Below are 72089 nucleotides of genomic sequence, written 5' to 3'. Positions count from 1 at the left end.
GGATCGTAAACGGGCCGCACGATAGCGTTCTGCACCAAACTTCTGAAGGTTGCACTTAACAGCACCAATTTCCTCTGTATAGAAGCCAGGAGCCTCACATTCAAGTGCATGCAGATTATAAAGACTCTGAAGTAACCGTTTCTCCTCACCATGCTTAAGATAAGACTTCACGGAGCCGATCTTAATAGCTATGCTTCGAACTCCTAGCTTAAACATCTCCCAAGCTGCAAATAATGGGACATCCATGACGAAGCAAGATTCCAAAGCGTTCATAACTCGCTGCTCAAAATGCTCATCATTTAGAAGCTCGGAATTAAGCTTCCACAGTTCCCACTGCGGCTGCAATTTGGGACGGGCGCATTCTCCAATCCGCGCAATGACCATAGCATGACCTGAAATAGAAACAGGCCTGACGTCACATGAAATGTGCCGTTTAAGGAGATTTACGGAAACGTAAATGCGATCAAGGCGTGAATGTGAGGCTCCTCTAATGTATGTGAAGGCGGATGACAATCCGGCATCAATTAAACCTGCGTTTTCGGTAATAGACAATAATATACCAGAGCTCTTATCGGCGTTTTAGTTAGGACCTGTGCGATCGCGTGGGTCGCACATACAGTTCATGTCCCCATGAAAACGTCATAACGATCACGTCCTAGGAGAGTTGCAATTGCATGAAAAAAACTGCTCGTTCAACCGGATTATTTCAAGCATACTCATTGGTAACCCTCCACGACTCGCCACAAACATGATAGTAAACCTATTGGAACTAAAAGGCCAGTAAGGATATACAGCGCATCAGGGGAGGAAATGAATCCTGTAAAAAGTCCAGTTCTTTGTAAATGTCCGTTACCTGCTGTAACATTCGGCTAAAATGAGTTCTGGGCAAAACGACAGGTTCAACGTTGCGGTCTTCATGCGCACTGTGCGCTGCGCTACCTTCTTGTTTCCCAACCTAACTCGAGCTACGCTACTTCCTGCCAACGCATATATAGTCCTCCTTGAATAGGACGCTGGAGAGTGCTTGCAGAAAGGCGCCGAATCAGACAGATGCCCCCCAAACGCCCTCTAGTGCCTCCAGCATTTAAGATTCACAAACAATTGTGTACTTAATTAGCATCTTAACCACACATCAGTGACACAAGCAGCTACACCGCGCTAAAGGCTTTCGCCTCACCGCACTTTAGGTCTACAAAGTGCCCCCCCTCAATTTTTTTCTCTTTCTCTGCTCTAGACGTGATTGTCTTGTGGCATACAGCTGACGTGGAGCAAAAGCATGGTGGCGTCGCTAAAGAATTTTTGGACATATAATCCTTTCGCATCAAAATTTTTACTTGCTTCTAGTTCTCAAGCGGCCAACCGAGCATAGATATGACAAAAACTGTGAATCAGCTTAAAGACGGGCTTCATTACTTAATTGCGGTGACAGAAGATCGAGTAAGCTGGCCGAGTTACGGAGGACCGAGCTCGTTTTTTTGTGAGGAAAGGTTCATAGGCACTTGATGTTGCCCCGCAGGTATTTATTGCAAAATTCGCAAGAAAAACATAACAGCCCAAAACAAATGTGAGAGGAAGCCCACACCAAAGCATAGGTTATCACAGGAAAAGCCGATTGAAACTCAAAGAAAAGGCAAAGTGTCTAGAGGATCTTTGAGGAAAACCAATCAAGAGATGATAAAAAATTGGGTCCAGCGTGCCTAGGAGCTTCAGAAGTGCTCATAGGTGGTAGGTGTCCAGGAGGCGGGAAAATGCGGGAGCTCTGGGAAGGAAGAGAAGGCGAGAAAACAAGAGGAGGAAAGGAAAAGAAGATCAATGGGTTAAAGAAAGCAAAAGGAGTTAAAAAAAGAACAGGCTGCAACCCGTAACTGGATGGTTCCACCATGTGTGCGAAGGAATCATTCAACAACTGATTGAAATCACAACAGAAACAATCCTGCCAGTTTGCATGCATCAGGCTTAGTGTGTTACTAATAAAGGAACATAAGGGGCCGAGTTCTGAAGATTAATGTCGGCGAAAACTATTCTGGTATCAACGAAAAATTGTTGGATTGCCCGAGATCTACTGTGATAAAGGACAGCAGGTAAAGGACAGAAGATCAGAGTTGAATATCACACCTGGGTTTTAGCGTGCAATGACGTTCTCAACTTCCCAATCTTTCAAAATGAGACCTGCGAAAAGTGACTGGTGAACTATTGTAGGCCTCATTTTACAGCAGTTTGATTTCAAGTGGCGTTCAAGAAGCCGCTATAAGCATTCCTGACTGTGCCACCCTCGTACGACACAGCATTTTTAGGGCCACACTCTTACCAGCAAAAGCCAGATTTTTCGCATATATTGTGCGGATAGCTAAGTTCCGGTTTATGACGCTTATCGGTCAAGTGGTCTACGGTCCCCTAAACCATTGCCAACACGGTCCCCACTTCGAGTTATTGATCAATTATCTCTCGCACTACCATAAGCTTGCCGTCCCGGTTAGCTGCTTTGGTAGAGCGACTGCGCTGGTGAAGCGGTGGTACTGGGTTCGAACCTCGGATCAGGACGAAGATTTCTTTACACTACGAAGTTTCTGAAAAAGCTGTATAACTTTCCTTTGCAGCTGTATGGCTGTGCTCGGGAGGATGTCAATGAGTAATTACTCCCTTATTATGAGGTGTGTGTTAAAATTTTTTTCTGTCATTAATTTGGTCTAATTATATGCCTCAGCAACCTAAAGCATCACGTTCCCTCCTTTCAGGTCTCTGAGAGAAGGCCGAGCTGAGTGATAGCAAAGGAATCGCTTCGCTTAGTTAATAAACTAAACTCGGAGTAACGTAGAATACAATTTACAAAATTTCAAAGACTCATGCCAGTTCCCCAGGCGCACTGAGGCACTTGTCCTGGTCGCTCGCTAAAAATAAATCTGCGCATCGGTTTTTGAAGCATTTTGGATTCCATTCGGTAGTTTTCTGTTCGGGGGCGATGTTGTACCTACACTCAACTCAGCATTCACTTGGCGGTATTGTTCAAACTGCTTTAAGATCTTCTTCTTGGCAGGAAATTCCTAGCGGACATTCTTGCGTGAAAGAAATACTTCGCAATAATGACGTCAATTGCGGATAGCAGCTTGAAGTCCATGGTAACTTAGCTTATGTGGCTGTTGTTTGCGGAGGCTTCATAATTTTGTATGCGCAAAGAGAACAGATATTTCTTTGCCGTCGGTGACAGCGCTGATGACTTTAGTTTATTCAATTCCCCGTGATGAGTGCCAGGAAAATAGATATAACACTGCCTTGCAGTTGCGTGTGCAGCATTAGTAATAGATGCACACTACTACATATCTACTCCATACTTCCACAGGCAGTCCTATTTACATCCTATTCCTGGAAGTCCATGTGATTTCTTTTCGCAACTTTTTTCCTGATGACAAAATTGAAAGAGAAGGTGTCTGCAAGCACAGAGACACCTTATAGCGAAGGCGGCAGTTGTCTTGTGTAAAGTACTAACCAGCAAACACCTCATAGGCTTTAACGCTAATTCTACCCAGTAACATACGTTAATACATGTTCCCACTTAAATGAACACCTGGATTACAAGCGAAAGCCATGGGACCGCGCCTAGCAAGCAGCACTAGCCGCGAGGTCAAAGGAAAAGGGCTCCTGTCGGAGGGTAACAGAATTCCTTGAAATCTTTCGATATAGTTTTTTCTGGTTATCTTCGTAGCTGCACTGCTCGGCGTATTGACCCTTTGCGACCATTGCAAGGGCCATCGCAAGGGCCGCCGTCAGCGAACGCTCTAAGAGATGCCGTACTGCGCCCGTTAGCAGGCATTTAAAGCAACCTACAAAGCATGTTTTACCATGCGTATCATCATCGGCATGGCACGGCGCAACGCGGGACAAATCTGCATCACTGCTTTTATGCTGTGAAAATGAACAGATTTGGGTCAAGACGCATTCTTCTGCGATACATGCTCATACCCTATCTACACGTTATATGTGCCACACAGAAAACTACGAGATGTGGTAGCTTTTCACACCGCGCAAGATATGTAATCCAGCGCTTGTGTTACGTTACTACTTATGAAGCTTAAATGTTTACTGGCGATAAATATTTCCGCACTCCTTGTTGTCAAGCTTTGGTTATCTAAAAACGATCAATGGTTGAAAAAAAAGTATGAACTCAGATGGCGACTTATGATAATGCCTGCAGTGCTATCTGCACTTCGGCGTTAAATTTTGCATGCACATATTACGCACGTTTGAAACGGAATGTTAGCTGTCGCAGCTGTAGTCGAACCTGCACAGGTTTCCTACCTGGGGCCCACTGCTGTGAAATATTAACACTGTCCATCTTGTCAGCGTGACTGTTCCTTCAGAAGTGTCGACGAACTGCGGCGGAGCCACGCACGAGCTTGACGCCTCTTCTCCCTGCCTAGCTTTTCATCATTTAGGCTGCGCCCTACCGCCCACGATGACATCCAAAGACCTGAGCAACCTGCGCCGCCTTCTGGTGCACGAGCTGACCCCAAGCTCCCTGAGATTCCTCGACGAAGTTATAGTCTCATGTTTTCCGCACTTGCAAGGTCTGGAGCAACGTAACGTAGGAAAGGCAATCGCAGACGCCGTGGAAGCACACCCATTGGTGGAAATGCGCCTCTGGTTCATCGCTCATATCCACTGTACGCTGCTTCCTACGGCCTGGATTCCAATGTGGGAATTTTACAGCCTCGCTGCAGCACAGGGGCTGTATGAATGGTCTGGACTGCTCAGGAGCATGGCAAGAGGGCTGCGACATCGCCAGTCCGCCTCTAACACCACCTTTGGTCATAATGTGCGCGGAAACGCCGTGTACTGCTGCTTGATGGCGGAAGAACCAGAGTGCCTCTCAGAGGAGCACAGTGTGGTGTACGTGGTGGTCTGGCCCGGCCACCACCTGCTCGCTTTTCACGCTTTAGGGAGAAATCTCAAGGGTCGAGTGGATGCCTATCTGAAAGACTCGCTGGGCGAAAACGTCGAGTGGTTAAGGACCGTTCCTCATGGAGACGTCGAAGCTGCTTTCCGTACCACGGCCAGGATAGTGGTGGGTTTATGAACACCACAACAGCAAGTTGACCGGCTCCTTCAGACACCGGCAAATTCATATGCAGGTGGCCTGGCGTCCCCTTCGATATCATTCAGTATACTGCCAGGCAAGTGTCTTTTTCTTATGATATGTTGCTTTTGTGAGAAAAGAAAATTGTTGGGGAATATGCCGGCGGTTGTTTATGGGCCGTGGTGCCTGTATTTGTAGACGTACTTCTCCCTATGCTCGCGGGCAATTTTGCCTCGAAATGAAACGAAGGCCTCCGGGGCGGAGCGTCATCATGCGTGCCATTGCGCAAAAGAAATGGAGAACACGATGGCGTGCCAGGCTGTCTGCTTACGCAGCATGTTCATTCAGTCACGGGGCAGCGCCGCCATGCATGAAATTTTTCGCTTAAGCAGCGTTCTGAGTAAATTAGTAGTACTCAAATGTTTTTTGGTCCACTTCCATCTTAGGAAGTGCAGAGTTGTGTTCGAAAAACGTCTGTAACAACGAATCCTCACACAACAGTGTTTTTGACGAGAACCAACGTCTACAAACGGGAATAGTATATTCCTGCATTCTGATTATGCAGTATTCTCTTTAAGATATCATATTTAATACATTTCATTCTTACTGTGACGAATATAAGCTGGAGGGAAACACAGTTCACCGGAATATTTGGAGCGACTAGTTGGTGAAATAAGCGAGTTCGAAAAATAGAAAGCCTGGTATACATCAGACGCAAGTTTCCTGGAGCCGTGCAGCTTAGTCTGATTTGCACAGGTTTTGCTCGTTAGCCTTCAGTACATTTTTAACTGCACAATCTGCCGTGTTGCTCTAACCCTATTATGTCCCAGGCAGACAGACGTACAGGCCCACTCGGAAAATTTTTGCGTGCAAGACACCAGCCAGTCTCTAATCGCTAGCTTTCTCTTGGCGTTTGGGAAATGAATTCCAGCATTCTTTCTGCTAGCATTTAAACTGACAAAGGTCACACCTGAGGCATTGCGTGGAAACACACGAGACAGGGGACTGTTGAGCGTAGATAACAAGATGCTGAAGTTACTTTAAAAAAAAAAAGCTATTAGATACAGGGTGTTTTTTGGGCAAGTCGGTTTCACAGACTGGAATAAGCGGCACTGGCAGAAGACGGACGAAGAGAGGACAAGACGAAGAGCTGCTGCTTGAAAAACAGAAAAACCTGCCACGTCGCTTTTTGACCTGATCAAATCCACTGAATCTCGGGTTGTGCTGGGTGATCGTTTCCTTTCCATTTAGATTTAACCACACAAAAACTAAGCGTCACATTTTCCTCTTTTTATGCTTACAATTGCTTTACCCCCTTTTATTTTACCGGAATGGCTCTAAAATTTACCGAGGAAGGATTTTTTTTCCTTTCGCACTAACTATACTGTGTTTAGGTTCACAAGCTTTGCCTAATATTAAGCTTGCTGTAAATTTCTGAATCTTCAGAGCATAACTTTTTGGGCTTCAGCGGGAAGTACAATATGCTTAAAAGTATTCTCCTTTATAACTTCACGTGCGTAGCGCAAATACCATATCACATGCCTGTCTAAACACACAAAAACCAAAAGCAGGTCACAAACCGGGATACGCCCGCACTGACTGTGCGCTTTATATGCGCCAAAAGATGATTTACAAAATATAAGAAAATGCAGCGATTAACCAGAGATGATGAAACAAGATCAAGGAAGAAAAATACGTGTGGTACCTACCTCGCTATCTACTAACGAAGCCGCACTAAAATAAGCGCGCCTTTTTATGTGGCACGTGGTTTCTAAGCTCTTAGATTTTGCGACAATTCTTAAATTAAAGAACAGCTGCTTGCTGCAATGTATGCGCCAGGCGATCTGATGTGTCAGTAAGATGCAAGATATTAACGTATGCCGCATTTTAAGTTGCAAATGCATTCTGGCCTTCCTGCTGTTGGTCATTCAGCCGGTATATATTGCGCGTGCACATGAAAGCACCAACTTACTGACCTTATCACTTTGTAATGAAAATGCTGTTGTTACGTTGGGAACAGAGTGGAGGCAAGAACACAGCACTGCTGCCCTGCCGATGCGCGACACTCTTGAGTTGGTTAAAATCCGATGACCCTATGAAAATCAGGCACACTTCTTTGGGCACTGGTTAATTTTGATAACCAGTCCCGTATTTTATAAATTATCGAAATTAATCACGAAATATTTCACACTTGATTGGCAAAGTTTATAGGGTAACCAGCTTGCTGTGATCTTATCATCTAAACCAAAACATTAAGGCGACATCTGATTACATGGTCTCTTCAATGCCACACGGAATGACAATTATTACGAATCTTTTTCTGTGTTTTTCATTTGCAATGTCATAACTGATAACTCAACTGCGCGTCGGGTGCATGCTGATTGTCTTTTAAATGGTCTCGGTACTGCCGAGAAAAGCATACAAGAAGAAGCGCGAATAAGGTTCAAGGTTGTTTACAAAGTTTCCGGAGCAGGAGTAACGCATCTCCATTGTATGCTGAATGTGTGGTAATTGCCGCCTTTTTATTTGATTTTTTCAGATATAGCACTATCGGGCGAGGACGACAACTCAGTTGAACCAACCTCCTTCTGTGAGGATTGTAAGAGGAGGTTCACTAAGAAATCCAGCTTCCCAAGGCACCGCCGGGAGAGACACGGTGCGGACTGAAAGGGCCTGGTAGGCTGCCATCAACGCATTATCACAGAAGACCAGGTGATTCCTTATTCCTGGAATTTCCGCGCACGTCACTAGATTTTGAGCAAAAAAACGATGATTGCGTTCGCGTTTTCAGACCACTGCTTTCATTTTTTCGAACGACGAGGTAAGGGGCTGAAAAGCTTCATTTAATTGCAATAAAAAGAAGATCCGGTCTTAATTTGCTGTTATGACCTCTCACAAAACCTCTCTGGGTCAAGCTAATGGCGAAGATGAAAACTGGATATCTAATACCAGCAAATGACCTCACCATAAATGCTCAGTCGTTTAAGGGCAGCTACGAGAAATTGATCAAAATAAATGCATCCCGGGTGCTCCATACGGAGGGATGCGAGAGTCAGCCAAGCGCGTAGAGCTTCTCCGAAGTCAATATCAGAGTTTCGTGCCTTTCACTTACTTTCGTCAAGCTTGTGACAAAACTATCTTCAGTTGGCGGTGAGGCCATCAGCACAAACTGAAGTACAGTTTAACCACGCTATGACAACTCTATTAATTCTGTCATTGCAAAGGATAAAGCTCAGTGTTTCCATGTAATTTCACACCCTCACTGCGGAAAATTGATGAATATATTTGAAACTAGCCGTCTCGGCATGCTAGCAAAGTTTCATCTGTGCTAAACCACAAAAAAAAAAGAAAATGAACACAACGAACGAGCTGAGCGGTTCTAAGTGGCGAAAGTTTAATGCCTTTAACTCTGATCTTTTGATGGAGTGAACGAATATTTCCAAATATTTAATGCAAGCACATAATGTGCATTCGTAGAGAGGAAACGAAAAACGGGGAATATATTTGCAGCACTTTTCATCTCAGAATCCTATGTTGCATTGCACACAGCATTAGTAATGAGGGCAAAAAATAAGTCCAACTGCACAGGACCTGCGTAGCCACCTTCACAAAGCTACAGCTGTCTAGAGGTGCAATATTCGTCTACCGATTTCTTGACATCGTTTCATACGAGGTGCTGCGATTCGTAACAGTTCTGGGCGTCATGGACAACCGAACAAATTGTCAAAAACCAGATCCGGCGATAGACACCGGTGAGCACAAGGACGGCGACTCAAAAGGCTGGTTGATCGCACAGGCACAGGAATTCTGTCGTTCTCAATGCAAACGTTGCGTGTCAAAATCGCCCGCGCATGCCCCGTAATGTCAGTTTCTTCCGAGGCGCGTTCAGAGGATAGTTATGGCCTTTTTCTCACTTTTATCTGAAACTCAGACAGGCATCGTTCTATTTCGATAAATGTACCGAAGCAACATTTAGGTTCGTTCATTGTTCTGATTGTTTAATGCTTGTGAAGTTTCCTGCTCTTATCACATCTTTCCCAACTATAGTCAATGAAACGTTTGAACATCGGCTTAGTTTTCAGGTCTGGCAATAAAGCGCAAGATGCCTTACCTAGGCCGCGTGATGAGGTGTTTTTATGTTCATGCAATCAGTGACAGCAGAGTTATGTAACAAACGAATTTATCCTTTTTTCAGTTCTTCTACTTGTTTGAACTTCGACCGCGGAATCTAAAATATCCCCTTGAGATTCCTGACTCGGATTTCATATCCCACGATAATAACAACTCTTGCTAGATTATTTTTACCTGTGACGAATAAAGCTGATGCCTAATGATTCAAACCATTATAAAGGTGTTCAAGGAGTGGTGTAGCGTCTGTTCCTTTTCTCAGCATTCCGCACAAGCGCTGCTTATATTGAATGACGTGCAGCCCAAATGAGTTGGTCGAAAAGTTGTTCGACGCTGGTTTCCCTGTGTCGGTCCCACCGGCTATTTCAGCATTTATGCGTCAGCAGTATGAAGAGTTTCACAGTGGAAATAAAGCGGTTGGCCGAGTGTAATGACTTCAACATAAGTACACTGAGTTGACAATATTGTTACGAAGTAGATGACGAAGAAGCGGGCTGTGGCGCGGGACTGAGCTCTCGCGCTAGGACCGCAGCCATTAAAATCATATTTCATTGGTCATCATGTCGTTCTGTTCCTTGGCTTGCTACCACGTATCAATATCCTCAGCAGCCGCAATGTTATTCGCCTGAGCCTGAAGCCGCACAGGAGCATAGTGAAGTGAGTGCCATTGGAAAATGAACCTAATTGCTTCCTTAACATTGCACTGCAAGTTTCTCGAAATAAGTATGGTAAGCCCAGCTGAGTAAGCCAATGTGCTCGGGTCAACTAGACCGCAGCGGTGGCTCGGTGGCGTAGAAGTTGGCTTAATTCCAAATGGTAAATCATGTTGACAGTGATGGAGGTTGATTTGCATTCGCAAAATATCTGAATGAGTAATCGCCAGCGTATAAAATTTGAATTTGCGGATTAGATGCCTGATCATGTAGACCGTGTTTCCACTGAGAAGAGTCCAACACATTTATTACCGACACAGTTGTTTTATCGAGCGCTTCTCGTGTTGTTCTGCGCCCAACCCTTGAAGAAGCGGAGCATGACTGCTATGACGTCACCGCCAAGCCTGAAGAGCGGTGCTTGGCTTGGACAGTTAAGGTCGCAGAAGACGGGATGCGCCTTCGGCAAAATTCACTAGCTTGTTTGACGGCTCTTTTGACTACACTTTGGTATTGCTTCACTGTGGCTGATTTGCACCGGAGCGATAGGCCCGGGCTTGTCTCCGGAAATGTTATCTTTAATTTCATTTCTAAGGCATTTATCAGCTTTTGCTCAATACTGTGCCAGGCACCTAGGTTTCCCTCTTACGACTTCACTGGTAGAAATGCAGCATTGCCAACCCTTTACAACGGGCGCCGAGTAGGAGATAGAAAGCGGCTAATCTTCAGCTTAGATGTGTTTGGTCAATTGGGTGTGCTACATAAGCACCACTGTATTTAAATGGTATTAATGTTAAACTTTCGCGCTGTAGTCAGCATGCACTGGTAAATTAATAATTATCCTCGACCCCACGTAAAGGATGTCGCTGCTCCTTCATTCTGCTCAATGATTGACTAGCACTTTACAAGTTCCACAATATAAAGATCATAATCGAAATTGTAGAATATAAACGGCAATCAAAATAAAAATTTAACGTTAGAAATAATCTTCATGATCTATTTATGAGCTATCATATGTGATAAATTCGTTGCATTCATTCAAACTATTCATTCCATATTTTTGTTATTGTCTTCTATGCTGTTTTTCAGCCCAGTTAAAGACAATTCATTCCTTCAGCCTGTGTATTTATGATACCTTATTTTATGGGTATAATCCAGACCATTTGATTTAAACACTATATTTGCCGCGAGATTTTCACTGTTCTTATTTATTGTACGAGTCACAAACATAATTCTTAGCAAATTCAATGTACTGCGCACGCTACATATTGTTCTATAAAGAAAATCTATTTGTCCGAGATCGGTGTATTTTTGTCCTGGGGTCGATGGTGGATTTTTCATTCATTGCGGAATGCTATCTTGGTGCGCCAACGAATAAATATTTCTTTCGCTGGTGAGGGGAATTCAACGCTGGACATTCACGTCGTGATTGAAACACGCAACGCGCCAGCCACACAACCTTTTTTTCTTTCTTTGCAATCAGCCACAGAACCGCTGTGGTTCTTGGTCAAAGAAGGCAAATTTAATACATAGAAGGGGGAAAAATAAAGAGGGAACAAAAAATCAATGCTTTTGCTTTTAATTTTTGCGTCTGTCGGGCATGGTTTACAGTCACGTAGTACCCATGGAGCCCTTTGTCTTCCACTGTGATTATAGTCGGCGAGAACGAGTGCTGGAAGCCCACTGCCACGAATACTGCTTCGGAGCAACGAATAGATGCGCTTCAACTGCTGCGACAATAAGCCGCTCGGCATCACCGTCAACATGTACACGGCATTCAATTGAAGTGACATCCCCAAGTCAACTCTAGATGTCGCGAACCATCACAAAAAAAAAAAAAATTGGGCGGACACTTCAGCTCCGCCTTAAGGGTATAACGCGGCAGGGCCCGCGGTCCGGTCTAAGTAAACAAATAGTCCTCAGCATAGAATCGCAAGATGCCATTATAAGTGAAAGACAACATGGCGCAGACATAAACTTCCGGTTGTTCCCCACCAATATAAACCCGCCGTCACTAGCCTCATGGAAAGCATGTCTAGGCCGCAACCGAAGGGTCCAGTGTTTGAATACCGCCGAAAAGTTCTAAAAATTTCCTGAACAAAAATATGACCTCACTGGGTTAAATAATTTGACCTTTAATAGGCAGCAGGTATGATCATTTAACTGCTTTCGCTGCACGCGTGACGTCACATTGCACGTGAGTGATGTGGGTTCTTTGAAATTCCCGTGCGAAGTAAGGCGGCTGTGATGTCATGACCCTATCGAGCAATCAGGACATTTGCGTCACTACGCCACTGACGCCGGCTTCCCCTGCGACTTTGCTTTGCGCGCTCGGCTCCGCGGGCCCGCTTTCGGGTGCTACGGCGGGGCTACGGGTTGCACCGAGGTCTGGGGATTAGTGCAGTGTTATGTAATGCAGCTTTCTGCGTAATAAACACTCGTGCTTTCGAATAACTGCGCCTTCCTTCCTTCGGAGCGAGGGCGCAGGCGCGCACCAAAAGCTGGCAGTGCCCTCAGCTTGCTCCGGCCCGAACCCGCGATATGTGGGCGAAGTGCTACCTAATTAGCACACCGTCACTCTGGTGTTGGCGATGCCACAAAGTAAGGATGCAGAACTCGGCAGAATGAAAAAAAGAAATGATATAACTCATCTCCTCTTATGCAGTAAGTTCCCACAAACGTTAGGGGCATCGAAAGATTTTCACTGCCATCGTAGATGTCGGCGAGAATCCCTTAAACTGTTTCAAAAGCAACGCATCCCCTGCGCTGTTTTTTCTTGTGGGCACCTATTGTGCTCCAGTTCTGTGACTTATCGCTGCAACGTCTATACCACTTATTTACGCTTTCATTCCTTAAATTCAGAAAAATTCATTGTGCCTCCTGTCTTCGACTGCGATTAGTAGCATCATTTTCGTCGCATGCTAAACGCAAGTAGATAATTCTCGCTTACGTACCAGATTCGATAAAAAGAAGAAAATTGCAATGCAGCGCGGATAATAGTCAATGAGAAAAAGATTTCGTTTGGGACAGTTTGGGAATTTGTAACTATACTCACTCTGTAGAAAACACTAATAGGAGACCCATGGAAAGACACGGCCAATGGGTGATGAACGAACTAAGAATTGAGGTATTTTGGTGCGCGGTGTCGCAAAGAAGCTAGCAGTACCGCAAACAAAGCATCTTACGTCAGGTGCAACAGGTCAACATTACAGAAACGCTGATACGAAGCACTAAAAGAGGCATCTTAATTTTTTCAATGCACTCCGACTGCCTTTATGCAGAGAAGGTGAAATTTTGCGGTTGCGGACAAAATTGCTGTCGTCTATAAAATATATTGCCACGAATGTTTGTAGTGTTTGTTTGTTCATTCTTCAAAGCTGCCGGCACGCTACTTTATCGCTTTGTGATGCAAGCCGCGCTTAGGTTTATCTCGATTGATCATATCCAGGCGGAGCCAATTCTAAATTGTTCCACAGTGTTCTAGTAAATTTCCAAGCTTTATCTCGAAAGTTCACTTGCTTTAAAATGAGCATCACCGAGAGCGGCCGGCATTCTGTTCGACGACGACTGAGCTCGCTTCGCTTGTTGCTGCGCCAGCGCGGAGTGATTCAGTTCTTTGTGGGTATAAGTCAGCCGAAATAAAGAGTTTCGTTTAGGAGCCATTCTCGATGTTTTGCTCTTCGCCGGACTGCAGTCACCACAGCGTGACATCTGGTAGAGGTGCTGACCTGCTATCCAGCTACGATGGAACCTGGTGCAGAGCCAACGCCCGTCGAGTTTCGCCAGCCCCGTGAGCCTCCGATTTTCCGTAGAGAACCACACGAAAGTGTAAAAGACTGGCTGGACATGTAGGACCGTGTGGCAGAGATGGACGCCTGGGACGATAGCGCTAAGCATCCAAACGTTTATTTTGCATTAGACGGCCCTATTTTGCATTGGACGGCCCTATTTTGCATTGGACGGCCCTATTTTGCATTGGACGGCCCTATTTAGTACGTTCACAAATTCAACACTCAAACGAGATCGTGACTGCGTATGTGGAAAATATGGAACGCCTTTTCAGGCGCGCCAAGCACGATATGAATGAAGAAAAGAACCTCTCCTTCCCTTATGTAATACCCCGCGAGGGGTCATTAAGGGCCAATAAATGATGATAATGATGATGATGATGCGTGGCGTGAAAGAGCAACTCTTTGCCGGCCTGATCCGGGATCCCCCAAAAACCATCGCCGAGTTTGTAGATGCAGACCATACAAAACGTCCATTGACGCCCGGACCTGTCACTACAATCGACCACTTGAAGTGCTGACGTGAAGCCCACAGGCGGTACCCTTGAAAGCGGGCATATCTTTCGAGATCTGATACGCGAAGTTGCTCGCGAAGAACTTCGCTGACTGCTGCCATCCCCAACACAAAAGACGCAGGAGACTCAGGTAGCGTCGCTCACGGACATTATCCGTGACGAAGTACAGCTGTTCATGATGAAAATTTGTGGGCGCGAACAAACAAAAGACACAGAAGAAACCACAGGACAAGCGCCTTGTCCTGTGGTTTCTTCACTGTCTTTTGTTTGTTCGCGCCCACAAATTTTCATCATGAACAACCTACAACTAGCCCAGCTTTCCATTCTGTTGAAGAAGTACAGCATGGACTTGGCTCTCCGTCACCAACGACACCAACGGAAGCTTCAGTCATGACCTACGCCGCAGCACTACGCAGTCCTCCCCCTCGACGAGACCCCCCAAGCCCTCTTCGCCAGGCAGGAGCTCTACAAGAACGACGGCCCCTAGCTCTCGCACGCTCACCTTACGAGCGACGCAACGGAACTAGGAAATGCGACCAGTGGAGGACGCCCGACAACCGCCTACTGTGTTTCCATTGTGGCCATGCAGGGCACATACTTCACCACTGCGCGTACAGACTCATCGGCCTACAAGGTTTCGCTATCGACGCCCCACGACCACGGTCAGCGACCACTGGAAATCAACTACTACCTGTGCAGAGAAGAGTACGTGTCGTCAAGCCGTCTTTCCCGCTCGCCGTCGCAGTCTAACGCACGTTTTGCATCACCGGGCCGCAGCTGCGCCGCGGCTGTCCGAGGAAGTTCCTAGCCCCGTAGGGGAACTAAACAAAGCAACCTGTGGAGGTCAAGTTGCTTGCCGAAGAAACGACGAACATCCTCCAGCGACCACGCCGTATGAAGACGTCGCACCCACTACACCACGACTTGACCACGACGCGAACCGCCTTCAAATGGACGCCGCCATCAAAAAAATCTTCAACCGCACGCCCCACCCATGATTCACATACCCGACGAAGCTGTGACCCGACGCCGAGGACAACGTGCAACGCCATAACCAGAACATCCGACTTCGAAGTGGTTATCGACAGCCGAAACGTCACCACTCTAGTCGACACAGGAACGTTTATTCGGTGATGAATGGGCCATTCGCTAGGAAAGTACTGACCGCTGCGACAGCCCATAAATTCGCACTGCAAGGGGCCCCTCATTGCGCCATCAGGACTATGCACAGTTGGAGTGACCCTCAAAGGACATACCTAACCCGTGACCTTGGTAGTGCTACGGTAATGTTCCCGCAAAGTGATCTTGGGGATAGATTTCCTTAATGAGCATCAAGGGATCATCGACCTACGATCGAAGCTGATCACAATTTCAACGGACGAGACCACCCCTTCGATGAGAACTCCGGAATATAACGTTGCACATAGTGTATGCAGGAACAAGTGAGTGTCCCACACGGCTCAAGCGTCATTTTCACCGCAGGCGGTACGGAAGCCAATAACACTGAAGCATTTATCGAAGGGAACATGCAATTGTTACTCGACCGAAGAATCGGCATCGCAAGAGGCATTGAACATTTCCGCAAAGGACAAGCCGAAGTACTGCTCACTAACTTCAGCGAAGAATACCCGCACCTTAACTGGGCAACGACGATTGCTTTCATGGACGAAATATGCGGCGTACGAGACTTCTTTGCCCTCTCCGATCCATCCGTAGAAAATTCGCCGGCACAAAAGAACTCGCACACTTTCGACATAAACCCAGCCCTGCTCCGGAACAAGCAAGACCAGATCCGCTATCTCCTTCGAAGCTAAAGCGTGTGCTTCTCGTCATCGGCGAAGGTTCGACAAACGCGGACTGCCAAGCATCGAATTACACCAGCACGCCCGACCACTCCGTCAGAGCCCCTACCGAATGTTGCCACGAGAACGCCAAGCCATCCGGGACCAAGTGGAAGAAATGCTTCGCGATGACGGCATCCAAACTTGAAAGAGCCCCGGGCGGCACCAGTTCTATTGCGAAAGAAGGACGGCACACTTTGATTCTCCGTTGATTACTACCGCTTGAACAACATCACAAAGAAGGACGTCTACCCCCCTCCCCCCCCCCCCCCATCGATGACACACTGGACCGGCTCTGCAACGCTAAGAATATCTCATCGAAGGACCTTAAGAGCGGCTTAAGACCTTAAGAAATCGCGAGAAGACCGCATACATCACTCCGGATGGCCTCTTCGAGTTCAAGGTTATGCCGTCTGGTGTGTGTTCCGCACCAGCATCATTTCAGCGAGTAATCGGTACAGTGCTGACAGGCCCTAAACAAACATGTCGCATTGGTTCTCCTGGATATGCTCGAAAACAACAGCTAACCTACGGACGCCACCCAGGAAGGTGCACTCACACACACGAGGCTGTGTGTTTTCCAGTATGTCAGACCTACTGTCCCAAGACTGAGGTCTCTCTGCGGGATAGGTTTTTAATAAAGGATGATGACTCCGTAAGCATTAGAATCTTCCAAGGTGAATTTTATAGCAGCAACCGCTTTCATGTGCAACATTCTGGAACAAAAAAAAAATTGAGAATACGAAGATTGTAAGATAATGCCATAGAAATATTCAATGAACTGTTCCGACATGTTGCAAAATCTATTTTTAGAGTGTTCCATCGATCGCGTCGAACAGTCATCACTGCCTTTAAAAACCTATGGGGAATAATTTTGAAGACAGAAAAAACTTCAATAGAAAAAATTACGAGACTCCCGTCCGGTGATCTACGAATATATTGATTGTTATAGTAAAATCTTACATTATATTGCCACGCGCCAGACGCCAGAAAGCAGTCGCAGAGACTCAAGGCTCGAGCTGTTGGGTTGCGGCTAAGTACCAGGTAGTGCTGCGTTATTCCTTGAATTTACGCTTGATTTCTTGTGTTCTCTTCCTATTTTCCAGGGTGACTGAACGCGGGAACGTGGGCTGATGTCCACAAGCTCTCGAGGCCAGGGGAACCCCCCCTGGTCAGCTTGCCTCTCCCCAGATGAGCTGCCTCTTGGTTGTTTCATCCGTGGCAGAGTAAGCAGCATTCCGGTTGCTCTCGTCCCCGCGGATGAGGGCTCCATCAAGCTGAATAACCCCGAGTCTGTACAGGTAGCTCTTAAATCGACCATCCCTCATTACATGGGGATCACTGACGTCCGGCAGTTCCGCCGTGGTGGGATAGATTGTAGATCGCCAGACCAGGCATGCGTAGCTGACCTACTAAAGAGTTCGTCGTTTGCCAATCACCCGGTGATCGCGTTCATACCTCCTCATCTGGCGTGTTCGAAAGGGTTAGTCCGTGGCGTAGACCCACGGCTAAGCGCGCCTGAGACACCAGAAAAGCTCACTTCGGCTGGCGTGATCGCCATTCACCGATGCAGTCGTGTGGTGGACGGAACAAAGATACCGACGGAGACGGTTATAGCTACATTTGTGGGGCTGACCTGTCCATCTGAAGTTAAGGTGTGGCCTTTGGTTTTCCGTGTAGATCAATTTACATCTCAGCCCCTTCAGTGCTGTAATTGCTGCAGGTTTGGCCATAGTGCGAAGGCCTGTAAATCGACTTTCCGTTGCTGTGGGTGTGGAGAGAGCCACGACCCCGCTCGGTGGTCTTCTCAACACGAGAAATGCTGTTTGTGTGGTGGTGGACACTCAGCAAGCCATTCCAAATGCCCAGGGCGGGGTGAGAAAGTTCAATTGCTAGAGATGATTGACAAGCGCAGGTGCTCAAGACGTGAGGCAGTTGTAATCATCAAAGATAGGGCATCGGGCTATGCAAGTGTGGCGGCGCGGCATGCAACCATTGTTGATTCCTCCTTGTCGCAAGCGATGGCTTCGGCGGTAGAGAAAGCAATGGTGAGTGCCATGGATCGCATACTCGAAAACCTGTCCACGTGCATTTCGCAGGTCATGGCATTCCATATGTCCGCTTTGTTGCAAGCTTCTACTGAACCTCTTTGTGGCACAACCACTTCTCCGTTGGTTGCACCTCCCCAACCTTCTGTGCCCTTGGCTTCCAATCCACTGAGTAAGACTCAATCACAGCCTTCGTCTATTCCTTTTACAACTAGTTATCCACATCACAGTGCGACAGAAATCTCATCTCCAGAGTGCGTTGACATGGAGACTGATATGCGCGCTCAAAAGCGCAGTGCGTCTCCGTTAGGTGTTGCTGTTCCGTCTTGCTCTCAGAGGAAGAAAAAAAAAGAATCACCCTAAATCTACACCCAAAGACAGTATTTTGGATCAGGCGGTCTCCGCTGTGGCACTTCCGGCGATATAGGGTCGTTGAAGGTGTTGCAGTGGAACTTCCTGTCAATTTTTTCTGCTTCAACAGATTTAGTTTGTTTAATCAGTGAATTAAGTCCAGATTTAATTGCTCTTCAGAAAACATGGCTCACTAAAGATTGTAGGTACCACTTATAAAATTATCGCTCTTTCAGGCTAGACCGGCCCTCAAGGGGTGGTAGCTTGCTGTTGTTCATATCCACAAAATTTTGCTACAAGGCAACTCTGTCATTTCAATATATAGACAGGCAGTGCGAAATTCAGGCTCTTGATCAGAATATTACTGGATATCAGCCACTCGCTCTGGCTAATGTATACGAGGGGGTACCCAAAAAAAACCGAACTGAGAGCGCGCTGCCACTCGTAGACGTAGTAGAGAGTTCTACCGCTAGATGGGGTTAGTAGAGGCCTTCACGAAACAGCTGTGCAGACGACATAAGTTTGTAGGTAAAAATTTGAGTGTAGTGTTGTGTTTCGCTTGCAGTCATTTTGTTCCGCCTGCGAAATCTTTATGGCAAATTTAAAATAACAAAGAGTGTGTTGGAAGTTTTGTTTCCTGCTTGTAAAATCGGCGACAGAAGCTTACCAAATGTTGCAACACGCTTTTAAAGAGGATGCTATGAGCCGCACACAAGTTTTCGAGTGGTTTGGGCGCTTCAAACGTAGTGAGATGAGTGTCAAAGACCATGCTCGTTCTGGGCGTCCTTCAACGGCTCGAAACGATGAAAACGCTGAAAAAATGCGTCAAAAAATGAACGAAGATCGTCGTTTCACGATCGACCAAATTTCAGAAGAGACAGGTGTGGGTTGGAGCTCGTGTCAGCGAATTTTGACTGAGCAGTTGCAAATGAGACGTGTTTCCGCTAAATTTGTTCCTCGCATTCTCACACAGGATTCAAAGTACATTCGATTGAATTTGAGCCGGGATTTAAAAAAAGAGATTGAAAGTGATCCAGACTTCTTGACCAAAGTCATTACAGGTGATGAGAGTTGGTGTTACGGGTATGACCCAGAAACTAAGCAAGCGTCAAGCCAGTGGAAATCTCCCAACTCTCCGAGACCGAAAAAAGTAAGACTGTTGAAGCCGAATGTGAAGACAATGATCGTTGTCTTTTTTGATGTTCGCAGAATTGTGCACCAAGAATTTGTTCCCCCTGGCCAGACTGTTAACCAGCACTTTTATTTGGAAGTTTTAAGACGTCTGCGAGAGGATGTGCGGAGCAAACACCCCCAACTTTGGCGATCAGGTGACAAGTTCCTTCATCACGACAACGCCCCGGCGCACACGGCCTTACGAGTGACCCACTATTTGGCCTCTCAGGGATAGACTGTCGTTCCCCACCCTCCATATTCACCAGGCCTAACGCCGTGCGACTTTTTTCTCTTTTCGAGAATGAAGAAAAGTCTAAAAGGGAAGCGTTTCTGTGGTGTGGAACCCATACAAACAGCTTCGCAAAGGGCACTGGACGATATCAAAGTTGAAGAGTTCCAGAGATGCTTCAGACAGCGGTAAAAAAGACTTGACAAGTGCATCGCATTTCATGGAGAGTACTTGAAGGAATTTTGTGCAAGAGTTATTAATTATAGTTTTTATGGAAAAAATCCGGTTTCTTTTGGGTCCCCCCTCGTATTTTCCAACAGGTGTGCATGACATTCGGCCTCTTGACTCGATTTATCTAGTTGTAGGAAACAAGTTTTAATTGTTGGAGACTTCAACTCGCATCATTTTCGTGGGGGCTTCGAACAACTCGCTGAGGTACGCTCTTATGGGAATGGGCTTGTGTAAATAACCTCATCTGTTTGAATTCGGGTCTCCCCACATTTGTCTGTGGTCAGTCTCACTCAGCGTTAGACTTGTCATTTTCTTCCCCTGTAATAACTGTGTCCTCTTGGGCGCCAGTTGACTGTGCCTCCAATAGTGATCACCTTCCGATCAGTTTCCAAGTTATGTGCCAGTTGACCTGTCCTAACAGCACACGGCGACAATCATAAATTACGGCATTTTTAAAAACGTCCTCAAAGCAGACCTCCAGGAATTATTTCATTCCAACAGTGGAGGTAATGACATCCGCGTTTGTTCAATTTTAGATGCAGCTCGTAAAAAATCTTAGTTCTTGGTCCAAACACATAAGGGAACATCGCCATGCTTTTGGTGGAACGCAGAGTGCACTCGAGATTATAGGGGCCGAAAAGCTGCTTCGAAGAAACTTCTCCACAATCAGTGTCCCCAAAACTGGATCGATTATAACTTCATTGCAGCTACGTTTAAGCGCACCGTATTTCGTGCAAAAGAGTTGTACGATACTGAACACTACGAATTCCTTTCAAAATCTGGTAATAGGCGTGCTTTATTCTATTACCTAAAATCCAGGAAACTAATCTCGACCTCCATGAACGCTGTCTCCCTAGTTCAGTCACCAGCTGAACTTTCTCAGTCTCTAGAAGAGATAGAGAGAGATAGGTCGGTTTACGGCTCTTCTTCCTTCTCCTGAGATATTTCTTGCCACATTGGCCGATTTCGAGGAGGTCACCCTCACTGAGCTCTCGAACACTATATCCTGCCTTCCACCAGCGGCCCCTGGCCCTGATGGTGTGACTTCTTCTATGATTAAAAATTTGTTCAAGGAATCTCCCACCGACTTACTGGCACTTATAAATATATAAGTGGCGTCTAGCAACGATTATCCTTTTGCTTAAAAAGCAGGGAGATGGTTATGTGTTAGACAATATCAGGCCAATTTCTATAACTTCGAATCTCGTAAAGTTAATTTAGAGGGTGTTGCATGGTAGAACAATGTCCGTAATTTCAGAGACTGGGTTTTTGAACCCTTGCCAGATATCTTTCAGGCCAGGATGCTCGATATGGTGTGCCCATAGAGTTCTGGAGAGACACATGCAGTTAGCTCGTCGCCCAAACCAATGCGCAGCGCTTCTTACCTTAGATGTGTCTAAGGCTTAAGATAACGTTGAGCAGAACGCTCCTGCAAACACTACAGGCAGTAGGACTTCCGAGATACTTTGTGGCTTGGGCTGCTGAATTTCTTGCTGACAGGGAATTGTACTGCTTCCAGAACGGTGTTTCATCCAGCAGATTTCGACAAGCGAGAGGAGTTCCCCAAGGCGCGGTCCTCTCCCCTGTACTTTTCAACATATAACTCAGCAGTATTCCCTGCAGTCTTAAGGTGTCCGCCTATGTGTATGCTGATGACATTGCCTTTTTTGCTTCAGAGAACGACATTTCCTCTTTGTACCAGTCCTTACAGTACTACCTGAATGTCCTGGGCCAATGGTTAGGGGGACATTAATCTATCCCTTAATGTCAATAAATGTGCTTTATTGGTTTTTCCGCTCTCTCATCCACTTAATATCTCTATTGTTTATCAGAACCATGTAATTACTCAAGTGCAAAGTATCAAATGCATCGGAGTAATTTATGATCCTTCTCTTTCCTGGCGGGCCCATATAGAGCACATCACTGCGAAAGGAGTCCGAGGAGTCGGTATGCTGCGCAGGCTGAGCAATGTTCGTTCTGGCATGAGCAGGCACACGCTTCTTATGATTTATAGAACGTACGTCCGTCCAGACTTAGAGTTCGGCTGTGCTTTATTCTCTGGTGCACCAGCGTATAAACTTCGCCCCTTGATTCTCTTGGAGCGGGAGGCGTAGCGCCTCTGTTTGGGCCTTCCAAAATTTTTGGCCAATTCAGTTTTGTACCTGGAAGCGCGTATTCCATCATTTCCTTCAAGATTTCGGCTCTTAACGGTGAAAACGTTTGTAAAAATGTGTGATTCGTCGCTTCATGCCTCCATTTTGATCTTCCTTCGTCAGCCTCGGCCATTTTTCAACAAAACCTGGTCAAGTTTCCGCACCCCTAAGATTTGTTTTGTGCAATCCCTCCTTGACCCCTTAAACATCCGCATTTCGGACATCATTCCGCTATGCGCCAATTCTTCATCTATTCAGATTGTCTTCGATGACATCTTTCTTAACATGCAAAGTTAATGCCTTTTCATTTACTGATCGGTTTGTTACAGGATTATTTGCTGCGTTTTAAATCTTATGTGTTCATAGCGACAGACGCCTCACAGTGTGAAGAAAAGGCCGGTGTTGGCATTTTCTCCATCTCTCTTTACTGGTCCTTCTCACTCCGCCTTCCCGATTACACCCCTGTTTATTTGGCCGAATTTCTAGTAGTAGTCTTGGCCTTGCGCAAATTAAGCAGCTCTTTGTCTTCTGTTATAGTTATGACGGATTCATTATCTTTGTGTTCCTCTCTCGACGCGCCTACAACATCTCTGGCTCTACACTTATTCAAATGTTTGACTCCTCCCCACGTGTGTTCGTTACGGTTGGTCTGGGTGCCTGGGCACAGAGGAATCCATATGAATGAGGTTGCTGATACCCTGTCGAAGGCATCTCTTCAATGCCCAGTCGTATCTGTGCTTCCACCCAGCGCATATATTACTGCGGCCAGATTTCGCAGGTATCTGCTCTTGACAGAATTCGCAGCATCAGCTCTGACCTCCTCTCCCGAATTCCGGCATCTCCTTTACCCGTGGAGCAGTAAAGGATGGCGATCACGCAAGCTTGAGGTTTCCTTCACGCGTCTACGTTGTCGCGTGCGTCGCTTAAACTTCTACCTTTACAGATCTGGTCTGGCGGTCTCCCCATTGTGCCCGTTCTGCGGAGAACATGAAACGATAGATCATCTTTTGCGGACCTGCCGCCGTTTCTCTTCTTTACGGAGCTGCCTGCTAGAACATCCGTTACCACAGCAAGGTCTAAGTCTGTCAGCGGGGGTTGTTCAGTTTCTTGCGGCTTCCTTCCTTGGGCACAGTAACTGGAATGTGCTCTCCGCTATGCAAAACTTCCTTACAGACACTAAATGGCTGTTATTTAGAAGACAACAACAACAGCGACGGACGTGGACGTGTTCTGCTGGCTCCCCGAGTTCCCAGGCCTGGGCCTCAGCCGCAGACGTCCGGGTGACCAGACCCGGACAGCCGCCGTCAGGAGCCTCAGATATGAGATCCAGGCGCCTTTCTCCCCGCCCAGCCGACAGCTTCTCGACACGGGCCGCCTCTGACATCTCTGCTGCATACCCAGGCTACCCGACCTGGGGGCCGTGCCGGAGCACACCGACGCTGATTATTTTCTACGGCAGCGTTGAGACCGCCGTGGAGAACGCCGCCAACCGGGTGTCAACAAAGGGAACACGATACGGGCCTAAAGACTGCCCCGATGCCCAGCCCCGCCTCCTCGCTCGACGCACCGGGCTCATCACTGGGACACAAAGAAATTTAAGTGTGACTCTCCTTTTTGACTCTCTTCTCGCGAGTGTTTTGTGTTCCTGTTCTTTTTCCTCCTTGTTCTCTTATGTCTTGTTTTCTTTTTCCAGTTTGGTTTCAATACTTAAAATTAGAGTCTCCTTTCCTGCAAATGCCGCCTCGTTAATTTCTTTCCTTTAACTCATGAATTTTAATGCGTAAATTCAACCTGCAGTCTTTCACTACCTCACAGAGGTACTCTAGGTGCCAGAGGGCTTCCAGAGGAGTTGCTACTGCCTTCTGCAAGTGTAACAGTGCTGTTCTTGACCGTGACCTGACAGCAGCTTCCAACTACGGGCTGTAAGCAGAGTCTCGAAAACATGTGAGCATGGAGCACTTGGTGTTCCACCCTATTTTTCTTAAAGCAGGACAAAGGGCCAGCCACGCGAAAGAGTTTTTCGCTCAAATGTGCGACATAGATAAGCAGTTGCTACATTGCCACGCACTAATGGCCGCGTATTGGGTGATTATCAACGCCATTGAGATATTGGTGACAGCAACATTGAAAGGCAGCTAGCTCATAGGGTACAACGGGCTCGGTCTCTTGTTCTCGAGTAGTGCTCATATTGAAGATGCAGTGCTCACAGTAGTGCAGTAGTGCACGGAAAAATAAGAATATGTATGAGGCAGTGCTTTTCAGCATAAGTTGCCCAGCATGCAGCATGCAGTGACGGCTGTTCTTTTCGTCATGTGTTTCTTGAAAATAACAGGAACGTCTAATCTACGACGAAGAAAAGTATAGCTGGTTTTTAAGAACAATGAATTATGCGTTTGTAAAAAAAAATGGCGGAAAAAATGCTTGTGTCAAGCTGGTTTCCAGTGCAAACCCATTTATTGACGTCAAACCGACAGTTAAATATTTTGTGGCACTGTTACCCTAAACATGGCGTAAGCATTTGATCTGATATTTCTTTGTTCTCAATACCCGAGCTGAGAGTATTGACGTTTGACACTCGGAGAAAAGGTTAGGGTTAGTTTGAGTAGAGGGCTATTGGCGGTAGTGATATAAAGTGTGACGTGAACCAACAGTGAATTCTTTAGAATGTCTTGTGACACAAATGTTAATATATCTCTTATTTCCCACATAAAAGAGCCTGAAGTCGTGGCGCTCATGACCAGTGGTAGACGATAAGTTTTGGGAGACTATTAGTGGTTGCAAAAGCTTAAGCCACCTGCGACCAACTGGAGGTTGCCGTATCCGGGTTTGTCTGGGCTAAGGGCTTAGGTGAGAAAAACACTCGTCATTCAGTCAAGATATTCTAATACCCAGCATGAACGAAAATGCATCCTTTTGTCTAAGCCAGACTTTCAGCTATGGATTATTGGTTTACCTCGTTGATTTGACATAAATCGAACACAGTCTTGAACGCAGGACTTTGTTAAATAAGTATGTGTCAAATTCCGCGGTGAGAAACTACACTTATATGTTGGACGCAACATAATTCATTAAAAACGATATTGTCGGCTCATTTCTAAGCCGTGTGCCGTCGGTATATTAAAGGGAAACACTAGTTATCACGTGTTGATGCGGCTTCGAATAACGAAATATTGCATTCTCAGAAACACAGATATCCGTTGAAGATGTGGCTCCATCCGGACAGGTGGTCGACCAAGCTGCAACTTTAGAAAAACCATCCAAAAAGACGGGGATAAAGGAGAGACGAGGCACAAACAACGACTGGACTATCAACTGTGCTTTATTGAAAAACAGCCAGTCTCCCAGAAAACCTAGCAGAGCATGCGCAGCTCAACGGCACCGCAAAACCAGCAGAAAAGATCGCGAGCTCGTAAGATAGTCAAGCTGCAGTGTCAACGGGACAAGTATCCTAATTCCTTGTATCCTAGTATCCAAACTTGCCTCGCCATTGCCGCGATTGCGGGTGCTACCCGTTGTTTTCGAATGTCACTTTTCTCGGTAGAGGCTAGGGTAAGGTTGAGCGGGAAATCCTCGAAGCATTTCACATTAGTAATCATGGAGATAACTGTATTAGCACGGCGTCTATCACGTTCATGCCGAAAGAATTAGTATGCTTGTCCCGTTGACACTCCAGCTTGACTATCTTGCGAGCTCACGGTCTTTTGTGCTGGTTTTGCGGTGCCGTTGAGCTGCGCATGCTCTGTTAGGTTTCCTGGGAGACTGGCTGTTTTTCAGTAAAGCACAGTTGATAGTCCAGTCTTTGTGTGTGCCTCGTCTCTCCTTTGTCCCCGTCTTTATGGCTTGTTTTTCTTAAGTATCTACCAACTAACCCAGATTTCAACTCTTCTGCAAGCTGCAACTCTTGGAGAGCTGACGTCATAAAGATGCCCTCGCGCTGCAGAAAGGAGAATTAACTAAGACTTCCTACACCGACGGCAACAAACAGTCTTGCCAACGGTCTCTTCTATGGTCATGATGACTTGCATGGAAACCTTGCCGCCTTCGGCGGGAGTGGAGTCACAGAATATGGTTTACTTCCTGATGACAGACGCATATGAGACTTTCTATGCTAACGCTGACCGGGCGGTACCGTTGACATTCTTCCTCAGTTTGATGGAATTCAAGCATTGAATATTACTTCTTGGGTTATCGCCCATATTCTGCTTTATTGTTCTGGTCCTGGCTGACAAAGTTTGCATAAGAAATTAGTCCTTCAGCACGATTAAAGATTCAAATATGTTCCTGCTAGCAACTTTCGTGCTACATATTTTCCTATGCCTCACTTGAGACTGCGGAGCGAGTTATCCTGCTTAAGAGACAGTTTTTGGTTATCACCGCTTCTCCTATTCTCGAGCTATATGCAAAATGAGCTAATTTCTAGGCTCACCATGCGTTCTCTTCGAGATGCGACTGACACACTGCCGGAGCTCGAGGCGAAGCTGTAAAACAAAAGAATCACTCCATGCGTCATCGAAGACATGTACTTGACTGACCGTCTAGAAAGCGGCACTATATCTGACGGCGTTCATCAAACGCTGAGCTTGGCTTTCCAACTGAACCGAGACACACGGAAAGCTGGTAGTTAATCTCTGGTAAGCATATCTTGACTACGCTCGCGAAAGAGAGAGTGTCTGCTTTTCCTCTAAAAGCAAAAAAACCTCGGTTTTGAAATGACGTTTTGGTTTTGGTTTATGCGGGGGGGGGGGGGGGGGGGGAGGGGGATGTTTAAAGTCATTAAACAAATCAGGCTACGAGGGACGCCGTAGTGAACGGCTCCGGAAATTTCCACCGCCTGCGGTTTTTTACCGTGCACTGGCGTCGCTCAGCACACGGGCCTCTATAATTTCGCCTCCATCGAAGTTCGACCGCTACGACTGGTGTTGAACCCGCGTCTTTCGGGTCAGCAGCCGAGAGCCATAACTACAGAGCTACCGCGGTGGCTACTGACATTGTGTTCCCTTTTTTGATATTCATTCCATTGATGCGCTTGTATTTTCTACACGAATGGTTGAGATCATGTGAGCAATGTGAAATGAAAAAAGCCTCTTTAAATAATTTCTTTCGATGTACTTTTATGGGCACTAATGTGACGTTTTACCCTTATCCAGCCACAGAAGTGCCAAGGCTTCTTCGTTGTGTCAGAATCGTGGTTGTTCTGCAAAACCTAGTTTGGGTTGACAGCACTTCGTCATCTTTTATTCGGCTTTAACTCTAATTGGGAAGATATTATTTCGTATGTCCAGATTCGCATTACCAAGAGTTTCTAAATGTGCCTATTTAATGAATCACACAAGTTCTGCGAGGACAAATGCCTTGGTTACCAAGCGAAATCATTTGTAGAAGCAAAAGGAGTAAAAGAAAATTCGTCACGCGGGAGTTTTCCATGGCTACGAAAAGGCACGAATATACAGTATTTCACATATTTCATTATAAATCATTTGGAAGGTGCACTGACGAGTAAACAAGTTACAACAAGTAAACAAGCAAAAAGCAAAAAAAAATTGAAAGTCACCATTAAGCTGTGGGAAGCAAATGGAACTCGCAGCCCTGCTGTCGCGGAAAACGCTAATAATGAGAGGAAGGCCCTCCCCCATCATGTAGTCTTGCCTTAAATTCAACAGACAGTCTTCCCCTGCAAAGAAGTTAATTTTTTGTATCCTTCTTCCACAGCGGCAGTCTTCGATCATGTTCGCTGATATTTTGTACTTGTCGCTGTCGTATATGCCGTTCCGAGGACATCCAGGGTGGTCATTTTGCGCGAAATATACTTTCAATTCATTACGTGCAATTAAAATTACGGAGTGCACTCAACATTTATTAGGTACTTTGAGCCCGAAAGCATTGGCTCCTAGTGACCTCTGTGGCAAGGATCATTAAGGATTGCTTTCTTTCTAATAACACACCTACTCCTAAGCATATCCCGGCAAGGAAACCCGTACACTATACGTTCACCTTTATTCGCCTAGGAGCAACGCTGTTTCGTGTCCTATGGGTTGCATGCCTGTCTCGAAATCTAATATCTTTGGTTCAGTTCGATGCAGGTTCCAAAGAAGTTATTTTTTATTCCTTACTCTAGACGTGATTTTTGTACCGCATACTGTTGACGACGAGCGAAAGCATGGAGGCGTCGCTGCGAAATTTTCTGCAATGGGCGGCAACGGATGCTGGCTTTTGTGCTCACGGGATATATAATTCTTTCGCACTAAAATTTCTTCTTGCTTCTTAATCTGCTAAAGTCTAGGTAAAATTCAGAGCCGCAACCCAAACATACATGTGACAAAGGCTGTGAATAAGCTTAAACGCGGGCTTCAGTGCTTGATTGCAGAGACAGTAGGTCGAGTAAGCTGGCCGAGTTAGAGCAAGCCGAGCTTGGTTTTTCGTGAGGAACGGTTCCTAGCCACTTCATTTTGCACTGCAGCCGATTATTGCAAAACTCGCAAGAAAAACATAACTACCCAAAACATATGTGAGAGGAAGCCCACACCAAAGCAAAGGTAATCGCCGGAAAAACGGATTGAAACTCAAAGAAAAGGCCAGGTGCCTTGAGGAACTTTAAGGAACACCAATCAAGACATAAAAAAAAAATAGATCCAGCGTGCCCAGGAGCTTCAGAACGGTTCGTAGATGGCAGATGGCGAGCAAGAGAGAGGAATAAGATATTTGGGAAGGAAGGGAAGGCGAGGAAACAAAAGGAGGATTGCAAAAGAAGCTACATGGGCTAAAGAAACGGAACGGGTCTAAATAAAAGACAGGCTTTCAAACGCAACCGAATGCTTCCTCCATTTGTCCGGAGCAAGCATTCAACAGCTAATCGAAATCCCCGCGGAATCAATGTTGCCAGTCTGCATGTATCAAGGTTAGTGTGTAATTAATGCTTTGCACTTCATTGCCTTGCTAATTCTCTCAGGACATGAACTGCAAGCATGATCAATGAGCTCGACAGGCAGAGCAGAACGATGGGGCTAAAAATTAACACGCAGAAAACCAAATTAATATTCAACAGTTTAGCAAGGGAACAGCGGTTCGCAATTAGTTGCGAGGTGTTGGAAGCAGTAAGAGAATATGTTTACTTAGGGCAGGTAGTGACCTCTGATCCGGATCATGAGAGGGAAATAACTGTAAGAATAAGAATGGTGTGCAACGCATATTGCAGGTTCTCTCTGATCATAAATGAGTTTAGCAATATCCCTCAAGAGAAAAGTATCCCTGTTGAAAATTCCAGAAAAAGTCACGATGGAGAAAACGGTGGGCCGAATGGAAGGGTTGGTTTCCATGTTGGAGAAAACGGTGGGCTGATTGGAAGTGTTGGTTTCCGCGCTGGGTGCTGTTGGAGCGAATGGGAGAGATGTTGGATGCACTAATGGCGACTTTGGGCCACCCTGGATTGAGTGGAAATTGTGGTGGCTGCACTGGCACTTTCAGTAAACAATATTGGGCTGAATGGAAACCACGCTGGACACTTCAGTGAACACGATGGGACGGGATGGGCTTGGTGGTATCCATCGTGATTATCTCGGTGGGCCTGGCAGGCAACACTGGACTATGTGGAAACCACGGTGGGAGCCTATGGATGTGTACAGTCGCGAGCAAAAAATATTAGCACAGATCACTGGCGATCAGAATTCGTATATCTCACCACGCGGCGCTGCGGTAGGCAGAACTGCCTAACGGGCCGTTTCCATGTTTGCAGCCTAGGGGGGGGGGGGCGGCAGGAAGTAAGCTTTATCAAGCGTGCACCGCCCGAGCGTTGAAGTGCCGACCCTACGTGACTGTGCTTGCGGAATTTATTTTGGCTCGGTTATCATGAGCACAGATGGCTTCTTTTTATTACTGTTTTTTTATGTCCGCGATGGTTTGTCAAAAGGAACTCGCGGGAACAATATATGATAACGCTGCCTTTAGGCAGCAGTTTTGCTGTCCGTGGCAGTCCGCTAATTTGCTGTCCGTGGCAGTCCGCAGTAATTTTACTGTCCGTGGCAGACCCCCTTAATACTGTAGAATGGGAACGGCCCGGCACTCCCGTTATCAGCCTCTCCGCCACCCGCAGTGCCAGGCGTTGTCATTCCGGCGCTCTGGTGTTCCGTCATGTGTGCTAATCTTTTTTACCCACGACTGTACCTACTTGTTTGGCATGGCACAAACCATGGCTGTATTTGAATGGCCGATGCTGGGCAGCAGATACTGCATGCATGTGCCTATATGGTTGACAAAATGAAACTCATCAATGCACTAACAATCTCAGTGGGTCAAATCCATCAAACGTACAGTCTTTGTCAAAAGTAACCAGGCTGCGTGGTTTGCTTCTAGCTCGTACAGTGGATCCCTCACAGCTTCCCTAAAGCTGGAATGGTAGCTAAAGGTAAGGACTGAGGGTCTTATTACCTTCCAACACGTTTTGATCCTTAGGAATAACACAAGGGCTCCACTATACAAGCTAGAAGCAAACCATGCAGCCTGGTTACTTTTGACAAAGACTGTACACTTGGCACTTTATGCTGTTAGAATAAAAACTGCAAGACAAATTTCTCTTTTTTACACGTGCATTTGTTGACTTGACAGTTTCAGAAAATTTTTTTAAAAAGTAACGACTTATATACTTGGGCTTAGATTATCATTAGCAAAATATTTGAGAAAAAGTTTAACTTCATTGTTCACAAAATAATAAATTGCAGGTTTGCAGAGCCCTGCATGCCTGAATCCGAACACTCAATTTCATTCAGAAAATTTTATTGAGCGTGCATTTCAAGACATATACTAATTCAATTAACAAATTGTTAACCACATAGCTGGCCACACAGCTTCTTTGTAGAAGGGTTACGAATACAAATATATACACAGAATATTTCCACAAGGCTGCACTCTTATACATGCACCTCGGTACACAATTACAAGTACAACACTGTTTTTCAAAATAGAAATGCAGATATATATAAACACAATATGAGGATATAAATTACACAGCATATTTCATACTAAGAATTGATTTGGTTTTCACGTTGGATGAGAGAACTCCACTATAAAAAATGCACACCTTCACTGTAGTCTCAAGAAAGCATATACCGTGGAGGTTGTTCTCTCGACGCGCGTTTCAATGCTGCCGCCTCTCACGTCGTGCTGCCGATCAAACAGCGTCACCATGTTTTTACGACAACCTACTCTCTATGACTGCTACGTTGGGTATTTTGTTAGCCTTGCTGATCTCCCATCAATATAAAAAAAAACTTCCCCATACAAACAGAAATCGGCATGTAATTTCGTGAATGAGCAAAGCAGCAATCCATACTGCCGTGAGAACTCAGGCATTTTTCAACCGCAGCGCAAGCAACAGGTCGTTAATTCGAGCGTTTCTACCAGTGGTAATTGCTCGCAATCGCTGCAATTTCTGTGGATGCCGATACGTATGAATATACCAAATAAAAATACCAAAAAGAAAATAAAAAGTAGGATACAAGCTGTTTCACAACGAAACCGAAACAAAAACTGGTTGTCACCGCCAGGTGGCTGCCGGTAGCTGTTTTTCTGTATAACCCTCATGGCGGTTCGGGTGCTGCGTCGCGTGCATCGCGCTTCGGCGCTTGCTACAATTCGCTACTTGGTTGTGAGCCGTCGTGAACTGTGTTGTGGTTTGCGTGTGTTTCTTCTTGCTCAAGGGTGCACAATCGCGCAGTGCTGTCGACGTAGCCTATTCGAGGCAAAGTGTCATTTTTCTGGTCTCTCTAACTTTTCAGTCTGTGCGCTTCTTTGTGTAGTCCAGGATGGGTGTCCAGGCACAAAGACGCGCGGGCAGTGTCGCGGTGGAAATGTTCCAAATAAGGCCCGGAATATTTTCTTCTGTGTGACTACGTGGTAGAGAGTGCCGGCTACGTAGCACTCGTGCTGAAATCTCACTGGTTGGTGTAGTGCCCGTGACACGAAGGCAAACAGCGTTCTGCACGACTACGCAATCATCTGAAAAGGTAAGCAGTACTCGTGCATTATCCGAAGCATATAATGCTGGAACGGTGACCTGTCGTACTGCTGCAGTATTCGTGTTCAATGCTATAAAAAGCGTTTAAGGCGCTTTTGTTGTCGCCGCGGTGAGTTGCTCTGCCAAGAATTGTCGCTGTCGGTACTTGTTTTGGCGAAGGGGATGCGACCGTGCGTGCGCTAGCTTTGCATGATTTTGGTATGCGCATGTTTGCGCGTTTTGTTTCTTGTTGAGCACAGATTTGTCCTCGTATATGCCTCGTTCTACGCGTTTCTGCCCATGCTTGTTCACACCACCGCGCACGTTTCAAGGACCGGCACTTTGGCTGTGCGTAAAATGTATGATTGTCTTTCAAGATAGCGTTAGCACTTTGAGGGGGATTGAAACACTTTTTATTCGCCACGGTTTTTGCTTGGCCCTAGACTGTTGAACCTTAGGTCGTGGAGTCGATCCTGATGGCAGTAGCCGCATTTCGATTTAGGTGAAATGAAAAAAAGAATGCCCCTGTGCTGTGCGATGTCAGCTCACGTTAAGAAATTCTAGGTGGTCTAAATTAATCCGGAACCCTCCAATACGATCAGTGCCCATTTTCCGCATCTGAATTCAAACCCCACTATAAAGAAAGCACTGTCTCAGGTTGCAGTTACCAACGAAAGTTAATTTCTGGCCGTCAGGATCTAATTTTTAAATGAGTATGTGAAGATTTTTTTTTTATGATACCGATAGCGTTTCTGGCTACCCAGAGTATAGGATCTTGCATTTCGATCACTCTGCTGTTTGAAAATTGGTTTCTGAGGAAAACAAGTGACCCAATAATTGTCTCAGTTATTACGATGTTTATCTACGCTTTCGATCGCAGATTTGTTTTGCTCATAGCAAGATTCCTTTACTAGTGCTAGGGGAACTGGCAATTTCCTCACTGGCGTCCCAGCACCCTCCTCGCAGCGCCGCCTCTCCTCCTCCGCTCTTTTCTCCCTTCTCCTCTTTTTTTCTTTCACGGCTGTTGCGCTCTTCGGTCTATTCCTCCGGCGAGTCTGCCTCCGCGCACCGCCGCCGCGAATCTGCGCGTCTTCTGGACCTTGGTCAGCGCGCCTCTCAATGTGCTGACGCATGAACACGTAGGTGGTGGTGGAAACGTTTATTGCCAATGATGTAAATCGTAGGGGGCGCCTGGTTTGCCGCAAAAGTTTGCATGATTACGAGAATTGGTCTGGGTATCGGGCATGCAGCAGTATTAGGTATTGAGCAGTCCGGGTTTGTAGTTGTCGCCAATGTGCAGCCTGCGCTATGGTGAGGGACGGAGCGGGGGGTGCGTATTCCCTTCTTTTGTCTCGGTAATACGAGAGAATATCACGGAAGGAGACCAGGTAGTGCATTCCCTGCTCACGACAGTATGAGGCATTAAAGGCTTTCGCCTTAATAAAGCGATTCTGCTCGTATTGTCTTTCACAGCTGTTCTGCTCCTGGCGAGCTTCTAGGGCGGCCGGCTCGCGATTTTCGCGTTGCCCTTCGAGCCATTTGTGTGGCCGGCACGTTCCTCGCGCTAAGAAGGCGACTGCGCACGTACTTAAAATGGCGTTAAAGGGCGATTCACACGACGGTCCGTTCGTCCGCGGCCCGCGCACTACCTGGTCTCCTTCCGTGATATTCTCTCGTATTACCGAGACAAAAGAAGGGAATACGCACCCCCCGCTCCGTCCCTCACCATAGCGCAGGCTGCACATTGGCGACAACTACAAACCCGGACTGCTCAATACCCAATACTGCTGCATGCCCGATACCCAGACCAATTCTCGTAATCATGCAAACTTTTGCGGCAAACCAGGCGCCCCCTACGATTTACATCATTGGCAATAAACGTTTCCACCACCACCTACGTGTTCATGCGTCAGCACATTGAGAGGCGCGCTGACCAGGCCGCGGTTCAGAAGACGCGCAGATTCGCGGCGGCGGTGCGCGGAGGCAGACTCGCCGGAGGAATAGACCGAAGAGCGCAACAGCCGTGAAAGAAAAAAAGAGGAGAAGGGAGAAAAGAGCGGAGGAGGAGAGGCGGCACTGCGAGGAGGGTTCTGGGACGCCAGTGAGGAAATTGCCGGAACTGGGAACTGATGCATTTTAAACAGGGTAGTTTTCCTTTGTATTGAGGCGTATACTTGGGCAAGTATATTTTTCCTGATCTTTTTACATTCATGTGATATTCACTGTTGGACCGAGTTCGCATGCTTGTTTTTGTACTCCTGTCATAGTGATAATGGGAAATTGGTATCCGCAGGTGGCACATCTGTCTTCCAGTCCGAGTCAATGGCATGGATTTTGTGGCCACCAGATGAAGTCAAAAGCTGTGTTGTAAGTTGTTACTGCATTGTGCTTTGTTCTTGTGGTTGCCATGAAATGTTCTCTTACTTTCATTGCTCTTTTCCTTAATGCTACTGCTTGGAGCAGTTTGGATAGCTCTGGCCTGATATGTTTACATGTTTATATGAGTAATATTAGTTGGCTGTCACAATGGGCCGGTTGCAGGCCATTTGAAGTTTTACATTCAATATTGCTCGTCTTTTAACCGTTGCATTCTATGCATGAAGTGCGAAATGTCTGCATGTTTTTGGCTGCATTATGTGATACTATTTAACTACGAATATTAACATTATGATGCATGTGTGTTAACTTAAATATGTGTTTTTATGCCACTCATCGCAGGTCACAGATGTAAAAGAAAAAGTGCACACATGAGAACTGGTTTCATTACTGCTGCCTTGTTTTTGCTAAGCATGGAGAGCTGAGCTAATTGGTTCTGGGTAGAATTATGAGACATCATTCCAGTGTACAAAAACACATGAACGAAGAGAGTAGACTCCATAGACCCCATACTTCAACTGAGGTTGATTCCACAACATGAGCTTTTTACATGCAAAGTGGTACTAGTGACCCCTGTGGCTGAAAAGTGTTTCCTCGACCAGGTAACAATTATTCAATGTTGCAAAAACAAAAACATAGGCGTAAGGTTAGCTTGTCACTCAAGTTGAATGCATTGGCGTGACTAAACATTGCCTACCTGGCTGACCCAACACACATTTGCGTTGAGATAATCTATTTCTTTTTCTGCCTGCCTGCTCCAGTCACCCTACTTCGGCATTGACGCTGTCACGACTCTGTGACAGCATCAATGCGCAAGTAAGGAGACTGGAGCAGGCAGTTTTCACAGGAGAAATTGTAGCCTTAGTGGTAGAAAGCCAGGTTCGAGAGATGAAGTGTGCTGGGCAGCGCAAGCCGGAAGACAGCGCACATTCGCAACAGTGACCTGTCATTGTGCCCTATTGCCATCAGGTGTCACACCGCCTCAAGAAGGCCAGTGACAAACACGATGTACATGTCGTATTTTCAGCTTGGGAAAGCTGGGATGCATGTGCCACCTGATAAATGACGTTACGAAAAAGCCTGCCTACAAAACTAAGCACACCAAACCCCTGGTTAAACATGAGGTTGACATGGTGTACAGCATCCTCCTTGCCTGTGGCAAACATTACATTAGACAGACGAGGCTTTCATCAATGAACGCTTGCTTGAACATTGCAGGACAGCTGATTCATTAAGTGGCAGAGGTCATTTAGCTGAGCACATTCGCCTTTGCTCGCACAAGCGAGCATGCGAGGCGTTTTTGAAAGAAACACATGCCTTGTGCAAGTTTAGCACTTGAAAGGGCTGGGAAATTTTTTAAGCCTTTTGTATCTCTGTTGAAAAAGAGAATTACGTCAGCAGCCCTTCTGCAGCGCTCCAGAAAAAGAAATAGATTATCTGGAGGCAAATATGTTTGTTGGGTCAGCCAGGTAGGTGATGCGTAGGCGTACCGATGTGTGTGTTTAATGTGAGTGGCAAGATACCTTTACCCCTATGTTTTTTTGTGTTTTGGTTTTTGCCGTCCTGAATAATTGTTATCTGGTGGCGGAAATACTTTTCAGCCCCAGGGATCACTAGTACCCCTTTGCACATAAAAAGCCTGTGTTGTGGAATAAACCTCAGTTGAAATATGGTGTCCATGGAGTCTACTCTCTTCATCCGTGTGATTTTGTGTGCCGGAATGATGTCTCATAATTCTCCCTTGTTTTCAGTGAATAAGGAGGGCTTCTGGTGTCTCTTTTTTTGTATGTGATGGTTATAACAAAGTGGCTACCCATAAACTGTCATTTTGGGCTTAATTGAAGGATCCTTGGGAATTTGTTTGACAGCATATTCCATGGGCACTTTCTTGAGAAAAATCAGTTATTTGTTACCCATTTCACTGCATTAACCATTGCTTCTCATCATGTCTCGAAAGTCATTGATAAGCACAAGCTTTCGAGTACCTGAGGGCTGTGTGAGAAGCCTTCTGACATACTTTAAACTACTGAGGATATCTGAAGACAGATTTTACCAATAATTGTTAGCCAATCCAAACCTCTTGGTTCTATCCCTGACAACCTGAAGCTGACCTGTCAATAATTAAGGCTGGAAACCGTTCTGATACCCAAACTGTTCTCCTAATTTATTGATGTGCATTTTGCATGAACTGTTAGTGCACGAAATGAGTCCGCATATTACTTGCCACCATAATTCAAACTAATATTTCTATACCAGTCATCACGGTTCCCATTTTCTTTACTAATGTGCAATCCAACTTTTTGAATTCACTACAGATTTTCACCCAAATTTAGATTCTTTATTTTAGGCAAGTGTCATCGACTTGAATTTCTCCAAAGCTTTTCATGTTTGTCATTATAACCTTTTAGCTACACTCTCATGCTTGAGCCTTCATTCTTTGATATTAGTGTAGATTCATTGCTTCCTGTTCTACGGCTGGCCTTAAAAAACTATTGTACTTCTTCTCTTATGAAGCCCAGCATATCAATATGCAAAATCATAAGGCGTCCCTCATCCTGAGTCACTTTGGGATGTTAAACCCCCATAAACCAAACCAAGCACATTACTAAAGTACATTAATATTAGCCATTCAATAACAGTCTTTGTCTTTATGTCCCAACCTTGTCTTTATGACTGCATTATTCTGAAGGATGCCCCAACTATCTCAGCTACTCTGACTGTATTGACTTTTGCAAGACAGATGAATAGGCTTGTTTGTAATTCATCGTGTCAAAACAGCGCAAAGAAGAGAAAGATGAGGAAGGAATGCGACGGTGCGAGTGCTGACTTTCAAGAAGGTTTATTGGAAAGCACATCAAAATATTTACACTGTGGCCTAAAAAAAGAATGAAGAAAGGGCGCCTTGTAACATTCACTTTGGATCTGTCAAAAACAAAACGAAAGTTGAATATGAAGCATTTAAGAGCATGAACTCTTTCTTAGGGAGCGATAAAGAAGGTGTGTTAACACATTGATTTCGTTTTTTCTACAATTTCAGTGGCCTCGATCACCTCATGCACAAACTTTTCTGTGTCTGTCTAGCACAATGCAGCACAAGAAATTACGCCTCACAGCATAAAGGATGTGGCAAACGATCGCAGTCGCGACAATGAAACATCAGATTCCCCCTGCTAGCTTTGTTCACATCGTAACGGTGGTCTTTTGACCTCTCATTGGCACCTCTGCTAGTTTCTTGCTGAAGTTGATACATTAGCCAGATGGTTCAACTTTAGATTATTACATAGTTTCTTGGCTCTGGACATTGCTATTAACAAATCAGCTGTTGTGTGACACTTGAACTCAGAATTAACTGCCTCCGTTGCCTTGGACAGAAAGACGCCTTTAGACATGACCACAAAACCACCTTCTTTATCAGCAGTTGAATGCGATAGGGCCCACCGTCTTAAACCCGTTACAGTTCAGCCTGCGGGAAAGTTCCTGGCATGGTTCAAACCACGACACCCCATCAACCAACGCCCCCTGAAACACACCTGTCACGCTCAGGTCCAGGCACAGGAAGGCAAGACGTCAAAGTATGGCAAACAGCTCCAGAATAGTCCTCTTCGAAGGAACAATGGCAAATTTTGGCCCATATATGCTTCAAGCAGCAGACGAGGCAGCAACTCATTGTCGACATTGTGCACCTTGTTTTCAGACACTCGTGCCTTGGCTTCTCTGCTCCGGGCTAGTGAGCGCAAAGTGGCTGCAAAGTGGCATTCCAGATGGCTTTCACCTGGTCAACGGTGCGTGACACCGTCAACCAGCCACTCCCTGGCTTGTTTTCAGGCACAAGAGTTTGACAACAAGGTGCGCACCTTCAGCTTGGAGTCGCTGCCTCCTCTGGTCCTTGAAGTGCTTATGGACCAAAATTTTCCGTTCCTCCGAAGAGAACTATTGTGGAGATGCTTGCCATGGTTTGACGAGTTGCCTTTTCCACGCACAGACCTGAGTGTGACAGGTGTGTTTCGGGATGTTTTGATGCAGTGTCACGGTTTGAACCCTCTTTAGGAACTTGCCCACAGGCCGAACTGTGTCGTATTTAAGAGGGTGGGCCCTCTTGCTTTCAACTGCTGATAAACGGTGGTTTTGTGGTCGTATCGAAAGGCGCCTTTCAGTCCAAGGCCACAGATGCAGTGTATTCTGAATTTGAGTGCCACTTACTATCTGATTTGTTAAAAGCAAAGTCCAGTGCCAAGAAACATTAACAATCTAGAGTTTAACCATCAGGCTAATGCCATCAACTTCAGTAAGAAAAATTGTCCAGCTATCTTCTTTACCGCAAAGACCCATAAAGGTGACTGCTCCTTGAGGGTTGTAGTTTAAGAGAATGGAACCTGTCAGAAACAAATCGCCTTCTCTTTGCGACATAAAATTAAGTTGCTGAGCATTGATGACTCCTCTCGTGTAAGATCTGCAGAGAAAGTAATGCAGTTTCTACACAATAACTCTCGCACCAGTTTCATGGGGTGCTATGTTGACATAAGGATTTATATTACGCCATCCCTCAATCAGGATCAATAATGTGTTGAAGAATTCATTAACTTAAATGAAGCAGTGGCATTGCAAACGTCTCAGGCGTTTTGGTGAATAATTTTGTCGCACTTTTAAGCTCATACCTTCAGTCCACCTTTATTACATTTCAGAATATCTTGTTTTTGCAAAAAAAACTATTAGCGCCGCTGTTACGTGGCTTATTGCAGGATCTCCAATCCTGACGAAGCATTGTCTAAGGTGAGAGAGGAGTTCAGTCAAAGCCTCAGTCCACTTTGAATCACCACTGAAATTATAGAGGATAATATGTCATCACATTTATTGGATCTCAATCTTGGGTGGTTACACTTGTTGGGCTTACGAGCCAAGGGAAAACAAGCTACTTTTACCATTTTCTTCGGTTCAGTCTAAGCTGGTCAAGAGGTGTCACTAACCTTTGCTTCAAAAATTCCTTACTGAAATCCTGTTTGATTGCCATGACATCCAGTTTTGCCCAGCTCATATGCCGTTTGTCCTTTACTGGATATTCAGAACCTTTGTCAGTGTCTTTAGCCGATTGCTTTAAGCAGAAGTTGAAACATTCTTTTTGTGCCCCCGTCGAGACTGTAACTCCCAAAAGGAAGTTTGTACGTACCTTTCCCTACATCCACAATTGGTCGCACCGGTTAAATAGGCAGTCGAGTTGGCGTCGATATTGTTTTTCTAACCCTATGAAGTTTCAGTACCTGTAGTCAACCGAGATTATCCATCAGAGTCTCTTCGTGCACTGCACAGAAGACATAGTGTGTTCGAACGCCTTGAAATGCGGCTATGTTTACATTGGGAAAACAGGCAAGTGTGTCACTGAGAGGTTTAAAAGACCACCACGACGATGTGAACAAAGCTTGCGGGAGAACTTTGATGATTCACTGTCGCAATTGCAATTGTTTGCCAGATCCTAAACGCTGTGAACCGGAATTCATGTTCTGCATTTTGCCTGACAGACACAGAAAAGTTTGTGCGTGAGATAATCGAGGCCACTGAAATTTAAAAAAAAACCGCAATCACTGTGTTAGCACACCTTCTTTATCGCTTCCTAAGGAAGAGTTCATGCTCTTAAATGCTTCTTTGTCAGTTTTTGTTTTGTTTTACACTCATGCAATGTGGTTGACACAAAGTGCCCTTTGTTCGTTGTTTTTTTAGGCCACAGTGTATATATTTTGACGTGGTTTCCAATACACATTGGCGATAGTCAGCACTCATGCCATCATATTTATTCCTTCGTTGTCCTTGTCTTGTCTGCATTGTTTTGTCATAACGTATTGACCTCCTTTCCCACCTCTAGGGTTAATGGTATGGAGAAACCTTAACCAGATGCAGCCCCACATACTTGGAGCATGTCACGATACATGCTGCTGGCACCACAAGGGCACTCGGGTTTATCAGGAGATGTCATGATCTGTGTTCTCTTGCCATGCTGCGCAGTTTATGCATAAAAATTTTATTGATTCCAAACTGAAGTATTCCCTAGCTCTTTCAATTTTGCACCAAACTGTTTGATGCTACGCCACCAACTCCCTTTAATTCAACAGCGACACTTGGTACAGCATATGTGTAATCAGTCATCTCATTTGACCACCAGACATCACTGCATAAAAGGGGAAACGCTCGTTTAGGTGTGTTCCATATACTCTACAATACTTTTCCACAACTTAATGTTAAATGTTGCTGCCCCGCTTCAGACCAGGATGCCATCACAACTAAATCAAGAAATTTTTCCTGTTCCCATTGAAGAATAAATCAAATCAAAGTTTATTTCCCATCTAGCACTACAGATTGAGGAATCGTAGAAAAAAGCTGCCCTTGGGCAGCTTGACGAGTCTACAATCCTTATTATTGACAGGGAGGCAACACAAGAGTTTATACAATTTAAAAAAACAAGCACATCAAGGAAGCACCGGAGAATACACGAAACAGCAATATGTATACATAATGAAACTTAAACAATGTTATGCAAAAACAAATTATGTAGTTCATGACGTGAAAAAGAAAACAAATCGAGGTTAATGTGGATATACCTATTTAGAAGAGATGGAAGTGTGTACTGAAGGCATTCCATACCAAGATTTAGTCGAGGTGTTGGCACTGTCCATTCTTCGCCACGTCTTGTTGGATAGACTGATTCTTTTTTCCTTAGTTCTGCAAAATTTTTAAGATTTGTTACATTCTTCTTGATTTCTGTTTTAAAAGTAACACTGAGGCGATATTTATAAAGATTATGTGCTTTAATAACTCTGGAATGACAAAAGAAAGCTGCACTGGGATGTCGGAACGGTAAATTATATGCATTTCGGAGATATCTTTTTTGCATTAAATGAATACGTTCAAGGTTAGTGAATGTTGTAGTGCCCCACACCAACTGGCAATAGTTTAAATGCGAGTTGAATATTGAATTGTATACCAGCATCTTAGTTTTTGTGGGAAGTATGTATTTTAGACGGCCTATAACACCAGTGATTTGAGCTATTTTTTTCAAGATATAATTGACATGATAATCCCATGACATACTGGCAGAAAATATGACCCCAAGGCATTTAAACTGCTCAACAATTTCTACAGCCCGCGAGTTTAATATAATATTCTCGTGCAGTGGGATAACTTTATTTTTCGGCCTAAATATGACAGCTTTGGTCTTACTCTCATTTATTTGCATCAGGTTAACTGCAGACCAGACCTCAAGAGGCATTGTGGCATTACATTGTTTGATAAGTTCATGAACATTTTCACCCGAAAAAAATACGCTCGTATCGTCTGCATAGATGGAAAACTTTGTATTATCGCTAATGTTGACAATATCGTTTCGGTAAATATTGAAGAGTAGAGGCCCTAGCGTACTGCCTTGGGGGACACCGTAGAAGAGCGGCTTCGGTTCAGACTGTATACCATTTATGTACACCACTTGCTGTCTAAACGACAAATAAGAACTTAACAATGAGAGCGCTTTTCCTCGGATACCATAGTAGTGTAATTTATTTAGTAAGATTTTATGATTTACCAGGTCAAAAGCCTTTGAGAAGTCCACAAATACACCAATGACAATAGATTTGTTTTCAAGTTGCTTTATTATATATTCCTTTTGTTGAAGTAATGCAAGTTCAGTGGATTTGCTTTTGCAGAAGCCAAACTGAAATGGTGTTAGCAAGTTAAATTTATGGATGAAATTTGACATTCTTAGGTGCAGCATTTTCTCAAATGCTTTCGAAAACACTGGCAAAAAAGAGATTGGTCTGTAGTTGGCGAGGGCGTTGCGATCTCCTTTTTTGTAAAGAACAACAACTTTTGCTAATTGCATTTTTTTCGTAAAAACTGCAGTTTCTAAACAGATGTTAAAGATGTGAGCAAGTATGGGAGCAATTATGTCAACTACATGCTTGACTGGCCGTATTTGGATATCATCAATGTCACAGCTACTGCTATTGTTAAGATTTGTTATCACCGACACTACTTCGTCTACCGTGACTGGGTGCAGAAAAATTGTTTCATCATTCTGAATTCGAACATATTTGCAAGCGTCAGATCCGGCAGCACGGGTTATAGCACGGGTAGCCAAGCTCGTTAAAAAAGTATTGAATACATTAGCCAGTTCGACGCCAGAAACTTCCTTTCCATCAATATTTAATTTTGGTAATGCAGTGCGTGAACTGTCCCGCTGTAGAAGTGTATTTAATCTCGACCATAGTACACCATTTCGAGCATTGTTAACATCTAGAAGTGACACGTGATAGGCTGTTCGTGCAGACCGCAGTTTTTTAGTCAATTTGTTCCTATATTTCTTAAATACCGCAAGGTCCTCAACCTTCCGGCTGCTCAAAAATTTTCTGTACAGCTTGTCTTTCATTTGTATTTCTCCGTGAAGCTCTGGCGTTACCCATGGCTTGCGGATTCTGCGACTTTTCACGCGTGTTACAAGAGGAAAGCAGTCGTGATATATCTGTTTAAAGCAATCGACAAACGTATTATAGGCAACATTTGCATCATGAAGTTCAGCTATCTTACTCCAATATACTTTCATGAGCGCATCCCTAAAGGATTTCAATGATGATTCTGTAATAGCTTGGTATGTGATTGATGTGGACTTACTTCCTATTGTACTAGCGTTCTCAATGCAAGCAAACACAGGAAGATGGTCACTAACACAACAAGATAAAACACCAGAAAAAGCATTCAGCTGCATAGAGTTAGTAATAATTAAATCGAGAACAGAATGGCCTTCGCTTGTGACTCTACCTCACCACATTTTCATTGCATGTGGTCCCTCAAAATTATGGAAATAAGTGATATCGCTTGGAGCATTGACAATGGTTTGTTTTACCTTTTCTTTGCTGCTGTTTTTATTTTTTGCAACTGATGTATCAATGGATTGTATGCCTCTTTTCGTAGTGTATCGTCTGCGATATCTCAGCTGTGCTACTGCAGTCACCCTTCTGATGTTACCTTTATATTGTCCCTCTTATTAATACCCCACTAAAAGCCTTCAGAGGACAAAAAACGATGGCTTTTTTATTTTGCTCATTATGGCACACGTCAGGCTTATGTTTAGGGATATAGGAGAGGCCTTTGTCTTGCAGTGGTGCTAGTTATGCTGCTGATGATGGTACTTAATGACGAGCATATGATATATTGAATAAGAACCTCAAATTATTTTTCTTTTTGAGTGCGAATAGCTTCAGTAGTTCTTGATTTAGGTTCACTTTATTCCTGTGGCCACAATACGGAGTTTACTTTTTTAGCACTCTAATACTGGCAAGAATAAAAACTTGTGGATCCTAATTCTTTCATTTCAATCTTTTCTGCAGAGTGCATCGCCCAGTTTTCCCAAGCCCTCATGCACCGGTTGTACATCAACAAGGCTGTTTCATGGGGCCCAGCTGCATTGACAAGTGGCTAAAGAAGAGCAAGAGGAGCATGAACACAAAATAAAACTGGCTGTAGGAGTTTCATCTATTTTGAAATTTGCTGTCTCATTGCGACAGACATAACATTGCTGCATGGCCCCTGCCCCAACATCTCCCAGTCATTCCAACATGCCCAGTCATTCCAACATGCCCAGTCATTCCAACCTGCCCAGTCATTCCAACCTGCCCAGTCATTCCAACCTGCCCAGACATTCCAACGTGCCCAGTCATTCCAACGTGCCCAGGCATTCCAACGTGCCCAGTTATTCCAACGTGCCCAGTCATTCCAACATGCCCAGTCATTCCAACGCATTTTCCATTACCATAATCCACCAAGGTTTCCAGTGTTGGTTTCCAATATTTACATCATTGCCTTTTTTCCAATAGGGATACAACAGTTGTATCTTACCGGTAATCACCTACGGGCAGAAACGTGGAGGCTAATAAAAAGGGTTCCTAAAGTTATGGACAACGCAGCGAGCTATGGAAAGAAGAATGATAGGTGCAACGTTAAGAGCTCGGATGCGGGCGGAGTGGGTGAGAGAACAAACGCGGGCTAATGACATCCTAGTTGAAATCAAGAGGAAGAAATGGGCTTGGGCAGGGCATGTAATGCGAAGGCAAGGTAACCGGTGGTCTTTAAGGGTAACGGAGGGGATTCCAAAAGAAGGCAAGCGTAGGAGGAGGCGGCAAAAAATTAGATTGGCGGTTGAGATTAAGAAATTTTGCGACGATGCGGTGGCGGTAACTGGCGAAAGACAGTGTTAATTGGAGAGCTATGGGAGAGGCCTTTGCCCTGCAGTGGGCGTAATAAGGCTGATGATGATGACATAACTAATTGGGGAACACAGGGGCAGAGTTCTGAAGATTAATGCCGGCAAAAACCATTCTGGTATGAACAAAAAATTTGTTGGTTTAGTGAGATCTACTGTGAAAAAGGACAGCAGGTAGAGGACAGTAGATTACAGGAGAATTTCACACCTTGTAATAGAGTGCAGTGACGTTTTCAACTTTCGAATCTTTCTTAATGACACCTGCGAAAAGTTACTGGCGAACTATTCTCTCATCTTTCAGCAGTTTGATATCAAGTAGCGTTGAAGCAGCCGCTATAAGCGTTGGTAACTATGTATGTATGTTTATGTATGTATGCATGCATGTATGTAAACTATGACAGAATATTTAGGGCCGCACTATTACCTTAAAAAGACAGATTCTTCGCATATATTGTGCGGATAACTTAGTTCCGGTTTATGACGTTTATCGATTAAGTGGTTTATTGCCCCTAAACCATTTTACCAACACAGTTCCCACTAAGAGTTATTGATCAATTATCTCTCGCCCTGCCATAAGCTTGCCGTCCCGGCTAGCTGAATTGGTAGAGCAGCTGCTCGGGTGAAGCAGTGGTCTCGGGTATGAACCCCGGACCAGGACGAATTTTTCTTTAACTACGAAGTTTCTGAGAAAGCTTTATAGCTTTCCTATGCAGCCGTATGGCTGTGCTCGGCTTCGCCCGCGCCGAGCTCTTCTTCGCCCGAGTGCTTGCTCGCTAGTCGGTTAGCCGGCCGTTTCCGCTGGCGCTTGGACGTTGTGGCAAATATAAACCTGCCTACCTGCTTCTGTGACATTTTGGTGGAGCTTGCTGGGTACATCCCATGTCCGAAGAGCTTTTGGGTGCCTCCGAAGCCCCGCTACACACCGTGGACACACCTGGGCACAAGGCCAGCCGCCGCTTGAGAGGCTTATCCCCCGAGTGTGGGCCCCTTCTTTCCTTACCGCGAACCATGACGACTACAGAGGCAAGCCAGCCCATTCACCTTGCAGTGAGTGCCCAGCCGCTGTTATTCCATGCTCCGCGTGTAACCACGCCGTTCCATGGCGACAAATTTGAGGATGTTGAGGACTGGTTGACCAACTACGACCGGGTCGCTGCGTTTAATGCGTGGGACGAGGAGCGAAAATTGCGGAAAATTTATTTTTCACTTGAAGACGCCGCCAAGATGTGGTTCGAAAACCACAACACTACCATCACCACCTGCCAAGACTGCCGACAAAAGCCGCTCAGCACATTGGGCAACGACACAAGAAAAGAGATGGCTGAACTGGCTCTACAGTCCCGAGCGCACCGGCCCAATGAGAGCGTCTTCATGTTCATAGGAGAAATGACGCGGCTTTTCTACCGCGCGCATATGTTCATGTCGGAGGCAAAGAAGGTGCGCCATCTTATGCGTGCCGTTAAAGAAGAGATCTTCGTCGGCCTTGTACGTGACCCTCCACGCACTGTGGCTGATTTTGAGAAGGAGGCGACCAGTATGGAGCGTGCCCTACAACAGCGATTCGTACAATTCGATCGTTCGGCGAACATCACTGCTGTGGACTTCCGCTTGCCGATGAACGGCAACGAGAGTGGCACCTTTCGCGAGCTTGTCCGAAGCATCGTACGTGAAGAACTGCAAAAGCTGCCCTTTCTGGAGCAACACCCGCGTGTTGGAGGCATCTCGGATGTTATACGTGAAGAGCTCCGGCAAGCAGTGGCATCAATGCCATCCCTCCAGCCGCCTGCGCCGCACGTCATGTCTTACAGCGACGTGTTGCGTACCCCTGCGCCAGCCGGCACCCTACAGGCCCGCTCCTCTCGTCCGTCCTGCACCCCGACATCCAGCTCCGGCTGATGCGCCCGACACTAGACCGCCCGTTCGCAAAGCACACGTGTGGCGCACGCCGAATAATCTACCTCTGTGCTTCCACTGCGGCGAAGCCGAACACGTACATCGCCACTGTCCATACCGTCAGATGGGCTTGCGCGGATTCTCACCGGATGCCCCTCGGCCGCGCTATGGTGAACGACCTCGGGACATTGACCAGTACCTCAGCGCCAGCGTCCCACCTGCGTGCCCACCGCGACGCCAGTCCAGGTCGCCATCGCCGCGACAGTTTTCCCCCAACCGGCGTACTTCCTTCAGGCAGTCCCCAAGTCCGCGCCGGGAAAACTGAGGACGGCGACTCTCGGAGGTAGAGCCGCCGTCGATGAGCACTACGACCAACATCCTCCATTCGCCGATTCCACCAAACATTCCGACCTCCGACCCCCCGCACCGACCAGCAGTCCGACCATTTTCCAACTATCGCCGCAGTTTTTCTCCGACGCCCCCAATCGACGCACCGAACAACCAACGAGTCCGGCGACCTCCCGACGATCACAGAAGCTTACCTTCGACGCAGAAATTCGACGCACTGAACGACCCGTCAGTCCGACGATCCGTGATACGGCGCACTTCGTCGACGGTGAGCTTCTTTCCGCTGACATACCGATCGTCGTTGACAACCACCATACGACTGCCCTTGTAGATACCGGCGCTGACTTTTGCGTTATGAGTCGTGGCCTTGCTACAATCCTTCGCAAAGTCCTGACTCCTTGGCACTGCGCGCCGATAAGGATCGCCGGAGGGCATGTGCTGACGCCGCTAGGAGTGTGCTCCACCCGATTCGAGATTCGCCACGTAACTTTCTCTTGTTGCTTTGCTGTGCTGGCGGAGTGCTCCAAGAACCTGATCCTCGGTCTTGATTTTCTTCGAGAAAACGGCGCAATCATCGACCTCCGTGACCTCATGGTGAATTTTTTTTCCGGGTATGCGATGATCATGTCACACTACCTCCACGCACCAGCATGTTTGTTACAGTGCACTGCGACAACCCTCCCGCCCTTCAAGGCCTCGCGGAAATGAATGTGAATTTATTGTTGAGCCCACAAGTCTGCGTCACTCGTGGGGTCTTTTCCTTGAGTAATAAGCGAACTGAACTGCTTTTAACGAACTTTAGCGCCGAATACCGCCATTTACCGCAATGGGCAGCCATCGCTTACTTTGATGAAGTCGGCGAGCCCTCAGCCTACTGCGCCCTATAGTTGCTCAACAGGAACCCTCCCGAGAGCACTGGCCACACAGTTCGAACTGACGTGAATCCTGGTTTGCCTTTTGACCGGAAACGCCACCTACAAGCAATTCGTGACTCTTACCATGACTGCTTTGCCGTCACGTCCAAGGAGAGACAGACGTCAGTAGCAAAGCATCGCATTATAGTTGGCCCCACCGAACGCCCTATCCGCCAACGCCCCTACCGAGTGTCGACTAAGGAACGCGAGGCTATTCGGGCGCAAGTTGATGAAATGCTTCGCGATGATGTGATCCAACCGTCCACAAGCCCATGGGCCTCGCCTGTTGTGCTGGTCGCTAAGAAGGATGGAACACTCAGATTCTGCGTCGACTACAGGAGGCTCAAAAAAATTACAAAAAAAGACGTCTACCCACTGCCTCGAATCGACGACTCGTTCGACCGACTCCGCCATGCCCGATACTTTTCATCTCTGGATCTACGCAGTGGCTATTGGGAGATTGAAGTCGATGAACGTGATCGTGAAAAAACGGCGTACATTACTCCTCACGGCCTCTACAAATTGAGGGTGCTTCCCTTTGGTTGGTGCTCCGCCCCCGCGACCGTCCAAAGAATGATGGACACTGTCCTAGCCGGCCTCAAATGGCAGACGTGCCTCGTCTACCTTGACTACGTCGTCATTTTCTCTGCGACTTACGACGAGCATCTCAAGCGCTTGACGGCCGTCCTAAATGCCATCCGCGCGTCGTCATGTCGTCAGCGCCATGTCGTCAGCGCTGAGGGTATTAGCCCTGATCCAGAGAAGACGGCTGCCGTAGGTGCTTTCCCGACTCCTACTGATAAAAGTTCTGTTCGACGGTTTTTGGGCCTCTGTGGATATTACGGACGCTTTGTCCATGACTTCTCCCGGATAGCCGAACCACTTACTCGTCTAACAAAGGACGACCAACCTTTCATCTGGGCCGACGAGCAGCAAAGGGCTTTCGACGACGTTCGCACACGCCTTCAAACAACGCCCATACTTGGCCACTTCGACGAGGAGGCGGATACAGCATTGCATACCGACGCCAGTAACGTTGGCCTCCGAGCAGTTCTCGTTCAGTGGCAAGATGGTGCTGAGCGGGTCATTTCTTACGTCAGTCACACCCTCTCTCGTGCCGAAGCGAATTATTCTACTACCGAAAAGGAGTGCCTTGCAATTGTGTGGGCGGTGACAAAATTTCGGCCGTATTTGTATGGTCGGCCGTTTAGAGTGGTCAGTGATCACCACTCTCTCTGCTGGCTGGGAAACCTTAAAGATCCTTCTGGCTGGTTAGCCCGCTGGAGTCTCCGCTTGCAGGAGTTCGACGTCACTATTGTGTACAAGTCCGGCAGGAAACACTGTGACGCTGACTGTCTATCCCGAGCCCCTATACCGTGTTCTTCACTTGAAACAGATGACTCCGTTTTTCTCGGCGCTCTCACGACGCCTGATCTCGCTCAACAACAGCGAGATGACACCGAACTGCGGCCCCTCATCGATTACCTCGAGGGAACCGCCTCATCGCCACCTCGCCTTTTTACGCGTGGCCTATCGTCGTTCTGCTTGCGGGACGGCGTCCTTTACACGAAAAACTACGCTTCCACAGGCATTCAGTACCTGCTGGTGGTCCCAACGCCGCTCCGTCCCGACGTTTTGCAGGCATGCCACGACGAGCTTTCTGCCAGCCATCTCGGTTTCTCACGAACCTTGGCTCGTGTACGACAAAGGTACTACTGGCGCAAGCTTGCTGCTATTGTCCAGCGCTACGTTAAGACGTGCCGTGATTTCCAACGTCGGAAGATGCCGCCTGTCAAGCCGGCCGGCCTGCTGCAGCCTATTGTTCCTCCTCGAGTACCTTTTCACCAAGTCGGTATGGACTTGCTCGGGCCGTTCCCTACGTCATCATTGGGCAACCGCTACATTATAGTCGCCACTGATTACCTCACCCGCTATTGTGAAACAAAAGCTCTTCCCAGCGGCACTTCTACTGATATTGCGAACTTTTTCATCTTTAACATAGTCCTTCGTCATGGTGCCCCTGGGGTCGTTTTAACTGACAGAGGCACTGCATTTACTTCAGCTCTAACCCAGGAAGTTATGCGGCTCAGTGGGACTTGTCATCGCAGAACAACAGCTTACCATCCTCAGACGAATGGCCTTACTGAGCGACTCAATAAGGTCATCGCCGATATGCTTTCAATGTACGTCGACGACGACCATAAGAACTGGGACCAGGTACTACCGTATGCAACATTTGTGTATAATACCGCAGTCCAGGAAACGACCCGCTTCACCCCGTTTCGTTTGGTGTACGGTCGCGAAGCCGTTACCCTGCTGGATGCAATGTTACTGCCCGATGTCGCCCTGCCATCAGTTGCCGGCGCTGACCAATTCGTCCAGCACGCTGAGGCCGTCCATCAGCTAGCTCGAATGAGACTCCGGACGCAGCAGGTTACAGACGCTCAACGCTATAACCTTCGTCACAGGGAGGTAATTTACAACCCTGGCGATGAAGTCTGGGTGTGGGTTCCTGTTCGCCAGCAGGGTCGCTCCGAAAAGCTTCTGCGCCGCTACTTCGGCCCGTACGAAGTGCTGCGCAAACTCAGCGACGTCACCTACGAAGTGACTCCGCAAGGAACTGTTCGTACGTCCCGACGGCATACACAGTCGGAAGTCGTACACGTTGCCCGGATGAAGCCCTTCCACGCCCGCTAGGTCAAGCCTACGGTTCTGTTTGACCTCGCCACGCAGCATCGGGACGATGCTTTTTCCACCGGGAGGGGCAATGCCGCAACGCATTACTGGCGCCGCCTAGTAGTCGCGCTCAGGAGGCTGGCACGCGCTCTTCTTCGCCCGAGAGCGCACTCGCTAGTCGGTTAGCCGGCCGGGCTGTTTCCGCTGGCGCTTGGACGTTGTGGCAAATATAAACCTGCCTACCTGCTTCTGTGACAATATTGAGGGCCTGGGAAGCTTTTTGCTTTAAGCTGTTTATATGTGGCAAGAAAGTGAGCTTTTATCGAAAGTTATTCCTAGAAATTTATGCTCTTGTTTGACAGGTAATGGGGTTTGGTTTAGATTTAGTCTGAGGTCGGCCTGTAGGCCTCGTCTCAAAGAGAACCGAACCGCTACTGTTTTCTAGGGGAAAATCTAAATCCGTTTCTATCTGCCCAGGAAGCCAGTTTTTTTATTGTTAGTTGTATCTGTCGCTCACAGGTAGGTATGCTGGAAGACGTGCATGCTATTTGGAGGTCGTCTACATAAACTAAGTACATCATGGATTTTGGGATTACTTTCCCTATGGAGTTCATTTTGATGATGAATAAGGTCGTGCTGCGGATGCACCCCTGGGGTACGCCAGTTTCTTGAATAAAAGTGTTGGAGAAGGTTGCGCTTAGGTGGACTCTGAACGTGCGGTTGGTTAGGAAGTCGCTCAAACAGCCCAGCATCCTGCCGCGGATACCTAGGTCCGCTAGGTCACGGAGGATACCGAACCTCCACGTGGTATCGTAAGCCTTCTCCAGGTCGAAGAGGACTCCGATGCAGTGTTGACTGTGGATGAACGCTTCCCGGACTGTGTTCTCAAAGCGAACTAGGTGATCGGTTGTGGAACATGTCTTTTTAAACCGAATTGGCACATATCTAAAAGTTGCCGGGACTGAAGTATTATGGTTAGTCTGATGTTTATAATGCTTTCGAATGATTTGGTTTGGTTTGGTTTGGTTTTATGGGGTTTAACGTCCCAAAGCGACTAAGGCTATGAGAGACGCCGTAGTGGAGGGCTCCGGAAATTTCAACCACCTGGCGTTCTTTAACGTGCACTGACATCGCACAGTACACGGGTCTCTAGAATTTCTCCTCCAAAGAAATTCTAGCCGCCGCGGCCGGGATCGAACCCGCGTCTTTTGGGTCAGCAGCCGAGCACCATAGCCACTGAGCCACCGCGGCGGCACTTTCGAATGATTTTGCTACACAACTAGTGAATGCTATTGGCCTGTAAATGGTGGGACTAGTTGGTGGTTTGCCAGGTAATAGAAGAGGAGGTGTCTCCAAGCACAGAGACACCTCACAGCGAAGGCGGCAGTTATTTGGCGTAAAGTACATAGCCACACATACGTCATAGGATTTTGCGTTAGGCACGGCATTGCGGCACGGCATTGCGGCACAGGGCACGGCGCATAGCGGGACCAATCTGCATGACTGTTTTTATGCAGCGAAAATGAGCAAGACGCATTCAACTGCGACATATGCGCACACCGTATATACCCGTATTACGTACATAACAGAAAACCACGTAATGTGGTCGCTTTTAAGATCGTGTATGATATGTAATCTAGCGCTGGTATTACGTATCTACTTGTGCAGCTGATATGGTCACTGGAGATAAATATTTTAGCACTCCTGGTTGGCAAGCTTTGATTATCTAAAAACGCTGAATACTTCAAAAAAAAGTATGAAATCACATGGCGACTTATGATAATGCCTGCAGTGCTATCTGCTCTTGGGCGTTAAATTTTACATGCTCATATTACGTACGTTTGAAACTAATGTTAGCTGTCGCGGCTGTAGTAGAACGTGCACAGGTTTCCTACCTGGGGCCCACTGCTTTGAAATCCGAACACGGTCCATCTTGTGAGGGTGACTGTTCCTTCTGAAGTGTCGACGAACTGCGGCGGAGCCACGCACGAGCTGGACACCTGTTCTCCCTGCCTAGCTTTTCATCCCTTAGGCTGCGCCCTACCGCCCACGATGACATCCAAAGACTTGAGCAACCTGCGCCGCCTTCTGGTGCACGAGCTGACCCCAAGGTAACTGAGATGCCTCGACGAAGTTATAGTTTCATGGTTTCCGCAATTGCAAGAACTGGAGCGACGCAACGTTGGAAACGCAATCGCAGACGCTGTGGAAGCACATCAGTCGGTGGAAATGCGTCTGTGGTTCATCGCTCGTATCCACTGTACGCTGCTTCCTACGGCCTGGATCCCAATGTGGGATTTTTACAGCCTCGCTGCAGCACAGGGGCTGTATGAATGGTCTGGACTGCTCTGGACCATGGCAAGTGAGCTGCGACTTCGCAAGTCCGCCTCTAACCCCATTCTTGCTCATAATGAGCGCGGAAACGCCGTGTACAGCTGCATGATGACGGAAGAACCGGAGTGCCTCTCAGAGGAGCACAGTGCGGTGTACGTGGTGGTCTGGCCCGGCCACCACCTGCTCGCTTTCCACGCTTTAGGGAGCAATCTCAAGGGTCGAGTGGTTACCTGTCTGAGAGACTCGCTGGGCGGAAACGTCGAGTGGTTAAGGACCGTTCATCATGGAGACGTCGAAGCTGCTTTCCGTACCACGGCCAGGATAATGGCGGGTTTATGGACACCGCAACAGCACGTTGACCGCCTCCCTCAGACACCGGCAAGTTCATATGCAGGTTGCCTGGCGTACCCTCCGATATCATTCAGTACCGAGCCAGGCAAGTGCCTTTTTCTTAAGGTACGTCGCTTTTGTGAGAAAAGAAAATTGTTTGGGAAAATGCCAGCTGCTCTTTCTGGGCCGTGTGCCTGTTTTTGTAGACGTACTCCTCACTATGCTCGCGGGCAATTTTTCTTTAAAATGAAACGAAGGCCTGCAGGGCGGAGCGTCATCATGCGTGCCATTCCGCAAAACAACTGGGGAACACGATGGCGTGCCAGGCTGTCTGCTTACGTAGCATGTTCATTCAGTCACTGGGCAGCGCCTCCATGCATGAGTTTTTTTGTGTAAGCAGCGTTCTGAGTAAATTAGTAGTGCTCAAATGTTTTTTCGTCGACTTCCAACTTACGAAGTCCAGAATTGTGTTCGAAAAACATCTGTAATAACGAATGCTAACACAACTGCGTTTTAGCACAGAACCAACGGCTACAAACGGGAATAGCATTTCCCTGGATTGCCATTACGCAGTGTTCTCTTTAAGATATCACATTTAATACATTTCATGCTTACTGTGATGAATATAACCGGGGGGGAACAATAGCTCACCGGAATATTTGGACAAACGAGTTGGTGAAATAAGCGAGTTCGATCAACGGAAAGTCTGGTGTACATCAGACGCAAGTTTCCTGGAGCCGTGCAGCTTAGTCTGATTTGCACAGGTTTTGCTCGTTAGCCTTCAGTACGTTTTTAACCACACCATCTGCAGTGTCGCTCTAACGCTATTATGTCCCAGGCAGACAGGCGTACAGGCCCACTCGGCATATTTTTGTGTGCAAGCAACCAGCTAGTCACTAATCGCTAGCTTTCTCCTAGCGTCGCCAGTCTGGCATTAGTAACATCCATTTTGTTTAGTTTTGCAAATGGATTCGAGCATTCTTTGTGCTAGCATTTAAACTGATAAAGCTCACACCTGCGGTATTGTGCGGAAAGACGCGAGACAGGGGATTGTTGAGCGTAGATAAGATGCTGAAGTTATCTTAAGAAAAGCTGTTTGCTACAGGGTGTTTTCTTGGGCAAGTCGATTTGATATACTGGAATAAGCGGCACCGGCGGAAGACGGACGAAGAGAGGAGAAGACGAAGAGCTGCCGCTTGGAAAAATAGAAAAAGCCGCCACGTCGCTTTTTGCCCTGATCAAAGGCACTTAATCTCAGGTTGTGCTGGGCGATCGTTTGCTTCACATTTAGATTTAACCACACAGCAGCTAATGGTCACATTTTCCTCTTTTTATGCTTAGAATTGCTTTGCCCGCTTTAATTTTACGCGAATGTCCCTAAAATTTACCGAGGTGTGATTTCTTTTCTTTCGCACTAACAATACTGTGTTTAGGTTCACAAGCTTTACCTAATTATAAAGATTGCTGCTAATTTCTAAATCTTCAGAGCATCACTATTTGGGCTTCAGCAGGAAGTACAATATGTTTAAAATTATTTTCCTTACCAACCTCACGTGCGTAGTGCAAATATCATATTACATGCCCGTCTAAACACCCAAAACCAATAGCAGGGCACAAACCGGGAAACGCCCGCACTGACTGTGCGCTCTTTATGCGCCAAAAGATGATTTACAAAATGTAAGAATATTCAGCGATTAACCAGATATGATGAAACAAGGTCAAGGAAGAAAAATACGTGTGGTACCAAGCTCGCTATCTACTAACGAAGCCGCACTAAAATAGGCGCGCCTTTTTATAGGGCACGTGGTTTGAAAACTATTAGAAGTTGCGACCATGTATAAATTAAAAAACAGATGCTTGCTGCAAAGTGTGCGCTAGGCGATCAGGTGAGTCAGAAAGATGCAACATTTTAACGTATGCCGCATTTTAAGTTGCAAATGCATTCTGGCCTTGGTACTGTTGGTCATTTAGTCGGTATGTATTGCCGCCGTGGTGGCTCAGTGGCTATGGTGCTCGGCTGCTGACCCAAAAGACGCGGGTTCGATCCCGGCCGCGGCGGCTAGAATTTCTTTGGAGGAGAAATTCTAGAGGCCCGTGTACTGTGCGATGTCAGTGCACGTTAAAGAACCCCAGGTGGTCGAAATTTCCGGAGCCCTTCACTACGGCGTCTCTCATAGCCTTAGTCGCTTTGGGACGTTAAACCCCATAAACCAAACCAAACCTAAACCAAGTCGGTATGTATTGCGCACGCACATGAAAGTACCAACTTATTGACCTTATTCACATAGCATCCCCTTACAGCATACTTAACTTTGTAATGAAGATACTCTTGTGGCGTGGGAAGCAGAGTGGAGGCAAAAACTGGGCACTCCTGCCCTGCCTATGCGCTACACTCTTGTGTTGGTCAAAAACCGAAGGCCCTATGAAGTGCAGGCGCAATTCTCTACACTTTGGGTTGATCTCGATAACCTGCCCTTTATTTCCTAAATTACTTAAATTAATCTGGAAATATTTCACTCCTGATTTCCCAACTGCATAGGATAACCAGCCTGCTGAGATCCTATCATACACACGAATACATCAAGGCTATATCAGATTACATGGCCTCTCGAATGCCATAAAGGATGACAGTTATTACGGATCTGTTTCTGTGTTTTTCATTTCCAATGTTATAACGGATAACTCTAGTGCGCGTCGGATGCATGCAGATTATCTTTTAAATGGCTACTGTACTGCCGAGCGAAAGCACACATGATGAAGATTGAATAAGGTTCAAGATTGGTTACAGTTTCCGGAGCAGGAGTAACGCATCTGCATTGTATGCTGAATGTGTGGTAATTGCCGCCTTTTTTATTTTTTTCTTCAGTCATAGCACCATCGGGCGAGGACGACAACACAGTTCAACTTCTGTGAGAAGTGTAAGACGACGTTCACTAAGAAATGCAGCTTAACAAGGCACCGCCGGGAGAGACATGGTGCGGAATGAAAGGGCCTGGTATGCTACCATCAACGCATTATCAGAGAAGACCAGGTGATCCGTTAGAATCTCCACGCGCGTCACTAGATTTTGAGCGAAAAAACGATGTTTTGCGCTCGCGTTTTTAAACGATTGCTTTCATTTTTTACGAACGACGTGGTAAGGGCTGAGGAGCTTCATTTAATTCCGATAAAAAGAAGATCCGGTCTTAATTTGCTATTATGACCTCTAACAAAACCTCTCTCGGTCAAGCTAATGGCGAAGATGAAAACTGTATATCTAATATCTGCAAATGACCGGACCATAAATGCTCAGTCATCTAAAAGCAGCTACGAGAAATTGAATCAAAATATTTGCATTGCCTTCGCATTACATGCCCTGCCCAAGCCCATTTCTTCCTCTTGATTTCAACTAAGATGTAATTAACCCGCTTTTGCACCCTCACCCACTCCGCCCTTTTCCAATCTCTTAACTTTACACCTGTCATTTTCCTTTCCATAGTTCGCTGCGTTGTTCTTAACTTAAGCTGAACCCTCTTTGTTAGCCTCCATGTTTCTGCCCCATAGGTGAGTACCGGTACTATACAGCTGTTGTATGCTTTTCTCTTCAGGGATATTGGTAAGCTACCATTCATGATCTGAGAGAACCTGCCTTATGCGCTCCTCCCCATTCTTATTCTAGTGATTTCCCTCTCATGATTCGGATCTGCGGTCACTGCCTCCCCTAAGACGACATATTCTCTTACTACTTCCAGCACCTCGCTACCTATTGCGAACTGCTGTTCCCTTGCTAGGCTGTTGAACATTACTTTGGTTTTGTGCATGTTAATTCTTAGCTCCACAGTTCTGCTATGCCTGTCTAACTGATTGATCATGCTTTGCAGTTCTTGTCCTGAGTGGCTTAGCAAGGCAATGTCATCAGCGAATCGCAAATTACTCAGGTATTCTCCAGAAACTCTTATCCCCAGCTCTTCCCATTCCAGTCCCCGGAATACCTCCTGTAAGCAGGCAGTGAAGAGCATTGGCGAGATCGTGTCTCCCTGCCTGACACCTTTCTGTATTGGAATTTTATTGCTGACTTTATGGAGAACTATAGTAGCTGTGCAATCGTTATAAATATCTTCCAATAATTTCACATAGCACTCTTCCACACCCTGATTCCGCAATGCCTGCATGACAGCTGAGGTTTCCACTGAGTCGAATGCTTTCTCGTAATCAATTAAGGCTATATATAGGGGTTGGTTATATTCTGCGCATTTCTCTATCACCTGATTGATAGTGTGAATGTGGTCTATTGTCGGGTATCCTTTACGAAAGCCTGCCTGATCCTTTGGTTGACTGAAGTCCAAGGTTGTCCTGACCCTATTAGCGATGGCCTTAGTAAATACCTTGTAGGCATCACACAGTAAGCTGATCGGTCTGTAATTCTTCAAGTCCTTGGCGTCTGCTTTCTTATGAATTAAGATAATGTTAGCGTTTTTCCAAGCTCTAGGTACGCTCAAGGTCACAAGGCATTGCATGTACAGGGTGGCTAGTTTTTCGAGCACAATCTCTCCTCCATCCTTCAACAAATCTGCCGTTATCTGGTCCTCACCAACTCCCTTCCCTCTCTGCATTGCTCCTAAGGCCTTCTTTACTTCCTCCTTCGTTACTGGCGGGATGTCCCATTGCTGTGCTCTCCTGCCTCCCTCAGTAATTTGATGATTACATTCGTTACTGTATAGATTTGTGTAGAACTCTTCAGCTAATTCAACTATCTTATCCATATTGGTGATGACTTTGCCCTGTTTGTCTTTTAGCGCATACATCTGGTTTTTACCTGCGCCCAGTTTTCTCCTCACTGATTTTAGGCTACCTCCGTTCCTTAGAGCATGCTCGATTTTCTCCATGTTAAACTTTGTTATGTCGGCTACCTCGCGCTTATTTATTAACTTCGATAGCTCTGCTAGTTCTATCCTGTCTCTGGAGTTAGACATCCTCATGCTTTGGGGTTTCTTAATCAGATCTTTAGTCTCGTGAGATAGCTTGCTGGTATTCTGTCGAACCATCCTACCACCTACTTCTACGGCGCACTCTGTACCGATAGCTGTGGGATATCAGTCATTGTTTCAACACTACGGTCGTCTTCTTCAGTTAAAGTGGGAAATCTGTTCTGCAGCGACATTCTGAATTCCTCTACCTTCGCGCTTAATGCTAACTCGTTAATAGCCTTTCGCTTCACCAATTTCCTCCGTTCCCTCTGGGGAACGTTGTAGCGACCATTCTGGGGTCGCTACAATGGACCTTACCGAGGACATCCACATCCTCTACGATGCCAGGGTGAGCACACAGTATGAAGCCTATTTCATTTTTAGTCTCACCATTGGGGCTCTTCCACATCCACTTCCTGTTTGCTCCTTTGCGGAAGAAGGTATTCATAATCCGTAAATTATTTCTACCTGCGAACTCTACTAAAAACTCTCCCCTACTGTTCCTAGAACCTATGCTATAGTCACCTACCACGTGGTCTCCAGCCTGCTTTTTACCTACCTTTGCATTAATGTCGCCCATCAGTACAGTGTACTGTGATTTTACTTTGGTCATTGCCGACCGCTGGTCCTTAAGGGTAACGGAGTGGATTCCAAGAGAAAGCAAACGTAGCAGAGGACGGCAGAAAGTAAGGTGTGCGGATGAGCTTAAGAAGTTTGCGGGGATACAGTGGCGGCAACTGACAAAGAACAGGGTTAATAGGGGAGACATGGGAGAGGCCTTTGCCCTGCAGTGGGTGTAGTCAGGCTGATGATGAATTTTATTGCAGGTGTTCCATACGAGGGATGCGAGAGTCTGCCGAGCGTGTAGTGCTTGGCCGAATTCAATATCATATTTTCGTCCCTGTCACTTACTTTTGTCAAGCTGGTATATGCTTGTGAGAAAACCATCTTCAGTTGACGGTGAGGCCATCACTACACACTGAAATACAGTTGAAGAACACTATGGCAATTGTTTCATTTGTCTCCTATAGACATGTTATTGCGAAGGTTAAAGCTCAGTTTTTGCATGTAATTTCACACCCTCACTGCGGAAAATTGATGCATAGATTAGAAACTACAAGTCTCCGCATGCTAGCAAAGCTTCATCTGTGCTCCAAATCAATACAAATGAACAGAACGAAAGAGCTGAACGGTTGTAAGTGATCTTGTGATGCAGTGAAAGAATATTTTCAAGTATTTAATAAAAGCACATAATGTGCAGTTCATGGAGAGGAAACAAAAGGGAGAATATATTTGCGGCATTTTTCAACAACTGAGAATTCTGTGTGGTACTATACACAGCATTGGTGACGAGAGCAAAAAAAGTAATCCAACTGCACGGGACCTGCACAACCAACTTCAGAAAGCAACAACTTTCCAGACGTGCAATATTCGTCTACCGATTTCTTGACATTGTTTCACAAGAGGTGCTGCGGTTAATAACGGTTCTGGGCGACGAGGAAAAACTGAGCAAATTGTCAAAAACCACATCCAGTAATAGACGCAGGTGAGCACAAGGAAGGCGACCCAAGAGAGTGGATGATCGCATAAGCACAGGACTTCTGTGGTTCTCTATAGAAACCGTGCTTGTCAAGACCACCCACGCATGCCCAGTAATGTCAGTTTCTTCCGAGACGCGTTTTTAGAATATTTATGCCCCTTTTCTTACTTTTTATTGGACACTCAGATAGGAACCGTTCTGTTTCGGTAAATTTCAGGTGCGGCTATAAAGCGCAAGGTCCCTTACCTAGGCCGCGTGATGAGATGTGTTATATTCATGCAATCACAGACAGCAGAGCCATTTAACAAACGCATTTATCATTTTTTTCAGTTCTTCTACTAGTTTCAACTTCGCCTGCGGAATGCCAAATATCCCCTTCGGATTCGTGACTCGGATTTCTTATTCCATGATCATAACCACTTTTGCTACATTATTTTTACCTGTGACGAATAAAGCTGCTGCCTAATGATTGAAACCATTATAGAGGTGTTCAAGGAGCGGTGTAGCGTCTGTTTCTTTTCTCAGCGTTCCGCACAAGCGCTGTTTGTATTGCCTGGCGTGCAGCCCCAAGGAATTGCTCGAAAGGTTGTTCGACGCTGGTTTCCCTTTGTCGGTCCCACCGGCTATTTCAGCATTTATGCGTCAGCATTATGAGGAGTTTCACACTGGAAATAAAGCGCTTGGCCGAACGTAATGACTTCAACATAAGTACACTGAGTTGCTGAAACCCTCAGCAGCAGCAATGTTATTCGCCTGAGCCTGAAGCCGCACAGGAGCATAGCGAGGTATGTGCCATTGGAAAACGGCCCTAATTCCTTCGTTAACAATGGACTGTGGGTGTCTCGAAATAAGCCCGGCAGAGTAAGCCAATGTGCTCAGGTCACCTAGACCGCAGCGGTGGTTTGGTGGCGTGGTCATCCACCTCTCATGGTGGAGTTTCCGGGTATGATCGCCAGTGCCACTTTGTACCCATTCGCGATACCTTGGCTGCATCATTTTCCTGGCGTGCTCGGCTCCTCTGGTGTGAAACACTTGCAAAATGCGTGTTTAACCGCACCTTGAACTGGAGAAATCCCTTTGCGCCACGACGTTCTTCTTTGGCCGAAAATCTCCTTGCGTCATAAAATCATATCATCGAAAACTACCAGGGCAGCCGCGAAGGATTAGAATTTTGATTAAATGGAAATGGCAAATCATTGGGAGTGAGGCAGGTTGATTTCAATTCATAAAATGGAAATGAATCAGTAATTGCCGGCGTGTAAAATTCTAATTTGCGGATTGGGTGCCTGACCGTGTGCACCGTGTTTCCACTGAGGAGAACCTAGTGCAGTTGTTACAGGCACATCTGTTTGAACGAGCCCTTCTCGTGTTGTTCTGCGCCCAACCAATGAAGAAACTGAGCATGGCTTTATGACATCACCGCCAAGTCTCAAAAGCAGCGCTTGGCATTCGCAGTGAAGGTCACAGGTGACGGGATGCGCCATCTGCAAAATTCGGTGGCTTTTCTGACGGCTGTTATGACTACACTTTTGGTATTGCTTTACTGTGGCTGATTCGAAGCAGAGCAACAGGTCCGGCTGATGGTCTGTGGAAATGTTATTCTTAATTTCATTTCCAAGGCTGTAGTCAGCTATTGCTGGTTACTGTTCGAGGCACCCAAGCTTCCCTCTTATGACTTCAATGGTAGTAATGCAGCATTGTGAACTCTTTACAACGGGCGCCGAGTAGGACATACAAAGCTGCTGATCTTCCGCTTAGATGTGTGTGGTCTATTGGGTGTACTACATAAGCACCGTTCTATTGAAATGGTATGACTGTTATACCCTTGCGCGCTGTAGCCAGCATGCACTTGTAACTGAATAATTATCCTCGACCAAACGTAAGGGATGCCACCGCTCTTGCATTCTACCAAAGGGCATCATTCACTCGCAGCTTTGCAATTGCAACAATATAAAGATCATCAGTGATATTAAAGTGTAGAAACGATATTACATATATGTGTGAGTGTGCGCGTGTGTGTGTGCGTGCGTGCCTGTGTGTGTCTGCGCGTGTGTGTGCGCGCGCGTGCGCATGTGTGCGTGCGCGTGCGAAATTGAGGAACGCTTCAGTTGGTTTGGTTTTGGTTTTAGGAGGTTTAACGTCCCAAAGCGACTAAGGCTATGAGAGACGCCGTAGTGAAGGGCTCCGGAAATTTCGACCACCTGGGGCTCTTTAACGTGCACTGACATCGCACAGTACACGGGCCTCTAGAATTTCTCCTCCAAAGAAATTCAACCGCCGCGGCCGGAATCGAACCCGCGTCTTTCGGGTCAGCAGCCGAGCACCATAACCACTGAGCCACCGCGGCGGCGAACGCTTCATTTAGGTAAATATTGCGAGTCGACGTTTCGGACAAAGAATGTCCTTTTTCAAGTTTAATGTCGACTCGCAATAAATGTTTGCTTAAATGGAGCATTTCTCAATACATATATATATATATATATATATATATATATATATATATATATATATATATATATATATATATATATATATATATAAGATGCGAAATTGAGAAACGCTTCCTTTATTGGGAGTCGACGTTTCGGACAGAGCCTGTCCTTTTTCAAGACTGAAGTTACATGGTTCTTGCTTCTCTTCTTAAAGGGTCTTCATCTGTACAGGTGTTCGACACCTGAGCCAAAACAAGCCGACGCTGCAGAAGGACGAACGGCTCAGGGAAGAGAAAAAAAGAAAACATTAACAAAAAATACACAAATGGGACAGGGAGTGGGGAGGGTAAATGTCGTCGCCCGCCACCCACGTATGCGGTCGCGGGGAGAAAAGAAAAAAGGAAAAAAAGGGGGAGAAAAAAAAAGAAGAAGAGCGCGAGGGGAATATGGACAGAGAACTGAGTCCTAACACAGCGGACAGCTAGCAAAGTGTATAGAGACAAACAGTGGCCGACGCACAGCATAGATTTGAGATGCACTCAAATGTTGTCCACTTAAACGAGTAAACAAGATACAATGGAGCAAAAGGGCGGGGGAAAAAAAAAGAAAGACTTCCGCCATGTGCAACTTCTTTGGCAAGGTGAGTCAAGGTGGGCAGAGTGGAATTTAACGAGACACACGTGGAGTGTACCTGCACACACCCACATAGGCAACAAAAAAAAGGAAAAGAAAAGGCCGGAAACGGAGGCGACTTTGGGGAAGAATCGTCGCGTGGGGCCACTATGGATGGCGGGGGTGCTTAGGTTCTTTGACGGCGCCGCTCACGTCAAGATGGTCGAACGGGGGAAGGTAAGAACGCTGTGGACGATGAGGCCATCGGTGTAAGCGTATGGGAGAAAGCTTGCGAGGCCTGTCAGGCCGGCACTCCATGGTCAGTACTGGATTTGAGGGGGCGTATTGAAGACAAAGCGCCCAGGTTCTCATTAATGCCTTGGGCAATTGTTCCAAACTTATAAATAAAGTACGACTCGCGTTGCTCCCGTTCCCGGGTGTTGTTGAACCCACCCTGTAAGACTGTTAATTTAAGTGCTTCAAATGGGTGTTTTTTGTCATTAATGTGTTTTGACAAGGGGAGGTTAGCTTGAGATAGGGCATGAGCGCGGTGGTTATTAAAGCGAAATCGTAGAGGGTTAACCGTCTGCCCAATGTACTGCATACTGCACACACCACATTCTAGGAGGTAGATAACGTTGGAGGAGTCACAATTAAAGTCGCCATTGATTTTCCATTTAAAGCCTGAGGCTGTGCTTATCGCACAGCTGGTTGTTTGCATATGTTTGCAGACGTGGCATCTACTTTTGGCGCAGGGTCGGCAACCCAACCCAAGGTGGTTATGTGTTTTTGAGTGTACGAGAATGTTTTGAATGTTTTTCGGTCGTCTGTAGACTACGTGAGGGGGAGTAGTGAAAATTTTTGCGAGGCGCTCGCTTTGTTCGAGAATGTTGAAATGTTTTTTAAGGATTTTGTTTACGTTGGGGGGATTACCTGTGTAGGTGAGTACCAAGTTTGCCCGGTGATCTGTTTCTTCGCTGCGTCGACGTCCATCTAGTATTTCATCTCGGTTGAGTTTAGATGCCCTTTCAATTGCATCGTCGACAATGGCGGGGGGATATCTTTGCTTGGTGAGGACCTCTCGCATGCGCTTGGAATTTCTCTCGAAGTCTTGATCTTGTGAACAGATTCTTTTAAATCGGTGTGCCTGAGAGTATGGAATACTTGTTTTGGAGTGGCGAGGATGACAACTTTGAAAGTGTAAGTATTGTTGACGGTCCGTCGGTTTTCTATATACGCTGGTGTTAAGTGAGCCTTCCGTTACCGAAATCTCGACATCTGGGAAGTTAATTGAGGTGTGGGAGTACGCGTGAGTGAATGATATGTTGGGGTGGACAAGGTTGAATTGTTCAATAAAATGTAGGAGTTCTTGCTCTGTGTCAGTCCAAATTAGAAAAATGTCATCCAAATAGCGTTTGTATAGGATGGGCTTGATGAGAGAATCTTGCAAGAATTTAGATTCAATACTATGCATGAAGATGTTGGCGTAGGCGGGGGCCATCCTTGTACCCATGGCTGTGCCATTAATTTGTAAGTAGTGTTGATCGTTGAATTCAAAGTTGTTGTAGTCGAGTACGATTTTCGCAAGTATTTCTAGAACATGTGTGGCAGGAGACTCCTCTTTTCTATCTTGTCTGTACGCTTCGGTCAGAGATCTGATGCCATCAGAATGAGGAATATTAGTGTAGAGTGAGATTACATCTAATGTTACCAGAAAGGCACCTTCCGGAAGTTTAAGGCCCGCTATTTCGCGAAGGAAATGGTTTGTGTCTTGTATGTAGGATGGGTGTGTTGTTGGAATATGCCTGATTAATGTGTCAATGTAACCGGAAATTGGTTCTGTAATCGTGCCAATGCCAGATACTATAGGGCGGCCAGGATTATCCTTTTTGTGGATTTTCGGTAGTAAGTAAAATCGACCTGGCGACGGGTGTGGTGCGATGAGGGCTTTAGATAACATTAGGGTTATGTCCCCTTTTTGCGCAAGCTGATCCAGAGTCTCTGCTATATATTGTTGGTATTGTGGAGTTGGGTCTTTTTCAAGAAGCTGGTAGAAGCAAGTGTTAGAGAGTTGTCTCAAGCCTTCCTCAATGTATGCTTCACTATCCATTACTACTATACCGCCTCCTTTATCTGCTGGCTTTATGGTTACATCTGTCCGTCTGCTGAGAGCCTTCAATGCGTCCCGTTCTTTTTTGGACAGGTTCCGTCTCCCTGGAGTGTGGCTTTTGTAAGCGTGAATTATGTCGTTCTGGACCGCATTAATATACATATCCAAGTGTTTGTCTCTTCCCATGTTAGGAGTCCAGTGTTGGTTTGTAACGCAGAATTCTCTGCTGTCTGCACTAAGTTGGGGCCTATCACAAAAGTATTCTTTCAGTCGCAACCTTCGTGCAAAATTGTCGAAATCTTTTAAAACTGAGAATTCATTGTATTTACTTGTGGTGGGGCAGAACGTAAGACCTCGAGAAAGAACTGATTTCTCGTCAATTGTTAGGGCGCTGGATGATAGATTAATAATGCTATCCTGGAAACCGGACCCAGAGCATTGTAGCAACAGGTTTATCATTAGTGGCTGCTCCCGCTCCAGAGCGTTCTGCTTGTGTTGTCGGTATTAATGTCGTTTGTGTCGTTGCGTTGAATTTGTTGTTGGGGCTTGCCGTAACAGTGGGGTGATTATTAGTAGCTACCTCCGTTTCGGATTCTTCGCGTTCAGCTGGGTTTGTCCACGCGAGGTGTGGAATCCCGTCCCTAATGAATTTTTTGCGTTTTATCTCGCGTACCTCGCGGGTTCTTTTTTCCTCAAAGAGCGTAAGTTCGGTGGCCTCAGGCGCGGTTAGGGGAATGTGTTGACGAGCACGACTCTCTTCTTTTTTCAGAGCCCCCAAGACCCTCTCAAAATGGCCAATCGTAACTCCAAGCAAATCCAAAGAGGCAGATTCTAGTACACGATTCCAATTATCCTTTTCCTCATCACACAGGTTACCCATTGATGGTGTTAGTGAAATTTGTAAACCTTTTGGTGCGATTTTTGATTGCATATAGATCTTTAGGTTATGGATATGGAGTTCGTGCCTTATTCGTTTATCCACGATTTTTCTCAACTTTAAAAATTTGGAATTATTTGAGGAGGGTTGTCGGTAGGGTGAGAAAGAGAGAGTCGGCGTACTCACGCGGCCTGATTGTCAGTGTTGACGAACGCGTTGTGCGGAACCACATCGCTTTCGGAGATCGTAGCGAGACAGAGGGGTGCTTGGGATTTCCGGTCTCGAGCTGGTGTCGGCACCCATGTGGCCTTCCACCGTGGAAGGCGTTTGTCGCTGTGCCTGGTCTGGATGGCCTGAGGCTGCGCCGGGGCTTGCTGGAGTCTTCGAGCTGTTTTCGGTGGGTTTCTGTGCTGTGCTTCGGGAGGTTGGTGTATCTTGGTGGTTATCCTTGGATGGAGGTTGCTGCTGGTGGGGTCCGGAGCGTAGGACTCTTGTTAATTCGGGTCTCTCGGTGGTTCTCTTTCGTGTCGCTTCCCTGGAGGAGGTAGCGGGTATCGTGTTGCTTTCCACATTGGGAAAAGGTGGCCGCGTTGGTGTTGGAAGTAGGGCTCGGCGGTGGGTCACGGATGATGTCGCACTGTCTCCATCGCGCGAAAGCCTTGGGTGCTGTAGTGGCATCTTGGCCCGACACCCAGGTGTTCGATGCTCCTCCACCTGTCGATGCATCTGAGGTGTGGTTGGGGAGTTTTCACCTTGTCTGTCCTTTTTTGGGTGGCTGGTGAGGACCTCCGAGTAGCTAGGAGCTGCTCGATGCTCCATGGTGGGGTGAGTATACTCATCTGTTGTCATTAGATGGTCCTGCCACTCTGTCAGGCGATGCCGATGGTAGTCGAGTAGCAGGTTGTAAATCTGCCACGCCAACACCGAAACCCCACGGAAACTAGGATGCACTCCATCTGCAGCGAGTACACTGATTGGGGGAAAGACCTCCAGAGAGTGCTTAAGAAAAAACGAAGCGAACGGCCGCAGAAACCAAAGAACAAAGGGGAATTTTTAGTATTTATTTTTGTGGTGTGTATCAATGACGAATAGTACTGAATACGTGGCCGCTTAAAGATAAATAATTAGCAAAGTACAAGACAAAACAATCACATGTCGCCGGTTGGAACCGAACCCGCGAGGTCGTGGGTGCCGCTCTTTTATCACTTATCGCTGCAACGTCTAGTCCGCCTATTTACACTTTCAATCCTTAAATTCAGGAAAATTGATTGCACCTGATGTCCTCTAATGTGAGTAGTCGTATTATTTTCGCCGCATGCTAGATGCAAGTAGGAAATCTTCATTCATGTCAGATTCGATAAGAATAATAAAACATCAATGCCGCATAGAGAATATTCCCTAGGAAACAAAAAATTCTTTTGCCACTGTTGGGGCATTTGTAACGATACTCACGCTCTAGAAAACACTTACAGGAGACCCATGAAAAAACGGCCATAAGGTGATGAGCCAAATAAGAACTAAGGCTTGATGTCATACGCGGTTTCGACACAAGCTGCACACTACCGGAAACTGAGAGCATCCTACCTCAGGTGCAACAGGTTATCATTATAGAAACCCAGATACGGAGGACGAAATTAGGTAATTAAGTTTCTTAAATGCACACCGAGTGTCTTTATGCTGGAGAGCTGAAACTTCGCTCTGGCCAACAAAATTGCTTTCGTCTATAGAGCACGTTTTATCTGAATACTGCCTTGCATTCAATAAAATCGCAAACACAACCCTGCCACGAAGTTATTCGATGCATGGTTCTGCTACCACTTCATGGCGAACGAATTTTGGACAAGATTGCTGGAAGTAGTTTCTGTCTCGATTTCAAAAGACATCGCCATATAAGAAGCTGGTGATGAAATCCTGGAGCTGGATGCATTGTCGTAATATTGGTTATGGCTTCGCTTAAGGCAGTCTGCGCACCTGTGCGCTGGATGAAGCATCCGACAGCGAAGGAAACGTGCACGAGTCTGCTTTTTGCGCAAAGACAGCTTCTTTTGCGTCTCGAAACTGCATCATATTATTCAGCACCTGGACGTGAATTTAAAGAACCGGTTGCACATCGTGCTCCTACGAACTAATACCGCGTGCAGGCATAGTATTCTTTGTATTTTGTCGACACCATGTCAAAACAGGATGCAGAGTTGCATACCGCAGATTACGGCAGATACACTGGACCTAATATGCAGGGAATTTATCCAGAGCTGAAATCAAACTCCCTCTGTATCTCCAGCGGATGCTGGCACGACTATTCAGGCCTATGTGACCAATCTCTGTTATTGGTTTCTTCCCTCGTGATTATTTTTATTGCTTACTGGGTACGTATAACGAATTCTGTTCCTTTATGGCCTAGTGGAAAGTTTCTGTGAAATATAGTGAACAGGGGGTTATCTGGCGGTCGTTGTAGTCAAAGCGGGCAGCAGCATGTGCGCAGCAGGATAGAAAAGCGAACAGACGGGGCAGCTTCAGCGTGAGACTCGCATACTGCAATCAGTTTCCGATTTTGGGTATGGGGACCGAGATAGAAAGTTTCAAGCGCGAACTTCGGAAAGAAATTAGGGAGCTGAAAATTAGCCTGGAATTTATAAACGACGAGTTTGAAACCCTCAAGACCGAGTGTAGTGATGTGAAGAGGGAAAACTCTGAGCTACAAGCGTCTAACAAGTTACTGATGCAAGAAATTGAAGCTCTGAAAAAACAAGTGCAAGAAAATGCTTTGAAGATCACTGCCCAAGACCAGTATTCAAGAAACAGAAATATAGAAATCAAGGGAATACCACTAAACAAAAATGAAAACTTGATATAATTGGCAAAGTTGGCGACACTCTTGGTGAGCCAATAACGCAGGAGGATGTTGAAGCATGCCATCGCGTGCGTGTATGGAATCCATCTGAGGGCCAAAACATTGTTGTGGCTTTCAACCGCAGAGCAAAACGGGATGCGGTTGTCGAGAAGGCAAAAAAGACGAGGTTCACGACTGAAGACTTGGGATTTTCCCCCACCCAATCAGTGTTTGTAAATGAGCACCTGTGCCTGCAACTGAAAAAAGTGCTCGGAGAAACTATCAAAAAGAAAAAGGAAATGGGCTGGAAATTTGCCTGGTCGAAGGGCGGAAAGATTTTTGCGCGGAAAACAGAAACTTACACTGTCGTCCCAATCACATGCGAAGCTTACTTAGCAAAGACATCTTGAAGTGCCACCCTCAAATGTGCTAGCCTATCTTACCGATTTTCGCGATGACCGCAACACGCGATGTCACACTCCCAAACAAAAATGGCTATCTTAGTTTTTTGCACTGCAATGCGCAGTCTGAAAAAAATAAGAAAGACGAACTGACAGCTTTCTTTGACAGCTTTAGTTTCAAATTTGACGTCATCATGGTAACAGAAACCTGGTACACTTCACAAGAAGACGTACTTAGCATGGATGGCTTCAACAGCTTCTACTTAAACAGATGCCGACGCCGAGGTGCCGGCGTATTGCAACTTGTCTCCAACCGCCTTGCTTGCAATATGCTCTCCGAATTCTCTGCTATGACAGCTGATTATGAAGTGTTAACACTACAAAGCCAAAACACGGTTTTTTTCGTTATATACCGCCCACCGGACAGTAAACCTGACCTCTTTTTCACGTTTCTAGATAAGTTATTAAGCTTTACATGTTCCAATCAATTGAATCTCATTATTGGTGGCGACTCTAAAATAAATTTTCTTGAAGATACTTCCAGCTCCCATGAGTTTCAAACACTTCTAGATTCCTTTCACTGCAGTAACGTCATAACAGAACCCACACGCATCACCTCCTGTTCTGAAAGTCTTCTTGACTTGCTTATCACAAACAAAACAACGGAGTGCGCCAAATCAGGTGTCGTTGCTGCACAGCTAAGTGATCATTTGCCAATTTATCTGATCTGCAAACAAAATGGTGTTTTGAAAAACTGTGCCAATCCCCCAATGTCTTTTCTTACACGAAATATTAACCTGGAAACTCTCAATCTTTTTCGAAGTCGGGTGGAATGCACAAACTGGACCTCTGTATATGAATGCACAGATGGAAATCTAGCATATGACACGTTTATGACTGTCCTTAAGAATGTTTACGATAGTTGTTTTCATGTGAAAAGAGTAAAGATTTCAAAAAAAATTCGCAAGCCATGGCTCACAGATGAGTGCCTCGAAATGATACGCGAAAAAGATGAAATGTACTTTCATTTCGTGAAAACTCGAAATCCTGCAGACTTTTCTGCTTTTAAAAAATACAGAAATAAAGTGACGAAGTTCTTGCGGAAATCTAAGAAAGATTACTACGAACATATTTTTAATGAGGCATCTGGCCGCAGTGACCTCATATGGCGTGAAATAAATCATTTATTGAAACCAGGTACAAAGCAGAATGATAGTCTGAAAATAACAATCAACGATCAGCAATTAACTGGTACGCAATTGGCATCTCATTTTAACGAATACTTCACAACTCTTGCAAATAGCAACTATAATGAAAATGCAAAACTCTTTTTAGGTGCACCTAATGCAAACTCTGCTTTTTTCTGAACCTATTACACCACAGGAAATTCACTCAGTTTTTATGTCCTGCAAAAACAGCAAAGCACGAGATATAGACGGGCTGGAAATCAGGCCTATTAAGTTTGTTGTCGACCTCCTGGTAGACGTTATTGCCCATATTTTCAATGTGTGTCTAGCCACCGGTGTCTTTCCAGAGAACATGCAGAGGGCTAATGTGACTGTCCTGTACAAATCTGGAAACAAAAATGAGCTTTCGAACTACCGCCCAGTTTCGGTGCTGCCAGTTATCTCAAAGGGATTTGAAAAAGTCATCTGTAAAAGGATTATGTCATTTTGTAATAAGCATAATGTTTTGTCGGAGCGCCAGTTTTGTTTCCGCCAAAATATGTCTACGGAACTGGCTCTTCTAACCCAAAAAGATTTCATTATCAAAGGATTCGAAGAAAGAAAAATAACATTAGGTGTTTACGTTGACTTTTCAAAGGCTTTCGACAGAATTAATCATCAAACTCTTTTCGCTAAATTAGAGCACTACGGTTTTCGTGGCATTGTCCTTGCTCTCCTAAGATCTTATTTAGAAAACAGAAAACAATGCGTTTCTATCGGAGAAGAGCAGTCCACATTACGAAGCATAACATGCGGAGTACCACAGGGCAGTGTTTTCGGACCGGTACTCTTCAATATATACATTAATGATATAACACGGGTATCCCCAGAAGCCTCTCTGGTAATTTATGCAGATGACACGAGCTTTTTCATTCAATGTGACGATACGACGGAACTCGAGAAATTAGGAAATGTTACCCTGAATAAATTGTCAGAATAGAGCAAAATTAATTCTTTAGCAATAAACAATAAAAAAACAAAGGCTGTAATTTTCTCGCCATCACAAAAATTTGTTGACCATAGTCTTAATCTCTATTTAGGATCTGAGAAGATAGAAATAACAAAGGAAGTGAAAACGCTCGGTGTCACCTTTCACGAGAACTTGATCTGGGATATCCATGTAGGCTGTGTGATTAAATGTCTGGCCAGGGCTTGCGGGATACTTTGCCGATTTAGACAAGTTCTTCCACTCAAAATAAAGCTGCTACTTTATAATGCTATTTTCAATCCTCACCTAAACTATTGTAATCTTGTATGGGGAACTACATCACTAACGAACATCAACAAACTCCTTCTTTTACAAAAAAGAGCTCTCCGTCACATAGCAGATGTTCCATACGACGCTCACACAAGTGACCTGTTCCCCTTACTTGGTGTTGTTCCTGTGACACATATGTACGAGCTGAATGCCCTATTAAAATACAAATATTCCCTGAAATTTAATCGGATGCCTTTTCTACGATTATGCAATTTAACAAAACCACCCGAGGTGCCGTACAATATAAGAACAAGAGAAGTATGGTTGGTGCCGTTTTCCCGCACGAATCATGGTCACAACAGACTACAATACATTATGCCTACTTTACTTAACAACTATCATAATTCAAACACGGACATCCACACACTATCGAAACAACACCTGAAGTGTTTGTTCACTCACAATTTAGGGAGGTAACGTCAATGTTTTGAAATCTTGTTTTATTATTGTAGCCTTTTGTGCACGTATTTTTAATGGTGGCTGCATTACACTGTCTGTGGTAAAATTGTGGTCTGTGCTTCTATGCCTGCAAATGTAGCAATAAATGTTTTTAGTCCTGTATAGCCATATATCAATTTCGCCGTTA

General features: G+C 45.9%; 1 long non-coding RNA gene across 1 annotated transcript; it reads left to right on the top strand.

Annotated features, from left to right (window-relative positions):
• The first annotated feature begins 31825 nt into the window (after positions 1–31825).
• On the top strand, positions 31826–43925 carry LOC149328463 (uncharacterized). Its single transcript, XR_016285639.1, has 3 exons — positions 31826–32173; positions 34457–34530; positions 43905–43925. It is a non-coding gene; the product is annotated as an uncharacterized LOC149328463 (long non-coding RNA).
• The last annotated feature ends 28164 nt before the right edge of the window (positions 43926–72089 follow it).

The sequence above is a fragment of the Amblyomma mixtum genome, chromosome 9 (genome assembly GCF_055824585.1).
Source record: "Amblyomma mixtum isolate Tamu chromosome 9, ASM5582458v1, whole genome shotgun sequence".
In the NCBI taxonomy this organism is placed as follows: Eukaryota; Metazoa; Arthropoda; class Arachnida; order Ixodida; family Ixodidae; genus Amblyomma; species Amblyomma mixtum.
This window is presented reverse-complemented; position numbering and strand designations above follow the sequence as displayed.